Source organism: Dendrobates tinctorius, unplaced genomic scaffold, assembly GCF_039654945.1.
Source record: "Dendrobates tinctorius isolate UK_male_01 unplaced genomic scaffold, ASM3965494v1 ptg000139l, whole genome shotgun sequence".
Lineage (NCBI taxonomy): Eukaryota > Metazoa > Chordata > Amphibia > Anura > Dendrobatidae > Dendrobates > Dendrobates tinctorius.
Genome location: NW_027361807.1, coordinates 1,073,580 through 1,145,668, shown reverse-complemented (window position 1 = coordinate 1,145,668; position 72,089 = coordinate 1,073,580). Strand labels below are relative to the sequence as shown.

The window sequence follows — 72,089 nt, the reverse complement described above, 5'->3', positions numbered from 1 at the left end:
TCAGTTATATTTCTGGATTCAAATGAGGTTTATTGTACTAACAGAAAATGTGCAATCTGCATTTAAACAAAATTTGACCGGTGCAAAAGTATGGGCACCCTTATCATTTTCTTGATTTGAACACTCCTAACTACTTTTTACTGACTTCCTGAAGCACTAAATTGGTTTTGTAACCTCATTGAGCTTTGAACTTCATAGCCAGGTGTATCAAATCATGAGAAAAGGTATTTAAAGTGGCCACTTGCAAGTAGTTCTCCTATTTGATTCTCCTATTAAGAGTGGCATCATGGGCTCCTCAAAACAACTCTCAAATGATCTGAAAACAAAGATTATTCAACATAGCTTTTCAGGGGAAGGATACAAAAAGTTGTCTCAGAGATTTAACCTGTCAGTTTCCACTGTGAGGAACATAGTAAGGAAATGGAAGAACACAGGTACAGTTCTTGTTAAGCCCAGAAGTGGCAGGCCAAGAAAAATATCAGAAAGGCAGAGAAGAAGAATGGTGAGAACAGTCAAGGACAATCCACAGACCACCTCCAAAGACCTGCATCATCATTTTGCTGCAGATGGTGTCACTGTGCATCGGTCAACAATACAGCGCACTTTGCACAAGGAGAAGCTGTATGGGAGAGTGATGCGAAAGAAGCCGTTTCTGCAAGCACGCCACAAACAGAGTCGCTTGAGGTCTGCAAAAGCACATTAAGACAAGCCAGTTACATTTTGGAAGAAGGTCCTGTGGACTGATGAAACAAAGATTGAGTTGTTTGGTCATACAAAAAGGCGTTATGCATGCGCTGTATTGTTGACCGATGCACAGTGACACCATCTGCAGCAAGATGATGCTGCAGGTCTTTGGAGGTGGTCTGTGGATTGTCCTTGACTGTTCTCACCATTCTTCTTCTCTGCCTTTCTGATATTTTTCTTGGCCTGCCACTTCTGGGCTTAACAAGAACTGTAACTGTGTTCTTCCATTTCCTTACTATGTTCCTCACAGTGGAAACTGACAAGTTAAATCTCTGAGACAACTTTTTGTATCCTTCCCCTGAAAAGCTTTGTTGAATAATCTTTGTTTTCAGATCATTTGAGAGTTGTTTTGAGGAGCCCATGATGCCACTCTTCATAGGAGAATCAAATAGGAGAACTACTTGCAAGTGGCCACTTTAAATACCTTTTCTCATGATTTGATACACCTGGCTATGAAGTTCAAAGCTCAATGAGGTTACAAAACCAATTTAGTGCTTCAGGAAGTCAGTAAAAAGTAGTTAGGAGTGTTCAAATCAAGAAAATGATAAGGGTGCCCATACTTTTGCACCGGTCAAATTTTGTTTAAATGCAGATTGCACATTTTCTGTTAGTACAATAAACCTCATTTGAATCCAGAAATATAACTGAGTCCATCAGTTATTAGATATATGAAACTGAAATAGCTGTTGCAAAAACCAAAATTGTTATAAAGAAAAAAGGTTAACATTAATAGGGGTGCCCAAACTTTTACATATGACTGTAAAAGAAAAGACAAAGATGCTATAGGAATTTTACAGGATGAAAATGATGAAATGGTAAGACAGGATGTTGAGAAGGCCGAACTTTTAAATTCCTATTTTGCATCTGTTTTCTCTCCGAAAGGAAATGTAACATTAACTATTCTTCACTGTCCTATTAAGGGAATAGAAGAATCCAGGATAACTATAAACAGAAATATAGTGAGGAAACACTTAGCTAACCTAATTGAATTCAAGTCTCCAGGTCCAGATGAATTACACCCCAGAGTATTGAAGGAGATAGCAGAAGAAATTTTTGAACCACTCTCCTTAATCTTTGAAAATTAGTGAAGAACAGGAGAAGTCCCAGAAGACTGGAGAAGAGCAAATGTTGTTCCTATCTTCAAAAAGGGGAAGAAGGTGGCCCCAGGCAACTATAGGCCGGTGAGCCTGACTTCTATACCAGGAAAGATCTTTGAACAAATAAGTAAACAACATGTATGTCAGTACCTGGATAAGAATGAAGTGATTAAACAGAGTCAGCATGGGTTTGTAACTAATAAGTCATGCCAGACTAACTTAATTTCCTTCTATGACAGAATCACTGATTGTATGGATCAGGGAAATGATGTAGCTATAGTATATCTTGACTTCAGCAAAGCATTTGACAAAGTATCCCACACAATCCTTATGGAAAAATGACTAAGTATGGAATGGACAAGGCAACTGTTAGGTGGATTCATAACTGGCTTAGTGATCGGACCCAAAGAGTGGTCGTAAATGGCTGCACATCCAGTTGGAAGAATGTCTCAAGTGGGGTACCACAGGGCTCTGTCCTGGGCCCTGTATTGTTCAACATCTTTATCAACGATTTAAATGAAGGAATTGAGGGTAAACTGATTAAATTTGCTGATGACACAAAGCTAGGAGGGATAGCTAATACTAGAGAAGAGAGAGAGAAGATTCAAAAAGATATAAATAAACTGGAGCAGTGGGCAGCAACTAACAGAATGGTTTTTAACAGGGAAAAATGCAAAGTACTACATCTGGGCAATAAAAATGAAAAAAGCATATACAGAATGGGAGGAATAGAGCTAAGCAACAGCACATGTGAAAAAGACTTGGGTATACTAATAGATCACAGACTGAATATGAGTCAACAGTGTGATGCAGCAGCAAAAAAGGCAAATGCAATTCTAGGATGTATTAACAGAAGCATACAGTCTAGATCACGTGAAGTCATTATTCCCCTCTACTGCTCTTTGGTCAGACCTCATCTGTAATACTGTGTCCAGTTTTGGGCACCACATTTTAAAAAAAGACATCAACAAACTGGAGCAAGTTCAGAAAAGAGCGACCAGAATGGTGATTGGTCTGCAAACCCTGTCTTATAAGGAAAGGTTGCAGGATTTGGGAATGTTTAGCCTGCAAAAGAGAAGACTGAAAGGAGACTTAATAGCTGTCTACAAATATCTCAAGGGCTGTCACATTGCAGAAGGATCTTTACTCTCATTTGCACAAGGAAAGACTAGAAGCAATGGGATGAAGCTGAATGGGAGGAGACAGATTAGATATTAGAAAAAACGTTTTGACAGTTAGAGTGATCAATGAGTGGAACAGGCTGCCACGAGAGGAGGTGAGTTCTCCTTCAATAGAAGTCTTCAAACAGAGGCTGGACAGATATCTGTCTGGGATGATTTAGCGAATCCTGCTTTGAGCAGGGGGTTGGACCAGATGGCCCAGGAGGTCCCTTCCAACTCTACGATTCTATGATTCTATGTGCTATCCCCCTTGTCTGCTGTCTCTCTTCTTCCTGTGCGCGACCAATCAGCGACGCGGGATTACCGTTACAAATAGCTGCGCCTGACGCTGATTGGTCGCGGCCGGCCGGGCGCAACCAATCAGCGACGCGGGATTCGCGGCCGGACTGCGCCTGACAGAATTAGACGATTATATAGTAGATTGTGCGGGGTGATCGTGTGTGGTAAGGGCTCAGGAGCCAAGTTTTCTCCACACACAGCAGATACCGGCTATGTGAAATGTTTTTTTTTTTCACAATTTTATCACACTTGGAAATTTTTTCCAGTATCATTCAAACTACAACTCATCCCGCAAACGCAAGCCATTATACAGCACAGTGGCTCACTGGATAGCACTGTAGCCTTGCAGCCCTGGAGTCCTGGCTTCGAATCCCACCAAGGACAACATCTGCAAGGAGTTTGTATGTTCTCCCCGTGATTGCGTGGGTTTCCTCCGGGCACTCCGGTTTCCTCCCACATTCCAAAGACATACTGATAGGGAATTTAGATTGTGAGCCCCATCGGGGACAGTGATGATAATGTGTGCAAACTGTAAAGCGCTGCAGAATATGTTAGCACTATGTAAAGATAAAGATTATTAAAAAAATAAAGATTTATGTAGACTGAAAAATAAGATATGTACTTTTCTTGAAAGAAGGGGAGGGGTAAATGCAAAAATGAAAGGCTTCGGGGATAATGGTTAAGGTCAGTTACATAAAGCTGTTTGCCGTTGTTTCTGATAAGTCATCAGTTGAGGGGAGCTTCACACCACCCTATGGATCCTCCCAATATCAGTGATATTTATTTTATGTAAAAAAGAGTCCAAGTTACCTCAGTGTTTTTGGTCAGTGTCACTTTTTACTATCAGAGTTTCATCAGTTTTTCTCGGATAAAAACAAATGATGTAGGTTTCTCATATCAAAGTCTGTGAAAAACAGACTGCACATGGATGGCATCTGAGTGCTGACAGATTTTCTTTTCACAGACCCGTACACTTGCATTGGTGTGGTTGTTCCAACACTCTGATCACTATCAAGAGAAGTCTCCATGCTTTGATGCAGACCTCTCGGTCTGAGGAAAAACACTGGACATGTGAACAGCTCCATAGACAATTGTAGGTACAAGTGCTATCTGTGACAAACGTGGAGGGCTTCTACATATATACCAAATATGTTATGTATCAGACAGGCCAGATATATATTGTATACACACTGCGTGAACAATTATTAGGCAATATGAATTTTTGATCATTTTATTATTGAACAACTACGATGATGTCGGTCAGTCCAAAAGGTTATAAAACCAGAATACTTAAAAGACCCAGTGTGGTAAAAATAACCTATGCTCCTCTCTTGGACCGCTCCTTTGTACTGAGCTGGTCTCCGGCGATCAGCATCTGGACGGTTGGCGGTTGCATCGATGGCCACTGATTGGCTGCAGTGTTCTCATTTGGTCTGAGCCACAAGAAAGTGTTTATTCCAGCCAGATATTGACGACAGGAGACCTGTGTGGGATGTAGGACTGAGAAAAGAGGAGCAACGCCGGTCCTAGAGGTGAGCATTGGGGTTTTTTTCACCTCCATGGTCCCATTAATAAGGGTTTGTACACTAGATGACAACCCCTTAAATGAAAATAAAATTCATATTTCCAGGATCTGTTATAGATGAGTTTTACATGATTCAATACCTAAACCTTGTGGCATGAACTTGGTTCTTCTGGATAATAAACCCAGCTTTCCCTGAAACAGATCTAACTACCGTAATTAACTGTTTGAAAGCATTTTTTTATAGAGAAAAATAACTTGGCTGACAAATTTGCCAGGAGTACCCTTCTTTTTTAAGGGCAGTCCTGACAAATATTTCTCCTGCGCAATATTTCACAAACATAGCAGCAGCAATGATCAATTCTCTATTGGACTAATCCAATAGCTCTACCCTCAGGCCCGGCTCTTGGTGTCACACATGATGTCCTGATGTGAGCAGCCTCTGCTTCTCCTCAGCACCACTGAGAGCCTATCCTGAGGAAGATGTGACGTGTGTATAATGACAGTAAATAAGCTTTGTTCCATGTGTTTTTTTTTACTGTTATGGATATGCAATTAATCATTTATTTATATTGTGATGGACAGACCATATTTCTAATATTTTTGGATTTAATAATGTTAGGGTCTGTTCCATAGGAAGGGAACCTAGCAAATATAGAGCTGATATTCAAAAAGGGGTCAAAAGGTGAGCCTGGAAACTATAGATGAGTAGGTTAACCTCTATTTTGGACAAAATCTTTCAAAGTATTTTATACGATATTATCCTGGAGTATTTCATAATCCAGTAACATCATGGGTTTGAGGGATCGGTCCTATCAAAATTATTTGATCAGCTTCTCCATACTGAGCCCTCCACGCTTCTCCCTTCTCCATACTGAGCCGCCCAGCTGCCCCTTTTCCATTCTGAACCCTCCACCCTACCACCTTCTCCATATTGAGCCCCTCATGCAACCCCTTAACCACACTAATCTGTGTTGCACCTTACGTACATGCTCAATAGTGAGGCAGTGCTGTGGAGACAGAGAAATTGAGGAGTCAGAGGTTTGGCTTACTGATTCCATAGCCCTGATGGGGACCAATTTCTACAATATAGTGTTGAAACCGCAGTACTTTTTTTCAAATTCCAATAGTGGTCCCACTACATATCACCATTTACTCTGGCCATCTTTCCATTGTATGTAATGGGCAGCTGACACCCTGACATGAGTTTCATGATGGCCAAGTCACAAACAGCATTAGGCCGGGGTCACACTTGTGAGTGTGATGCAAGTCTCTCTCTCTCTCGCATCAATACCTGGCACTGCCGCTGGCACTCGGACCGGAGTGTGCGGCTGCATAGAAATACATGCAGCCGCACACTCCTGTCCGAGTGCCGGCATCATTGTCGGGTACCGATGTGAGAAACCTGCGCGAGTTTCTCGCATCACACTTGCAAGTGTGACCCCAGCCTTATTTAGAGTCTAGCTCAATTATTGCAGTCGTGTATGTTTTACTTTAAAATGCTGCAGTGTTCCTGAGAAAGCATGCTTTGAAAAGCTGGGGACTGTCGGATAATTACTCTGATGTTGTTTTCCTGCGACTTCTTTCTGCCCTGCTCACCTACACTGCTAGGTCTCTCTCTATGTGTGTGCATAGAGTAATATCTATTCGTCTAAGTGAGGAGGGTAGAAGCCAGGAGATGCATAGCCGCAGGACGACTTTTTAGGGTATGTGCACACGGTCAGGAATTGGCATCGCTTTGGATGCAGCACATGTTCACTGCGTCCATAGCGCTACCGTGTATTGAACCCAGGAGAATCCTCCGTGTTCATTGAACTGTGTGGAATCACCGCGTCCTATACATTGTATGGGTGAAATTTATCTTACAGAGACTCGCGGCTTCGCAAGACAAATAGACATTGTGCGGTCTGGAAAGATGCGCCCCATGAAATCCCATCCACTATGCTCTAACATCTGGACAGTGCGGGTTGGACACTGCAGAATTATGCAGCATCCAACCAGAAGGGTTTACTGACCGTGTGCACCTATCCTTAAAGTATTTACTCTCTGAAATGCCACAGAGTAAAACAGATGAAAGCAATTATGCAGCAAGTGTCTGAGTAATGCCACCTGTAGTTTGGGCAGCATGAATCTCATGACAGATTCCCGAGTGAAAAATGGGTGTTCAACCATTTACACGTGGTGCTCTGAAGTAAATAAATATAGCATATAGAGTATAAACTTCGGCACTCAAAAATATGTAGCAAAACAGTTTATTAAACAAAATGAACAAAAAAAGCAAAAAGACCCATTGAATTTCAGATACGGTAATCAAATCAACAATTCGGCCCCTTGTGCGACCTTTTTCAAGATATACCTGTGTTTGGACATAAAATAGAAAAACACGTACGGTAAGTAATCAATTTTATGAAACAAATATATGTACAACAGAAGATATTTAAACACATGTAACTATAAAGGATATAGCGGGTAGCCCCTTGGACAGGGAGCCATCTCTGCGAGAAAAATTTATAAATTTGACCATAACATATGGTAGCAGTGACCCCAGGGGGGAGAGAGAGAAGAGATGGTAATTAATGTAACTAACATGCAGATAAATAGCCGATATGAGCAGCGTCGGACTGGAGCACCTTGGGCCCCCCAGAGAAAATCATTCTTGGGGCCCACTATGTAGATACATAGAAATAAATACAAGACCACCAATTGTGTGGTAAAACGCGCTAATATCAGGGTATAATATAAGGTAGTACACGTCTTAATTATGTAGCAGGGGTTGAGGTAGCCCCCTCATAGAATATCAAGTAGCCCCCCTCATAAAATATACTGTAGCCTCCCTCTTAGAATATAATGCACCCCCCCTCATAGGGTATAATACAGCACCCCACAAAATATAATGCAACCCTCTCATAAGGTATAATGCAGCTGCCCCATAGAATATAATGTACCACCCTCATATAGCATTATGCAGCCCCCCTCATATAGTATAATGCAGCCCCACCACAGAATATAATTTAGGCCCCTTAGAGTATAATGCAACCCCCTCATAAGGCAGCCCCCATAGAACATACTGTAGCACCCTCATAGGGCATAATGCAGCTCCCCTCATATAGTATGATGTAGCCTCCTGAGAGAATTATGCAGCCCCCACACAGAATATAATGCAGCCCCTCCACAGAATATAATGTAGCCCCCTCAGAGTATAATGGAACCCCCTCATAAGGCAGCCCCCCATAGAATATACTGTAGCCCCCTCATAGGGCATAATGCAGCTCCCCTCATATAGTATGATGTAGCCCCCTGAGACTAAGGGGGCTACAGTACACAGCCGCAGTACATCCAGGCAGCTTCCTCTCTGAAACAGCCACGCTGAATGATGACGTCATCCAGCCACGCTGTGTCAGACAGGAAGTGCCGGGCAGGTAGGCATCTGTAGTGCGAATATAAAAATGGCTATTTTGAGTCCACATTGAAATATATAGAATGAATTCTGTATATTACATAGCTGCATTTCTGATCAAACATTAACAGTAAAGGTACTGTCACACTTAGCGATGCACCAGCGATCCCGACCAGCGATATGACGCTGTCAGGATCGCTGGTGCAGCGCTAAGTGGTCGCTAGTGAGCTGCCACACAGGCAGATCTCACTAGTGACATAGCTGGGGTCAGGGGTCGCTACATACCTGTCACACCAGGCGATCCTGCGTCCTCCCGCCCGGCTCCACGCGTCGCTCGTCACAGCAGGAAGCGCCGCAGGAAGCTGACGACGAGAAACGGTCATGGACGTTCTCGCGCGATCAGCGATAACCAGCGGGGGAGCGGGTCGGAGGTAAGTATCACACACAGCGATATCGCTAGCAATATCGCTATAACGTCACAAGTTATAGCGATATTGCTAGCGATATCTCTTAGTGTGACATGCCCTTTACAGACAGATAATGGTTACAGTGACAATCTATGTTTGCTGTTTGTCATTGTAAAACATTAAGGTATATTTAACCTCTGTCTGTGGTGAGTTTATCAGACCATTAGCTGCATTTCTGATGTGACAGACAATACTGACAGTTACACAATCTTGAGATTACCTAAAACCATTTAACTCCACAAATAGTTCTAAGTTTCTATGTTTGTTATTGTAAGAACATTAAGGTTTGTCTGTGGTAGCTTTACCTAAATCCATTGTGGCTTTTATATTCTAAGGGTCTATGACCCATTGTCTGATGATTCCATGATATCTCAGTTTCATCCAATCTTGAAAGCTGGCCACTTGAAAGGTGGGATGAAACTAGTGGTAAACATTAGTGTAATTTATTATATAAGGCCAGAGAAACATGACTAAGACAGAAGCAAAAACTGGATACCTGTATGTGTACAGTGTTGATACCTGCATAAGTGGGGACGCCCGTGCAGTGTAGTGAATCTTCCAGGGGTTCTCTGTCTGGGTGTTGCTTCTCTGATATTCCAGACGGATGATGTTTAAAAGCCTCTTGGTGATTGATGATGTGAGTATACTGTATATAGTTAATCTTTATATATACCTAATCATATGTATCCAATCTTTATCTGTACTTAACCTTTGGATCTTAAAATATACAAAAGTGTACGCAATCATACTATCTAATCATACCATTCCTTTAATTTTGTACCGTGAAATAAAATTGCGCTATATCGCAAGCAGTAGCCTTCTTTAAAGCCGTATCCGAACCTTAGTGTTAAAAACTTGGCAATACATAATTGGCGTAGTCGGCAGGATTCGCAGAAGGCTCGGAAGTTTTTTTTTAATTAAAATTAACAGGACTCTGTGTGATAGTGTGATATTGCGTAAAACATGCCTGTCTTTAAGAAAAAGGTGGCTGTGTGTAAATCTATTGAGATTCCAGGCTGGGAACAGGCTCCCTATCATAATTTGGCAACCAAGTGGTTGCACAGTGCTGGTTTGGGTGAAGCTTGGGATAAATGTCTGAAGGATGCTGAACCGGCTGATGTGGCTGCATGCTTAGAAAAAGTGAAAGTTGAGAAAGGTAAAGAGTTGAGCGCTGTTGGTAGGCGCGGATGGATATTGTTGTGTGCATATAGAAAACAGCATAAGGAAAGAATATGTATGTTAACAAAAGTACAGGAATTGGAAAAACAGTTGTGTGAAGCCCAGAATGTATTGGTTATAGCACAATGTCAGAATAAGTTATTAATGGATAAATGTGATGGATATCAGCATGTTGCAGAAAAGGCAGCTGTACGTGTAGCAGAGTATAAGAACAGAAGGAGGAAAGGCAAGGTGAATAAAAAGAAAGTAGCTTTGGCCATAGGCAAAGCAGGGATAGAGTGGAACCCGGATCAGTGGGATGGTGATGTGTGGAATTCAACTGACTCCGAAAACATCACCGATCCCGAGTCTGAGGATGAACATTTCCATGGAAAGAGGGAAATTGGTCCTCCTCTTAACCCAGTGAAAGTTCATCCTATATATCGTAGACGGATTGTAGAGACAGCTACAGGTAAAAGGAATGAGAATGCGATAGAGGATTACAGTCAGCAGGAGCTTAATGATCTTCATGATCGTTTTTCTCAAAAGTCAAATGAATCCCTGGTAGCTTGGGCAGTCAGATTATGGGAGATGGGGGCTCATGAAGTACAGGTAGACGCTGTGGATGGCCCAAAATTTGTCCAGCTCAGTCATGAGCCTGTAGTGAAGGAGGCATTCCGTACCTTGATAATCCAGCAACCACATGAGGTGTGTAGTATGCTTGATGTTGTGGCTATGGCATTGCGGCATAAATACCCATCTGAGGCGGACTGGCTGCCCAATGAAAAACCATGGTTTACGTTAACAGATTGTGCTCAGAGGTTGAAGGAGGAGGTAATGAAAAATGCTATTTCAGCAAACACCTATAATGATTAAATGCAAATTTGTGTTAGTGTATCTGTTAGAAATCATATCATTAGAAATGCCCCTCCAGCTTATAAACATGTCATGATGACGTTTATGGTAAATCAGACTGGGAAAACAATTGCTAATACATTGGAGGCAATTCGAGAGTTAAGGGATCTGGGAGATTGGGGTCCCATACAAAAAGGTAATTTTCCCTCTGAAGAGCAGCATTACAATGACAAAAGTCATTACAATCCTAGACCCCGTATTACCTGGAAATATATGTTTAGGGCCTTAATAAAGGGTGGCGTCCACAGGGATAGAATAGATGGGATTGGTACTGGAGAGATGTGGAAACTGTATCAAAAGAGAGGAATTAATAAAAAGCCAGATATTTCACATAATAGAGAGGTTATAGTAAAAGATTCTGAATCTCCACATCAGGGGCGAGACAGGACACGGGGATAGAGAGGGCCCACTCCCTCTCCGTCTTCATCAAAGCCCACAGCACAGGGGATTGAGGATCTTTATGCTGAAATGAAATCCTTGATACAGGAATTCAAAGCCCATATGAAGAGGTTATCATTTGAGCCTTCCAAGATGTTATCATCTAAAATGGAGGATCAATGGGCGGAAGAATATAAGAGTTATTGACTTGCTGGCCACACGCCACAAATGGATTCACACCCCCATCTAGATTTCGTGATTAACTGAACAATAAAAGCAGCCAACATGATAAAGCTTTTGAAGATACAAGAGTGGAGGGTGGAGGCCAGTTGGTTTATGTAAATCGAGAACAATTCAGTGGGTGCAAGGTTACAGTATTAGGAGGAGACTGGTGTGCATGTGCCTACTATTACTGAATGGGACAATCCTGTGTGTGGAGAAAGAGTTGTGGCAAGATATCTGGACAATTGTATAAAGAATTAAAGTGACTGTGTTTAATGTTGATGCTTATTGTGCTTCAGGTACACTGGAAAGACTCTTCAACTTATTAGCAGAGGAACCTTCCAAAATATCAGTCGCTGAATCCAGTTCAAAGACTGACGCCACTGAGGGACTGCTCAGATTGACTCAGTGGGCATACCAGAAATATGGAGAAATAGCTGCTTACCAATGGGCACAGACCACAGGGTTGCCCATCAGGTTAGATTTGATAAAGGATTTAGATCCTCACATCCTATCAATGATGGTGTAAAAATCTGGGGGACAAAGGTCCTCCGGAACCTGCTAAAGTACAGTAATTGTTGGTGAAGCAGATAATGTGCTGATAGTTTTGAAACCCGAGCAAAAGAAATGAGAACACGTCCCAACTGACAGGTGTTATCTCAGTGAATAATATACAGTTGTGGCCAAAAGTATTGACACCCCTGCAATTCTGTCAGATAATACTCAGTTTCTTCCTGAAAATAATAATAAATTTAATTTCTATAGCGCCCACATATTCCACAGCACTTTACATTTCAGAGGGGATTTGTACAGACAATAGACATTACAGCATAACAATTATCACATAGATCATAACAGATACCAAGAGGAATGAGGGCCCTGCTCGCAAGCTTACAATCTATGAGGAAAAAGGGGAGACACGAAAGGTGGGTGGTAACAGTTGCCCTGATTGTATGGAGCAGCCATAATGTTAAGTGTGTAACAGTACAGATGCAGAGGGCTAATGGATGCATAAATCATGTGGGAACATAATGCGGGGAACCTGGTTATGGTTAAAAACTTTTGGTTGTGCCACATAGGGATAGATTAGGTTAATGCGTTGAGGCGGTAGGCCAGTCTGAATAAATGCGTTTTCAGGGCACGCTTAAAATTGTGGAGATTGGGGACTAATCGTAATGGAACTGGGAAGTGCATTCCAAAGAATTGGCGCAGCACGTGCACAGTCTTGGAGACGGGAGTGGGAGGTTCTGATTATTGAGGATGCTAACCTCAGGTCATCAGCAGAACAGAGGGTGTGGGTAGGAAGGTATACTGAAACAAGGGAGGAGATGTAGGGTGGTGCTGAGCCATGAAGAGCTTTGTGGTTGAGGGTAATAAGTTTGTACTGAATTCTGGAGTGGATGGGTAGCCAGTGTAATGACTGGCACAAGGTAGAGGCATCGGTGTAACGATTGGCAAGGAATATGATCCTGGCAGCAGCAATCAAGACAGATTGGAGGGGGTGATTGCAATCACAAATTCTTTGGTATTATTATCTTCATTTAATTTGTCTTAAATGAAAAAACACAAAAGAGAATGAAGCAAAACATTGATCATTTCACACAAAACTCCAAAAATGGGCCAGACAAAAGTATTGGCACCCTGAGCCTAATACTTGGTTGCACAACCTTTAGCCAAAATAACTGCGACCAACCGCTTCCAGTAACCATCAATGAGTTTCTTACAATGCTCTGCTGGAATTTTAGACCATTCTTCTTTGGCAAACTGCTCCAGGTCCCTGATATTTGAAGGGTGCCTTCTCCAAACTGCCATTTTTCGATCTCTCCACAGATGTTCTGTGGGATTCATTGCTGGACTCATTGCTGGCCACCTTAGAAGTCTCCTGTGCTTTCTCTCAAACCATTTTCTAGTGCTTTTTGATATGTGTTTTGGGTCATTGTCCTGCTGGAAGACCCATGACCTCTGAGGGAGACCCAGCTTTCTCACACTGGGCCCTACATTATGCTGCAAAATTTGTTGGTACAGTAGTCTTCTGACTTCATAATGCCATGCACACGGTCAAGCAGTCCAGTGCCAGAGGCAGCAAAGCAGCCCCAAAACATCAGGGAACCTCCGCCATGTTTGACTGTAGGGACCGTGTTTTTTTCTTTGAATGCCTCTTTTTTCCCCTTTAAACTCTATGTTGATGCCTTTGCCCAAAAAGCTCTACTTTTGTCTCATCTGACCAGAGAACATTCTTCCAAAACGTTTTAGGCTTTTTCAGGTAAATTTTGGCAAACTCGAGCCTGGCTTTTTTATGTCTCGGGGTAAGAAGTGGGGTCTTCCTTGGTCTCCTACCATACAGTCCCTTTTCATTCAGACGCCGACGGATAGTACGGGTTGACACTGTTGTACCCTCAGACTGCAGGGCAGCTTGAACTTGTTTGGATGTTAGTCGAGGTTCTTTATCCAACATCCGCACAATCTTGCGTTGAAATCTCATCAATTTTTCTTTTCCGTCCACATCTAGGGAGGTTAGCCACAGTGCCATGGGCTTTAAACTTCTTGATGACACTGCGCACGGTAGACACAGGAACATTCAGGTCTTTGGAGATGGACTTGTAGCCTTGAGATTGCTCATGCTTCCTCACAATTTGGTTTCTCAAGTCCTCAGACAGTTCTTTGGTCTTCTTTCTTTTCTCCATGCTCAATGTGGTACACACAAGGACACAGGACAGAGGTTGAGTCAACTTTAATCCATGTCAACTGGCTGCAAGTGTGATTTAGTTATTGCCAACACCTGTTAGGTGCCACAGGTAAGTTACAGGTGCTGTTAATTACACAAATTAGAGAAGCATCACATGATTTTTCGAACAGTGCCAATACTTTTGTCCACCCTCTTTTTTATGTTTGGTGTGGAATTATATCCAATTTGGTTTTAGGACAATTCGTTTGTGTTTTTTCATTTAAGACAAATTAAATGAAGATAATAATAACAAAGAATGTGTTTGCAATCATTTTCAGGAAGAAACTGAGTATTATCTGACAGAAATGCAGAGGTGTCAATACTTTTTGCCACAACTGTATATATATATATATATATATATATTTTTCCCTTTAGATCAGAATCTGGAAATGGTGCATCGTTGCAGCCAGTGTCATGGTCCTTTCAACTTCTGCCACTACCCAAGAGATCTTCAGATGAAAATCTGAGAGACCAACCATGGAAAATAGAGTTTTATGGAAAACCAAAGAAAATCTATGGATTTACTTGGCTTAGCTGATGAACAGCTCCTAAACAAAAACTAATTCTAAAATTTACAAATATTTTATTGAAATATATTAAAACCATAAACATACAAGAACACCACGCAAATTATTTGCTGATCCGAATTGTGACCCTAGTCACACACATGAATAGGATAGGGAGATAAACGGCCGTTTAGGGGCCCACCTCCAGGGCCCCGATTCAGCAACACCAGCTTTACATGCGGGCAGTGTTAGCCTCAGCCTGCGGCTAACACTGCCCGCTATTAAAGTGAAATGGTATTCACTCCTCTCCACACCCATGGGGGCGTGTGGAAGCGTGAATATTCATTTCTCTTTAGCAGCGGGGACAGGCTCCTGTCTCTAGCTGCTGCTCCGCTGGCATCGAGAGGGCCGCCCTTGACTCAGGGGCCCCAAAGTAGCTGGGTGCGCCGCTATTAGCGACACGCCACTGGCTGGGGGCCCCTGGAGCAGTGGGCGCCCTAGGCAGCTGCTGGCCAATATGCCAGCAGGTGTCAGTGCCTGGGCCCACCCGTCCATATCCAGGGCCCGTCCGACCCTGGATATGAGTACATGTAGTAGAATGCTTCATTCGAGTGATATCAATATGGGTAGGCATGCGGAAAGGTAGAAGAAAAGAAAAAATGAAGAAAATTAAAAAATTAAATTTTTTTTTAAATGTTTTTGTTTCTTTTCTTCTACTTGTCCACATGCTACCCCTATCGATATCACTCTACTGAAGCATTCAATTACCTGTAATCATATCGGATATTTATCCACGTTAGTTATGTTAATTACCATCTCTTCTCTCTCTCCCCCCTGGGCTCAGTGCTACCATAGCCAAGGGGCTACCCTCTATATCCTTTATACTTACTAATGTTTAAATATCTTCTGTTGTACTTGTATTTGTTTCATAAAATTGATTACTTACTTGTTTTTCTATTTTATGTCCGAACACAGGTATGTCTTGAAAACGGTCACACAAGGGGCCGAATCGTTGATTTGATTATCTGAAATTCACTGGGTCTTTTTGCTTTTTTGTTCATTTTGTTTAATAAACTGTTTTGCAACATATTTTTGAGTGCCAAAGTTTATACTCTATAGGTTCCCTTTAGGGTATGTGCACACGTTGCGGATTCTGCTGCAGATTTTTCCTCTCGGATTTGGCTAAATCTGCAGGTAAAATTACCTGCATTTTACCTGTGGATTTAGTGTGGATTAGCCTGCGGATTTCCCCTGCGGTTTCCTATAATGGAGCAGGTGTCAAAATGCTGCGGATCCGCACAAAAGAATTGACATGCTGCATATTTAAATCTGCAGAAAATCCGCAGCATGTGCACAGCGTTTTAAAATTTTCATAGACTTTAATGGTACTATACAACGCAGCAGAATCTGCCGCGGATCCGCAGGGCCAAATCCACTGCGGATCTGCAGCAGAATCCGCAACGTGTGCACAGAAGGCAAAAACATGGTGGGAGCAAGGAGAGAATACAGACCAGCAGCCGTTGTTATGTGTAATGAAGTGTCGGTCTTAGGATGTGTGCACACGCTAAGGATTCTGCTACGGATCCGTAGCGGTTTTGGTCCTACAGTACCATTATAAACAATGGAAAACAAAAACCGCAGTGCACATGGTGTGGAATTTTCCGCCCGGATTTGCTGCGGTTTCAAACCCGCAGCATGTCACTTCTTTGTGCGGAATCCGCAGCAGTTTTACACCTGCTCCATTGTGCAGGTGTCAAACCGCAGGCTAATTGACAGATAAACCGCAGGTCTTTTGACCTGCGGATTTACCTGCGGATTTTGCAAAATCCGCAGCAGAATCCGCAGTGTGTGCACACACCCTTAGGCTATGTGCACACGCTGCGGATTCACCAGCGGATTTTTCCGTGCGGATCCGCAGGTAAAACTGCAGGTAAACTGACCAATGGTCAATTTACCTGCGGATTGGCCAGCGGTTTTCCCCTGCGGTTTGACACCTGGACAATGGATTAGCTGGCAAACCGCAGTGGAATCCGCAGAAAGAATTGACATGTCAATTCTTTCTGCGGACTTAAAACCGCAGCTTTTCCGCAGTGAATAAACCGCAGCATGTGCACTGCGGATTGTAAATCCCATAGACTTACATGGTACTGTCCACAAATTGAGAAAATAGATATCCGGCACCGTTGTGTGGAAAAATACCCTGGATGTCTGCACATATATTTTTCACATTAATAAAAAAACACCTTAATCCCACTTGGCATGGGTGCTCAATCCCATGTTGAAAATAACAGAACATTTCATTGTGAAGAGAAAGAAAAAATAGGATGGCACTCACCATTCATGTGAATCAAATCACTTTATTTCACATACACAAGGACCTGTTGAAGCGTATTGAGCGCGAAACGGCTGTTGTCCGTCTTCCAGCACATTGGTCCCGTGCCTATGCCGATGCCTTGTGTATGTGAAATAAAGTGATTTGATTCACATGAACGGTGAGTGCCTTCCTATTTTTTCTTTCTCTTCACTTACATGGTACTGTACACTGTCTGCGGAACTGCTGCGGATTCGCAGAAGCCAAATCCGCTGCAGATCCGCAGCAGAATCTGCAGCGTGTGCACATACCCTTAAGTATTATCCAATTGACCAGCACATTCAAAAAGTATAGATTTTAATGTAGTTGCCTGCATGATAGCACAAGTCCCACTAATAATAGAAACCATAAAAGAAAGTAAGAAAATAACGATGATGCATGATGATCAAAAACAAATTTGGATAAACATCGGTCTCAATGTTTTATTAAGGTTAATCATAATACAAAAGGAAAGCCTGAAGAAAGTTAAACACAGTAAGTTCAAATTTTTCACCTTCAAAAAACATTTGATCAAAAGCTGCATCGCTGTGTTACACCATGTAGCTTTTCTGTAGGGTGAATTCAACCATAACAGATTTGTTGCAGAAATGTTTGTCATTGTCCCATTCATCTACATAGTACTTGAAGAAATTCATGTTTGCCATCCAAAAAATGACATTCAAAAATTGTCAAAAAAAGTCTGTCACATGTGAATTTATCTTTGCTGAGAATATTGATTCTGAATTAAAACTTAATTAATGTAATCTGTAGTAATGGCAGCCTTCTAGAGACAGCTTTGTCCAATGTCAGGACTTGGCAGTGTTAGGCTCTCTCTACGGTTTACTTTTGGGACAATTGCCAAAGAAAAGTGAGTCCTAACACAAGCTACTGAATAATATACAGTGGCATAGATCAACCATGGGTCTCAATTTAAGAGGAACAGGAAAACATGCACCACACAGTATACATTTATGCACATGTAATCTAAGTACATGTATCAAAGTACTTCTGGCAGTTATAACATGGATGAATGTGACACGCATCTCTATTCTCTTCATACAGGTAACCAGCTTTTCCAATCTCTGCTCTGAATCCACTCCTGTGTCTCCATTCAATGTCAGCAAGCAGTTAATCCTGAATGCTATCTATGTGTTTTCAACTCTGCAAGCTTATATCTGGTAACCAGCTTTTCCAATCTCTGCTCTGAATCCACTCCTGTGTCTCCATTCAATGTCAGCAAGCAGTTAATCCTGAATGCTATCTATGTGTTTTCAACTCTGCAAGCTTATATCTGGTAACCAGCTTTTCCAATCTCTGCTCTGAATCCACTCCTGTGTCTCCATTCAATGTCAGCAAGCAGTTAATCCTGAATGCTATCTATGTGTTTTCAACTCTGCAAGCTTATATCTGGTAACCAGCTTTTCCAATCTCTGCTCTGAATCCACTCCTGTGTCTCCATTCAATGTCAGCAAGCAGTTAATCCTGAATGCTATCTATGTGTTTTCAACTCTGCAAGCTTATATCTGGTAACCAGCTTTTCCAATCTCTGCTCTGAATCCACTCCTGTGTCTCCATTCAATGTCAGCAAGCAGTTAATCCTGAATGCTATCTATGTGTTTTCAACTCTGCAAGCTTATATCTGGTAACCAGCTTTTCCAATCTCTGCTCTGAATCCACTCCTGTGTCTCCATTCAATGTCAGCAAGCAGTTAATCCTGAATGCTATCTATGTGTTTTCAACTCTGCAAGCTTATATCTGGTAACCAGCTTTTCCAATCTCTGCTCTGAATCCACTCCTGTGTCTCCATTCAATGTCAGCAAGCAGTTAATCCTGAATGCTATCTATGTGTTTTCAACTCTGCAAGCTTATATCTGGTATATAGTTATTTCAACTTACTCTGCTTGTCCCCTTATGTTGTGAGGTCAAGAAACTTTTCAAAGTGCTTTATGATCCATGTAGTGCTGGACATGTGTTTATTTGACCACAACATTTTATTGGGTCCTGGTGTCTCAATTTAGTGTGATTGATTAACGAGAAGAGAGAGCCCAAAAAAAAAAAAAAAAAAAAAACTTAGCCGTAACCTCCTATATATTCAGACCTAGCTAGGGGGAGCATTTATGCACATGTAATCTAAGTACATGTATCAAAGTACTTCTGGCAGTTATAACATGGCAGTTAGACAGGGCAAGAGACAGGTAAGACATTTATATACATCTACTCTCTGTACATTTGGAGTACAACAAATATATACCATATGCATTTGTGTAATTTTTATCCTGGCCGCTGCATTCACACACATCCACCGCCCTGGCATTAACTCTCCACACTCCATCCATATTGGCCCCTCGCTCCTTTCCTCTCCTATGTATAGCACTCATGTTCTTTTCACATTGTTAAATTGCACAGATCCAGCCAGTCCCACCATTCAACACCAGAGACGCTCTCACAAATCACTTAACCATCTGCTCACTCTTTCTATCCTCCTTCTCCTAGTTGCAGGAGACATTGCTCCCAACCCTGGTCCCCCATGTTATAGAAAGTCAAACCCCCCCACTGCTACACTCAGAAACCCCTCTAATCTTATTAATATTCCCTGCATGCCATCTGTCTCTCTTAATTGTGCACTTTGGAATTCTCGCTCAGTGTGTAACAAACTCTCCTTCATTCATGACTTCTTCCTTTCTAATTCTCTTAACCTTCTGGCTCTTACTGAAACCTGGATCCAGCAGTCAGATACTACCGCTGCTGCTGCTCTTTCATACGGGGGGCTACACTTCTCTCATACCCCAAGATCAGACAATAGAGCTGGTGGAGGCGTTGGTCTGCTCCTATCACCAAAATGTACCTTTCAGGTTATCCCTCAAGTACCCTCACTTGTCTTCCCTTCTTTTGAGGTCCATGCCGTCAGACTCTACACCCCCTTCTCCATGCGAGTGGCGGTGGTATATCGTCCTCCCGGCCCCTCCCATCAGTTCCTGGATCATTTTGCCACTTGGCTCCCACATTTTCTCTCCTGTGACATCCCTACCCTCCTCATGGGAGATTTCAACATCCCCATTGCTCTTCCCCTCTCCCCATCTGCTACTCACCTTTTATCTCTAACCTCCTCATTTGGCCTTTCGCAGCTTACTAATTCTCCAACGCATGAAGACGGAAACTCCCTCGACTTGGTCTTCTCTCGGCTTTGTGCAGTGGATGATTTTGCAAACTCCCCTCTCCCGCTCTCTGACCACAATCTTCTTTCATTCTCTATAAAGAACTGCCAGGCTGCTCAGGTCACCCCCACTGTCCAGACTTATAGAAACACACAGGCCATTAACACCCAGAAACTTCTGAAGAACTTGCAGTCTTCATTGGCCCCTATCTCCTCCCTCTCATATCCTGATTCTGCATTGAAGCATTACAATGAAACACTTCAAACTGCCCTGGATGAATTTGCACCCCCTATAAATAGAACACCACAACGCAGACGGCGACAACCCTGGCACACGGTGCAAACACGTTTCCTGCAGCGGTGCTCCAGGTGCGCCGAACGTCTGTGGAGAAAATCCAATCTACACGAAGATTTCATCCATTTTAAGTTTATGCTTAGAACATACAACACTGCCCTTCACCTCTCCAAACAAACCTATTTCAACACCCTCATCATCTCACTGTCCAATAACCCGAAACGTCTCTTTGACACTTTTCATTCTCTACTCAATCCAAGAGTACAGGCCCCAACCACTGAGCTCCGAGCTGACGATCTGGCCAATTACTTCAAAGAAAAAATTGACCAGATCCGACAGGAAATTATCTCCAAATCCCCTCATACCATGCACTGTCCTCCCTCCCCCACTGCATCTAACTCACTCTCTGATTTTGAACCAGTCACAGAAGAAGAAGTAAGCAGGCTCCTTGCATCTTCTCGCCCAACTACTTGCACCAGTGACCCATTTCCGTCACATCTCCTCCAGTCCCTTTCCCCTGCTGTCACCCCTCACCTAACTAAAATATTTAACCTCTCTCTCTCTTCTGGTATTTTTCCCTCCTCATTTAAGCATGCCATCATACATCCACTACTTAAAAAACCATCCCTCGACCAAAATTGTGCCGCTAACTATAGACCTGTCTCTAATCTTCCCTTCATCTCTAAACTCCTGGAACGCCTGGTCCACTCCCGTCTTATCCGCTATCTCTTTGATAACTCTCTTCTCGACCCTCTCCAATCCGGTTTCCGCTCTTTACACTCCACTGAAACTGCCCTCACTAAAGTCTCTAATGATCTGCTAACAGCTAAATCAAATGGTCATTACTCCATGCTAATTCTCTTGGATCTCTCTGCAGCATTCGACACTGTGGATCATCAGCTCCTCCTCACTATGCTCCATTCCATTGGCCTCAAGGACACCGTTCTCTCCTGGTTCTCCTCCTATCTCTCCGACCGCTCCTTTACTGTTTCTTTTGCCGGTTCCTCCTCCTCTCACCTTCCCCTTACTGTTGGGGTTCCTCAAGGATCGGTTCTAGGCCCCCTCCTCTTCTCCTTGTACACTGCCCCTATTGGTCAAACAATCAGTAGATTTGGTTTCCAGTACCATCTCTATGCTGATGACACCCAATTATACGCTTCTTCTCCTGACATCACGCCAGCCTTTCTAGAAAACACTGGCGATTGTCTAAACGCTGTGTCTAATATCATGTCCTCACTATATCTGAAACTGAACCTGTCAAAGACTGAACTCCTTGTGTTTCCTCCTGCTACTAATGTACCTACACCCGACATTGCCATTTCCGTCTGTGGTTCCACTATTACTCCCCAGCAACATGCCCGCTGTCTTGGGGTCATACTTGATTCCGAGCTTTCCTTTGCCCCCCACATTCGATCACTGGCTCGCTCTTGTCATCTGCACCTCAAAAACATTTCTAGAATTCGACCTTTTCTTACTTTTGACTCTGCAAAAACTCTTACTGTTTCTCTTATTCATTCTCGTCTCGACTATTGTAACTCTCTTCTAATCGGTCTCCCTCTTACAAAACTCTCCCCTCTCCAATCTGTCTTGAATGCTGCAGCCAGGATCATATTCCTCACCAATCGTTACACCGATGCCTCTACCTTGTGCCAGTCATTACACTGGCTACCCATCCACTCCAGAATTCAGTATAAACTTATTACCCTCACCCACAAAGCCCTCCATGGCTCAGCACCACCCTACATCTCCTCCCTTGTTTCAGTATACCACCCTACCCGCGCCCTCCGTTCTGCTGATGACCTGAGGTTAGTATCCTCAATAGTCAGAACCTCCCACTCCCGTCTCCAAGACTTTACACGTGCGGCGCCAATTCTTTGGAATGCACTTCCCAGGTCAATACGATTAGTCCCCAATCCCCACAATTTTAAGCGTGTCCTGAAAACGCATTTATTCAGACTGGCCTATCGCCTCAACACATTAACCTAACCTATCCCTGTGTGCCAGAGCCAAAAATTTTACCATAACCAGGTTCCCAGCATCATGTTCCCACATGCTTTATGCATCCATTAGCCCTCTGTGTCTGTACTGTTACACACTTAACATTATGGCTGGTCCATACAATCAGGGCAACTGTTACCACCCACCTTTCGTGTCTACCTCTTTCCTCATAGACTGTAAGCTTGCGAGCAGGGCCCTCACTCCTCTTGGTATTTGTTATAATCTACTGTATGTGATTATTGTTATGCTGTAATGTCTATTGTCTGTACAAATCCCCTCTGAAATGTAAAGTGCTGCGGAATATGTCGGCGCTATAAAAATAAAATTTATTATTATTATTACATTTTTTTTCACACAACATAGGAGAACAAAAAGCATTGCCTAAAAAAAAAAAAAAATCCTGACATATTATTTTTAGAGCACAACTGATTCCATTTTGATGTACATGAGAAGGGGTTACATATAAAACACAAATATAAATTAGAGAGAACAAACTAACAATGACAGACTGGTACAGACAGGAGAGAGCCCTGCCCTTGCGGGCTTACAGTCTACAGGATAATGGGGAAGGAGACAGTAGGGTAGGTTTTGCGGCAGCTTTGGTGGTGGTGAGGTGGCAGCGTGGTCAGCGCAGGATGTAAGCTTTCTTGAGATGGGTTTTCAAGTTCCATCTGAAAGTTCTGAACTAGGCGGATAGTCGGACAAGTTGGGGCACAGAATTCCACAGGATTGGGGATACCCGAGAGAAGTCTTAGAGGAGATTGGGAGAGGAGTGTATAAGTGTGGAAGATAGGAGGTCTTTAGAGGAACGGATGTTACGTGTTGTAAGATATGGGGAGATTAGTTTGGAGATATAATGAGGAAACAGATTATGGATGGCTTTGTAGGTCAATATTAACAGTTTGAACTAGTGGAATTGGAAGCCAGTGGAGGGATTTGCAAAGGGGAGAAGCAGGAGTAGCAAGGAGAAAAGTGGATTAGTTGGGCGACAGAGTAAAGGACGGACTGGAGAGGTGCAAGAGTGTTAGCTGGGAGACAACAGAGGAGGATATTACAGTAGTCGAGTCGGGACATGATGAGGCCATGCACTAGCATTTTAAAATATTCAGGGTAGAGGAAAAGATGGATTCAGGAAATATTTTTGAGTTGGAGGTGGCGAGAGCTTGGATGTGCAGTTTGAAGGACAGGGCAGAGTCATGGGTTACTCCGAGGAAGCAAACTTCCGGTACAGGGAAAAGTGTGATGTGATTTATTGTGATAGATAGCTCAGGTAGTACAGGGTTAGGCAAGATGGAGCAAAAGATGAGTTTTGTTCACATTGAGTTTTTAGGAAGCAAGGAGGATATGGCTGATAGACACTCTGAGATTCTGGACAGCAGAGAGATGACATTTGGGCCAGAGGGGTAGACTGGGACTTTTTGAGTTGTTCCAGGCCATTGTATAAATTGAAAAGAGTAGGGGTCCCAGGACAGAGCCTTGCGGGACCCTGACAGAAAGAGGGTGGTGTAACGAATGGAAGCGGAGGCAGAGATGGTGAAGTTCACATTCGTTTTTATTTTTTAAGTGGAACCTCGGGACCACGGTCCGGGGGGCTCTGAAGTGGGCATGACTAGTGAGCCCCGGGCACCCGTAGTAAAGCCCCTCAGGTAGGGCCAGAATGGAATACCCGGAGGACACAGGTGCTACCTCCAGTTAGACCCCGAACACGTGGCAGCTGTCCCAGTGGGACCAAAAGGGATAACAACAGTTACAGCAGAGTCCGTAATGAACTGGGTCCTGGATCCGGTTAGTTGGAAAGGAGTCGGTTCCAGTGACCTTCACACAGTCCTCGGACTCGGATGGCTGTAGGCGGAACGGGATGGCTTAGGCCCAGATGGTTGCTGATATAACCAGGTAACACAGGATATTGATATGCTGTGGAAACAGAGAGCATTAGATAATGCACAGAGACTGCAGATGCAGCGCAGACAGGTTAGCATGAGAACCGGATGTAGCAATGATAGCTTCTCAGTGCTATGGAGGAGAGGCCAGAAATAGCAGCCAGTGCGCTGCCATTGGTTAATTGCATTTTTGAATAATGCACGCCGCCCCTTTAAGAAGGCAAGAGAGCGGGCGGGCGTGCCCTAATATCCTTAGCTACAGATCTCCTCACAGGACTCCAGGAGGAGGAGGGAGGACAGAACGCTGAGCAGCAGCATGAGAGGCTCGAGGTGGGTGCCCAGAATGGAGAGCAGCAGCAGGCCTGGACGCAGCGCTAGGACAGGGGCCAGGTGTAACAGCTGCAGGCCTGGGCGCAGTGCCAGGACGGGGACCGGGTGTAATAGGTGGCATGAGAAAGTAGTGTGGAAGTGGGAGATGCTATAAATGTGATTAGAGAGGTATTAGGAGATCCAGTCCAGGAGAGAGCAAGGTGTTTAATGCCAAGGGAAGAGAGGATTTGTAATAGGAGGGAGTGGTCAACTGTGTCGAAGGCAGGTCTAGAAGTAGGAGTGTAGAGAGTTGTTTGCTAGCTTTATCAGTAAGTTGTTAGTAATTTTGGTCAGGGCAGTTTCAGTGGAGTGGTGGGGAAGGAAGCCGGGTTGTAGGTCAGAGTGAGTTACATGAGAGATGGGAGGAAAATTCACCATGGACATGCTGTTCAAGGAGTTTGCAGGTGAACAAGGGCCAGGATAATCTTGTTTGGAGGCATTGGTGGACACAGACAGAAGAGAGGACCAGTGTAAAAACAATACATGGGCCCTTTGCAGTCCAAAAGCTCTTCATAATGCACAATTTCACCTGTTTTGTAGGTAGAAGCACCAATGGAGTACTTGTGAATGTAACCTTTCTTTACCGCTACAGTAAACCTTGCTCTCCAAGCATATCTAGCCATGTCTTTAGGATAGCTATTAGTAAAAAGGATGTGCTCCCTTGCACACTGTGCAGTCCCAAACTTTCCTACCTACTATTATCCAGCAGGCACTTTTCTATGTAAATACTATTATTTCCATAGCAGTAGCTACTTTGCAGACACTTCTATGTGATGGCCATAATTACAGGTATTTCCAACAAGTTATTCACATGTCCAATTGTATCGGGTAGCAATAAAGCCTTTAGAAAAATGCAAAAAAATAGACATTTTAAGAGCTTTCTTCCCTTAAATGCAAGTACTTGGGGCTAAAAAAATTTTAGCACTTGGGATTCCTTACAAATGCCAAACCATTTTGATTTTACAGGCCGTTTCCTGACACATTCAACTTTTATGTGGTCTGTGGTCATAAATCAGCTGAGAGGAGCTCAAGAAAAGACAGATAGGGAAGTTACAAACGTTTCCACCGTAGAGGCTGACTGACAGCTTCTCCGTAAACTAATTCTGAAGCCAGAAACAGTGACTTTACACAGGTGCAACTTTTTTTTTTTACAAACTCCAATTACAAAAATGATTTTTTTCCCCCATATATACTGCCATTTACAGCACCACTCCAGTATTTTTTTTATTTTACCACTGGAGTGGTGTTAATACTGCATGTTGCCTGCCCTTGGTAATATACTTATCAGCTGCCGTCTTCTGCAGTCTGTGGCCTGCCGCATCGCTCCGGCGTCTGCAGGGTGAGCCGGAAGTCACTACTCAATGTAAGTCTATGAGAGCCCTAACAAGGCCAGAACCGGACTCCTAGACTTATATTGAGAGCTTGTGACCGTCACCACTGACTTACGGTCAGTCACACACTGTGGGTGGTGTAGAACCGGAGCGGCGCTGGGAGGAGCAGAAGACTGCGGATGGTAAGTGTATTGCTGGGGGCAGGGAACATGGATGAGTACCAGTCGGGAGATGAAATAAAAAAAAAAAATAATGGGAGTGATGCTTTTAAGTAAGAAAAAAAATGTCCCTAAAAGTAGAAAACCTCCTTAGGCTGTGTGCCCACGGTGCGTATTTTTTAAGCGTTTCCACAGCATTTGTGCCGGATCAGACGCTGCAGAAACGCTTAAAAGATGCTTCAAATTAATTTGCATGCTTTTTTGGCTTTTTGTGCCAATGCATGCGCTTTTAACCACTCAGGAATCGCTTAGAGGCTAAAAACGCAGCATGCTCATTATTTCCCACATTGCTGAGCGTTTTTAGCCATCCTCAATGTTGTCAAAAAACGTGTCAAAAACGCTCGGCTTTTTTTGACACAAAACGCGCAAGAATCGCGCGGAAAAAAGACGCGCATTTTCTGGGAAGGGGATCAGTTTCCTGAGTGTTTAAAAACGCTAACGCAGGCACATAGCCTTAAAGAGGCAAAGAAAATCAGGTGTGGAGTCATTGCAAAAGTCTGTCACGAATTTACAGCAGCGAACCACTGTCATAAACCGACAAGACGTGAACTCTAAGGGGGCGCTAACACGTACATGGCAGCCCACCCTCGTAGCCCCAGCTTCCCCTTTCCCTTCCTAGCCAGTGCCAATAGCCAATTATTATTCATTTCCCACTTCTGGTGGCAGGACAGATTCTTATCCAATTCTGTGGCATCCTTAGGTTTATTCTCAGTGTTATTAGCAGCCCTGCCCGCAGGCCACACCCCATGTTGCCAATGTCGATGGTGCCCACGTTTCCTTCCTCAGCCATGCGCTGCACTCCTGCGTCCTCAGTGTTTTCCCACTATACTAGCGCTGCCGGCATGACGTCAGCAGTGTGGGCGAACTTACAGACTACAACTCCCAGAAGCGTTTGCGGGCCAGCCTCTGATTGGTGCATGGGATGGACGTGGCAGCCGGTTTGATGCTACCTCAGCTTCCGGCGAGGTGCTGGTCTGGTCTCACAGGAAGATGGCTGCTGGCTGGCTGCTGTTGCTCGCCGCCTGTATGGGCCCGGCCACCTCCCTCTACTTCCATATAGGCGAGACCGAGAAGAAATGTTTCATAGAGGAGATTCCGGACGAAACCATGGTGATAGGTAAATTTCGGGGGAGTGCGGACGGCTCCTCACGTCTCGCGGTGTCAGTAGCCGCTCAGCCTCACACATGTGCTGTCCAGTGATGTAGAGCGCTGCCATAACTTCCCGGCCATTGTCACCCATAGTGGGAGGGCTGCTGCTGACATGTCACTGCCAGGGGAAGCCATTGTGGGGAGGGGGCTGCACATCTGATGTCCTCCAAGCCTCTGACAGTTCACTGCTATTTGGGGGCTCTGGTGGCATTTCCATGCTAGTAAGGAGGGGGAGGCACTGATGCCATCTTCTACCAAGTCTTCATGGCAAAGTAAAAGGATAAAGTATATATTCGCCATACTGACAGCCGCATTTACCTCACAATATGAGGACGTAGAGACGTTCCATCCACCCGTAACACTATAGTCCTCTGGTGTTTCAGTACTCGGCATGCAGACCCCTAACCTTGTACTGTTCTGTCCTACCAAATGGTAGTATGGCACTCGAGAGTCATATGGGCGGCGCAAGTCTGCTGAGGAGTCACAGTGAGCCCTGCCTAAGCCCATCCACACTGGCTTCATTGACAGGAGGTCAGGATCCGTCACCATAAGCCAGAGCTGGCGGTGTTTGGCTGCAGTAGCCAACTTATCGGACAGTCTGTACTCTGCTGTACCCCTTGCCAGCCCCTCTTGAGATAAATGGCACCAACCATACCGTACACATCTTCACCATGTCGGAGATTTCAATAAAGGGGTCTAGCTTTTGGCAGTGGCGCAGATTGCACAGCCTGAGATCGCTGGATGCCGCTGCTACATCGTAGCTATGTGCAGGTGTACGGGGGTCTCATTGTGACCCCCAAGGTACCAAGAGAAACAGTTGGAACCCTTTGAATGTATTTCTGATGTGCCTGTTGCAGTACTTTGCAGGTTGCTGTGTAACTCCATTCATTTGCACTTTGCTGCTATGTGGCGGTGGCATTTAAGCCTGTGTTGTGGCCACTGCCTCCTGCAATCCCTGCCTTACTCAGGATGGCTGAAGAGCTTACAGGGAAGCCATCATCAGAAAATTACCTACTGTTTAAATTGGGTTTTTCTGACATTTATTTTTTTTTTAGTAATTTTTTTCATATGATCATTGTTAAAATCCTCGACAATCAGAACCTCCCACTCCCGTCTCCAAGACTATACACATGCTGCGCCAATTCTTTGGAATGCACGTCCCAGGTCAATACGAGTAGTCCCCAATCCCTACAATTTTAAGCGTGCCCTGAAAACTCATTTATTCAGACTGGCCTATCGCCTCAGCACATTAGCCTATTCTATCCCTGGGTGGCCCAGTCAAAAGTTTTACCATAACCAGGTTCCCCGCATCATGTTCCCACATGCTTTATACATCAATTAAGCGGGAGTCACACATAGCAATCTCGCTAGCGAGATCGCTGCTGAGTCACAACTTTTGTGACACAACAGCGATCTCACCTGCGAGATTGCTGTGTGTGACAGCGATCAGCGAGCGGCCCCCCTGCCGGTATCGCTGCAAGAAACCTCTGGACTTTTTTTGGTCGCTGGGCTCCCGCTGGCCAGCACGCATCGCTGTGTGACAGGCGGGAGACCAGCGATCAGCTGTAAAAAATAGAATTAAAATAAAAAATATAGTTATTCTCACCTTCCGACGTCCTGCGCAGCCATCCGGCCTCTCTCCACGCTCCGTTCCCAGTGATCCTTTGCACGAATGACCGCGAGACTTCGCACTCCCGCGAGACCGTGACATTCTCGCTGTCATTCTCGCAAAGGAGCACTGGGACCGGAGCGTGGAGAGAGGCCGGATGGCTGCGCAGGACGTCGGAAGGTGAGAATAACTATATTTTTTATTTTAATTCTATCTTTTACAGCGATGCCGGGCGCTCGGCATCGCTGTGCTGATCGCTGGTGAAGCTGTCTGTGTGACAGCTCACCAGCGATCACATAGCGACTTACCAGCGATCCTGACACCTTTATCGGTGTCGGTATCGCTGGTAAGTCGCTATGTGTGACTCCAGCTTTAGCCCTCTGTGTCCGTACTGTTACACACTTAACATTATGGCTGGTCCATACAATCAGGGTAACTGTTACCACCCACCTTTTGTGTCTCCCCTTTTTCCTCATAGATTGTAAGCTTGCGTGCAGGGCCCTCATTCCTCTTGGTATCTGTTATGATCTATGCGATTATTGTTATGCTGTAATGTCTATTGTCTGTACACGTCCCCTCTGAAATGTAAAGTGCTGCAGAATATGTCGGCGCTATAGAAATAAAATTTATTATTATTAAATTAAAATGAAAAAAAATAAATAAAAATGAGCAATTTTGCAATCTGTCCACTGAGAGTATTCAGGACCCTTTTGGAGAAGGATTACAATGATGTGTATACACAGCTGATAACACAGGATACACCGTTCACAATAGGTGGTGTCATTACTGGCCCTGCTTCCCCTTTCCTCACAATGACTTTTGCACAGGCTCATTACACAATTTAATAGAAAAAGATGAGACAAGGGTCCAATCATTGTGGCTAATGCGCATGGGTTATTTCCTGAAACAATTGGAAGTTTGAGTCTGAAGGTATGTTTATTTTTTTGCTGAGTTTTTGTAGCAGAAACTACTAGTCTTTGAGGCGGATTTAGAAAGTTTCCTTTCGGTTTCTGCTTCAAAATCTCAGCAAAAAAGTTTCATGCCACTATTCATCGAGGGGGCGTTCATGAGTCTCTCATGCCCCTGGTTCATCATGAGGTGCCACCTCTTAATGATCCAGGAGCTTCTGGCAAGTGACATACCCCTCACCACAATCTTACTCCAGTCACTGACTGCAGTGAGATTTCTGATGTCAGGGGCACCACAGCTAGTCACACCCCAGTTCTGCTCCCCTATTTTGCCAGAGGTAGGTGAAACTGCCTTTAGTCGCAAAAATGTCACAACTTCTCAGGGATTTATGTCAGAATTCTGGTATAATTGCTTTGCTGAGTAAGGTCCACAGTGTGCACAGATCCTAAAAAGGTAACTAGGGATGAGTGAACATGCTCGGATAACGTATTCTCAGAGCACGCTCAGGTCTGAGGGTGTTGATGTGCTTGAATAATCTGCTCATGTCCCCACGGCTGTATGTCTCGTGGCTGTTTGACAGCCATAACACATGCAGGATTGCCTAATCCATGCATTTCAGCTGCAGAGGCTCAAACATAGTATTCGAGCATGCCGAAGACACTCGGTTAGCACCGTAGCATGCACCTATAGCACCTTATCTGAGCACTAAAAGTAACCGAAAAAAATGAACAGGAGTACAAGTTGGTGTGCATGCAAAATATAAGAGCATGTTCATACTGGCCATCAAACAGAAACAAAACTATATACCTTACTATAAGTAAAAGTGGTGCATTTAGATAACATGGGGTACTTGGTGAACACCTTTTTTTTTTTTTTTTTCTTTTTAGTTTGAAAAAAAAAAAAGTATAAAATCCATCCCACCAACGTCAAGGTGTAACCAAATCGGGATGGTCCTAACCCCCTAGTATTAAAAGCTTACTATGTGTCACAATGACATCAATAGAGGCCGAGCAGGACCAGGTCCTGAGTACAGACACCCAGCAGCTGTATAATGTAATGTGCAACTCAAAGGAAGGGAGGCCTCACCTTTACCTGCACGAAGTGCAAAAAACGATTGGGGTACTCCTTGGCGCTGGTGGGATGGCCCTACAGTGTTTACTAAGTACCCTGTGTTATTTATATGCACTATTGCTTTTACTTAATTACTTACAGCAGGTTATATGTTCACTTTGTTTCTATCTCCGCTTTCATGTCTTAAGCCCCAGGGCGAGTATGAAAGTTGCTCGGATAGACAGGCGGCTCAGCAGTGCATCAGTGTACCGCCGGCGTGCTTCCAGCCGTCACTCTCAGTCCTGTGAGCGGTGATTGCGCTGGGTATGCCACCATGACTGAAAGCCAGGAGTTATCCAGAGAAAGAAAGCTCATTTTTCTCCCAGGTGCCACACTTAGTGTGGTGGATGGGCACCTTCATAATGCTATCAACCTGCAGATTAACCCTATATCTGCAGGGTTAGAGAGCGTCTTCCATGACAGGATTTCTTTAATCTAAACCCAATATAAACAGTAGGTCATTTTTTGACAGTGTTGCTTTAACTATGGATTATTAATGTAATCCATTACAAAATCCATATATCCCATTCTACAAAAATCTTGTAAAAAAATGAAATCCACGATGCCGATACGAACAGCTTCACATAGCCCGTAAGCCATAACCTACTTTATGAATGTGCTGAGAAAGTCGTACGGTGTGCGACAATACCCATTTACCTTTCTGTGATCTTCGTGAAGCGCGTGGTATGGACTGACAACCTAATTTGCGTTTTTAGTCTGGTTTTTACTTTTTTTGGTGACCACAAAGCACCACTAAAATGCATTTTAAAACTGTTTACATTCCATAACAATTTTATGTATTGGACACTATTTTTTTTATTTTTCCAGGTGCTGTTAGTTATATTTGGACTGGCAGCAACTTTATTTTTTCCTGCTTTTATCCATTTATTTTTCATTTATTTCACATATTGAGCCCCCCTTAAGGTAAAAGTTAACTTTTGGGGACATTTCCACATTGTAAATACTTGTATTTATTTTTTTTTCATTCTGATTTGCACTGTAACTGGTCTGGTTTATTAGCCCCAGTTACAGGGAAAATGAAGCCTCTTGCCTACATAGCGGAGCTGACTGGGTCTCTAAGAATCCAGGAGCACCTGCTCCATCCCTATGTCCAGTGGTTACATGTTCGCAGGTGCTTTACTGTGCAGTGATTTTTTTTTTTTATTTTTTTATTTTTTTTTTATAATGTCACTGCAAAGTACTTTGCGGACCACTCAGATGTTGGTAGTCTATGGGTTGCATGGAAATAGTTAAGCTGGCTGTACAACACCTATGAAGTGGTTACAGGATCTCTTAGTGAAACTAAATGACTGGGCTTGTTAGGATTTAGCAGGCTTGTTCTCACTTTTTTTTGTTATCAGGGAAAATTCGGAAGACTTCATGTTTTGGGTTGTCAGCTGACTTTATTACCTATGTGTATGTGGGTAATATTCTGAAACAAAGCGCGTACAGTACTGCTTGATAATACTTGCTGGTCTCTACAATGATTATTTACTTTGCGTGTAATTACATGTGGAAGTGATGTTTATTTGTAGGTTTTTACCCTTCCTTCTTTTACAGGTAATTACCGCACCCAGCTATATGACAAGCAGAGGGAGGAGTATTTACCCGCTACACCTGGCCTTGGCATGTTTGTAGAAGTGAAGGATCCCGATGATAAAGTAAGGGCATAATTCATATACTGCAGATATTTATCTTATTTCTGTTACTAAAATATACATGCTTTCTTTGTTATAGGTCATCCTTTCTCGTCAGTATGGATCAGAGGGTCGCTTCACCTTCACTTCCCACACCCCAGGAGAGCACCAGATTTGTCTCCATTCAAACTCCACTAAGTTTTCTCTCTTTGCTGGAGGGATGTTGGTAAGTTAATAGTTGGGTGAATCTAAATGTTTGGACCACCAGCTATTTTATGTGGTTAAGGCTGGTTTCACACTAGCGTTTTTTAGCGCAGCGCATCGTGCGCGTCCATGCGCATGCACCATGCTCCCCTATGTTTAATATAGGGGCGCATGTTCTAGTGTTTTCACACTTTTGTATGCGTTTTCGTGTGCATACGTTTTTTGTAGTATGCGCCTAGGCACGCCGGACGCAACCTGTTGCGTTTTTGGTCCTTCCAACCTGTGTAAAAAAAAAAAAAAAACGCATGCTCACGGAATGCGCCGAAAAATCATATTACAGTCTTTGGGAACATAGGCGTGCGCATGCGTTTTAAGAGTTAACATGGCTAGAAACTGGTTAAAATGCATGCGCCTAAAAAAAGCAAATGCATGCAAAACGCATGATGCGTTTTTTGCATGCGTTTCTATTGCGCACGAAGCGCTGCGCTAATGTGAAACTAGCCTTAGAGGGGGTGATATATGGTGCCCGAAATAGAGCTAGCTCATATGCTTCTTTAAAAACAAAAAACAATATTATTAGCTGTTCATGAAATTGATAAGGTGGCCATGAGGTTTTAGGAGGATATACAGTGGCTTGAAAAAGTTCTCACTCCCTTGGCTCTTTACTTTATTACGTTACACCTGTGTTTAAATATTCTTGTAATTGAATTGGTGTGTGATGCATCAGCACTTAATAGTCTAAGTTGGTGAAGTGTGAATAATATAGGCATAAATTAAATTTATGGGATCAAATAACTAAAAATTGGCTTGTGCATAGGTAATCAGCCCTTTTGCGATGAATCCCCTAAAAATTTCTGGTGCAAGCAATTGCCTTCATAAGTCACATGCTTAGTGATTACACACAGATGAACTTTCTAAGTGTCACATGGTCTGCCAGTATATACACACTTTTTCTGAAAGGCCACAGAGGATCCAACACAATTAAGAAAGTCACCACTAACCAAACAGCACCATAAAGACCAAGGAGATCTCCAAAGAAGGCAGGGACAAATTGTTCAGAAGAACAAGTCAGGGGTGGTTATAAAAAAAAAAAAAAAAATCCTAATATCTGATTCTTCTCAACACCATCAAATCCATTATCATCAAATGGAAAGAGCATGGTACCACAACAAACCTGCCAAGAGGTTACTGCCCACCAAAATTCTCAGCCCGGGCAATGAGGGTATTAATCAGAGTCGGCACAGAGGCCAAATGTAACTCTGAAGGAGCTGCAGGGTTCCCAAGCAGAGACTGGAGTATCTGTCTATATGACCACAAGCCATACATTCAATAGAGTTGGCCTTTATAAAAGAGTGTGCAGAAAAAAAGCCTTTACTTGCAAACACACAAATTGTAAGGCTTGTTTTGAGTTTGCAAAAGGACATGGGAGGCTCCCCAAATGTATGGAGGAAGGTGCTATGGTCGGATGAGACCAAAATTTAACTTTGTCCACCAAGGTAAACGCTATGCCTGGCACCAAAATAAACACAGCTCATCACCCCAAGAACACCATCCCCACAGTGAAATATGGTGGTGGCAGCATCAATGCTGTAGGGATATTTTTCGGCAGCAGGGACAGGAAAAATGGTCCGAGTTGAGGTAAAGAGGGAAGGTGCGAAATAGAGAGATTCTTGAGCAATACTTGTTTCAGTCTGTCAGTGATTTGAGACTGGGACAGAGGTTCAGCTCCAACAACAGTGACCCAAATCATACTGCTAAAGCAACAGTCAAGTGGTTTAATGTGTAAATGTTGAGTGGCCTAGTCAAAGCCCCAGACCTTAATGCAATTGAGACTCTAATCAGACTTGAATATTGCTGTTCATCATCTAACTTGAAGGAGCTGGAGCAGTTTTTCCTTGAGCCATGGGCAGAAATCCCAGTTGCAAGATGTGGAAAGGTCAGAGACTTATCCAAAGCGACTTGAAGCTGTAATTTCTGCTAAAGGAGGCTCTACAAAGTACTGACTTTATGGGGGTGAATAGCTATGCATACTGAAGTTTTCAGTTATTTTGTCCTATTGTTTGCTTCACAATAAAAAGAAAAACAAATATTCACAGTTGTAGGCATGTTCTTTACATGAACTGATGAAAACCCTAAAAAAAGTGACATTCCAGGTTATGATGTAGAACAATATAAAAAAAATGCCATGGGGACGTAGACTTTCGCAAGCCACTGTAATTACCAAAAGTTCACTTTGATTTGTTTCGCATTCTGTATGCGATACTGATCTCTGTATTCTTATTGTCATATTTGATTAAATGCTGCCTTGTATATCATGTTTGCATGAATTTTCTTGGCTTATCCCCATCTGTTTTTTGCATAGTCTACCAAAAGACTTAGCTTCCCAAAATGTGTTTGCTTAACAGAGAGTTCACCTTGACATCCAAGTTGGAGAGCATGCCAATAATTATGAAGAGATTGCTGCCAAGGACAAATTGAACACGCTACAGCTGCGCGTACGGCAACTGATCGAACAGGTGGAACAGATTCAAAAGGAACAAAACTACCAAAGGGTAAGAATACTAGTATTACTGCATTTGATATTGCATCCTGAAATATGATCAAATAGGCTATGAAATTCTGTCGTGCAGCTGCCCAAAAAGAGTACCTTCTGTTTAACTCCTCTTGGCATCACATCGTAACAGTACAGTGGGCTCATGATCAGTGAATGGGTAGGGATGTACAGACCGACCCTTGGTCTTACATCTTGTACTCCACAGCCTCAGAGGTATGTGACTGAGTTTGGGTCAGTACATATATCACTGTCCACACGCAGACAATGTTTCATGGATATCTGAATTTGGTCTCACATGGAATGTGCAATCTGTATGATAAAACTGCCTTATGCCTGTATCAGCAGCAATGTGATCTTGCTCCAGTTGCAGCTGTTTAACACCTTAAGGGGAATGTCACCACGTGACCTATCTAAGCTATTAATATGGGCATATATATATATAGGCTGTAAACTGCTGAAAACAGTCATCTGTGTGTCTCATATCAGATGCCTTGTTGTTGAGAAATCATCTTGTATCACTTTATGTAAATTACCTCTTCCAGGCTCCTGGGCAGATGGTGCCTAGAGCTAACTCTGCCTCCTGAGATTATTTTACATGAAAGGGGAGTTACCAGTGAGACATGTAACTAACACAGAACAGGAGAAATTAAATTTGTCTTCTTAAAAACACATTTCTTTGGCTTCTGTGAGCTCTGCTGTACTGCAATAATATTAGAACCCTGTCTGTGAAATGGAAGCTGAAACTGAGAGGATCCTGCAGATGTGTCAGTTATAGTCACACAGCTCTGCAGTGAGAGCAGGGAGCGGCCATTACATGTCTCACACTGGTAACTGCCCCTTCATCTATATAAATAATTGCCTTAAATTGGCTGTCATCCACTTCCGTCTGGATGTCCCCGAATCCCACAATCCACCGCACCGGAAGTACTCCTACTGCCATTTTGGAACACCCAAGTGATGCCGCTCACATCCAGGCCGCCGCTGCCATCCCGACGGACACTCGGATCCAGGCCGCCTGGCTACACGTGCTGGATCCCGCCGCTGCCTGTCCACCCACCTTTGTGCAGTCACAGCCGGCAGGAAAGACCGTGGCTTGAGGTCTGTGCTACAGATTGGGTGCGACCACCCTCTGGTGGCGCCGCACACCATCTCCAGCACAGGCCGCAAAACACTGTCTTTCCTGCCGGCTGTGAGAGGGGTGTAATGAGGGGGGAGTATTGAGAGGGATGCCGCCGCTGTACTACACGTGCCGGATCTCGCCGCTGCCTGCCCACCCACTTCTGTGCAGTCACAGCCGGCAGGAAAGACCGTGGCTTGGGGCCTGTGCTGGAGATTGGGTGCGGCCACCCTATGGTGGCGCTGCACACCATCTCCAGCACAGGCCGCAAAACACCGTCTTTCCTGCCGGTTGTGACTGCACGGAAGTGGGTGGGCTGCCACCCCCAGCGCCACAAAGCTGCCCCCACCGTGATGTTACTGCCCATAAGATGCAATAGCATCGGGCACATATCTAGTGTAAAATAATCTCAGGAGGCAGTTATCTCCAGGCACCATGCTCCGCAGAGCCTGGAAGAGGTCATTTATATAAAGTGATATCCCATACTAATGTGGATAAATCATCTGATGTGAGACACACAGATAAGACTGTTTTCAACAGTCTATAACTTGTATGCCCATATTACTAGTTTAGATAGGTTAAATGTGGTGACAGATTCTCTTTGTAAATGTGGCAAAAGATCTAAAAGAAAAAATAAACAAATATTCAATAAATTACTTTTTTTTTTTTTTTTTAATTGTATCAAACTCTTGAGCTGAATATTTGTACCTGTTTATTTTCTGATACATTACGTGACGTATTGATCAGTTATCCTGGTTCTTGCAGTGGCGGGAGGAGAGATTCCGACAGACGAGTGAAAGTACCAACCAGCGTGTCTTATGGTGGTCCATTGCTCAGACACTGATACTTGTGGCAATTGGGATCTGGCAGATGAGACATCTGAAGAGTTTCTTTGAAGCAAAGAAATTGGTGTAAACTGTTAAAAAGAGTAGCAGTGTCTGCTTTACCAGAAGTGTTGGATCCATCTCCTGCTAGGCGTCTTCCACCATTAAAATCAATTACCGGAGATGGAACTGTTACACGGTGACTCCAGCATGTGGGACCAGAACACTCTACTTGGATCACCTTTGTCAGATATGTCCTTGTCAAGCCAGCGGGACTTGTTCTAAAACACTGAATGATTTGTTCTTAATATTCAGTTTCTGTGTTTTTTTAAAAAAACACAAATTGTTTTCCATTGAACTAGACCGTGTCCCAAAATGCACCAAAATAAGCTTTGTTTTCTCCATTTTTTTTTCCTTGCTGAAATCAGGGAAATCCTACTTGCAGTAAAAATTCAGGATTTTTTTTTCTTTTTTGCAGAATTGTTTTTACGGTGAAGCGGTTTTTGGGTTAATTTTATGTGCTTTTATCATTACTGATGGGTATAGATTTTCCTTTCTATAGAGGAGGATACAAAGTATGGATACTGCTCCTGGCCTAGGCTGGCACTGCACTGGAGGAAACTGGCACGGTTGCCAGCAGATTTTTGTTCTGTGACTGACACAAGGTTTGTGGAACAGAACTTGACTTTGCTGCTGTTGTACCATCATGAGATTTTATTATACCACGTTTTGAGATTGAATAGCGCTTGCCAAAAACATGCACACCACCTGCAGTACTGATCTCTAAGAGACTCATTCGATTGGCTCCCTTCCTTATTCAGGGATTTAAGCCACTAGGATCCAAGATTCTAAGGGTCCTGAAGTTACAGATTTTGATTGTCTGGGTATTTTCATGTTTTGCTTTAAATAAAAACAAAATTTCCTTCAGTATCCATCTTAATTTTGTCTCTTTACTCACTATATTTGTAGCTCGGTGCTTTTTGCCTGTATTACTACTTTCACACTTGCGCCTTTTTGTGCAGCGTATCGAGCGCACATGAAACGCATGTCAAAAGCGCGTGCAAACGCTTGTAAACGCGTTTTCTGTAGCATTTTGTGCGCATTACGACAAAAAAATCGCAGCGTTTTTTCATGCGTTTGCATTTTTTATGCGCAATGGTGTCACTTCACAGGAGAAAAAATCCTTGAAAAATTCTTGCAACACTCTTCTCCAATGGGACAGCAGTGGGCGTGTCTTATGGAAATTCTTTATATAGACCCTGTTTACAGCAGAATTCTTCACATTTGCTTGCATTTGCCTTGTGAAACATGGATCTGGACATCAGGATGGCTCAGGCTTATGCAGTTGCTTGCCATGAACAGAGGGATAGAGAGACAGCGAAGACGGCAGCGGCGGCGTTTGTTGATACATCCCATTATTGAACTCCGGGAGAGCCGTGGAGCGTACCACACCCTCTACAGAGAGCTACAGGTAAACCCGGAGAAATTTACAGATTATACCCAGATGTCCCAACAAAGCTTTAACGATTTGCTTGGTCGGGTCCAAGAAGCCATCCGGAGACAGGACACGCAGCTCTGTCGTGCGATTCCTCCTGAGGAATGGCTCCTGGTCACATTACGGTACGTAGTATTGCAAAACCAATGCCTGCAGAATTTTCTTTGTTGTGACATGTACTATTACAATGAACATAAGGATGAGTGACCTCATGGAGATCAACATCCAACACTGCGGAGACACCATCACATGTTTCTCAACGCAGTGATCTAGAGCAATGCCCCCATCCCTTATGGGAAATATGCAAAAGCATGTAAATCAACAGCCGCGGAGACACCATCACATGTTTCTCAACGCAAGCAATGACTAGCCAGGTCTTTCCCCGGGAAGGAACAACCACGGGAAGGGCAGTCTCCAATTAAGGAAACCACCTATGCCAAAACATGGTATCCATCCACAGACAGCTGTTTCGGGGTATTGCCCCTCATCAGTGTGGAGTAGGAAACTGGCTAGTAGGAGCAATGCCTAGTGAAAGGCTATGAACATAAGGATGAGTGACCTCATGGAGATCAACATCCAACACTGCGGAGACACCATCACATGTTTCTCAACGCAGTGATCTAGAGCAATGCCCCCATCCCTTATGGGAAATATGCAAAAGCATGTAAATCAACAGCCGCGGAGACACCATCACATGTTTCTCAACGCAAGCAATGACTAGCCAGGTCTTTCCCCGGGAAGGAACAACCACGGGAAGGGCAGTCTCCAATGAAGGAAACCACCTATGCCAAAACATGGTATCCATCCACAGACAGCTGTTTCGGGGTATTGCCCCTCATCAGTGTGGAGTAGGAAACTGGCTAGTAGGAGCAATGTGACCTCATGGAGATCAACATCCAACACTGCGGAGACACCATCACATGTTTCTCAACGCAGTGATCTAGAGCAATGCCCCCATCCCTTATGGGAAATATGCAAAAGCATGTAAATCATGCGTTGAGAAACATGTGATGGTGTCTCCGCAGTGTTGGATGTTGATCTCCATGAGGTCACTCATCCTTATGTTCATAGCCTTTCACTAGGCATTGCTCCTACTAGCCAGTTTCCTACTCCACACTGATGAGGGGCAATACCCCGAAACAGCTGTCTGTGGATGGATACCATGTTTTGGCATAGGTGGTTTCCTTCATTGGAGACTGCCCTTCCCGTGGTTGTTCCTTCCCGGGGAAAGACCTGGCTAGTCATTGCTTGCGTTGAGAAACATGTGATGGTGTCTCCGCGGCTGTTGATTTACATGCTTTTGCATATTTCCCATAAGGGATGGGGGCATTGCTCTAGATCACTGCGTTGAGAAACATGTGATGGTGTCTCCGCAGTGTTGGATGTTGATCTCCATGAGGTCACTCATCCTTATGTTCATAGCCTTTCACTAGGCATTGCTCCTACTAGCCAGTTTCCTACTCCACACTGATGAGGGGCAATACCCCGAAACAGCTGTCTGTGGATGGATACCATGTTTTGGCATAGGTGGTTTCCTTAATTGGAGACTGCCCTTCCCGTGGTTGTTCCTTCCCGGGGAAAGACCTGGCTAGTCATTGCTTGCGTTGAGAAACATGTGATGGTGTCTCCGCGGTTGATGTACTATTACAAATCTGGCAGAATTATAGTTCTGCCATGTATTTAACAAAAAGCTGCGTTTTTTTTTTTATGGCATGTAATGAACAAAAGGCTGCAGATGTATTTTTATTAACTTTTTTTTTTTAAATTTATTGTTGGTGTTTTTAAAATCCATATACAGAAGTAATAATTGTTTTTTTTTTTTTTTTTATTTCCCAGATTCCTGGCAACTGGACAGACACTCTCTTCACTCCACTTCCAGTACCGTATTGGAATCTCCACGTTGTCTGGAATTGTAGCGGAAACCTGCCAGGCTTTGTGGAATGTTCTCTGTCCAGAATTCATGCCCCTGCCCACTGCAGAAAAGTGGTTGGAAAATGCCGAAAAATTCTGGACAGTATGCAGTTTCCCCAACTGTTTGGGAGCGGTGGATGGGAAACGCATCCGGATTATCAAGCCAAAAAGAACTGGATCGGAGTACTACAACTATAAAAAGTACTTTTCTACAGTACTCATGGCCATTTCGGATGCAGACTGTATGTTTGTAGCAGTGGACATTGGGGCATTTGGCCGTGGAAATGACTCCCAGGCCTTTAAGAACTCGGACATGGGCCGGAGATTGTATGGCAATCAAATTAATTTTCCCATGCCACGGCGTCTTCCCAACACCGAAGCTCCGCCACAGCCCTTTGTAATGGTTGGGGATGAGGCATTCCAGATGTGCAAAAACATGCTCAAGCCCTACTCCAGCCGGGACTTGGACCACACGAAAATAATTTTTAATTACAGGCTGACCAGGGCCAGAAGAACTGTTGAGTGTGCCTTTGGTATTCTTGTATCCAGATGGCACATTCTCGCCACAGCCATTAATCTAAAACTGGAAACAGTGGATGAGGTGGTGAAGGCCTGTGTGGTTTTACATAATTTTGTCATGGCTAGAGAGCATCCAAACTTAGATCTTGATGATGTTGCTCCGAACCCATTGCCTGAATTTACTCAGTACCCTCTCAGGTCATCGGTTGAAGTTGGCCAAATGAGGGACCAATTTGCGGCCTACTTCATCTCGGATGTAGGCCTGGTGGAATGGCAAGAGCAAATGGTGTAAAAAAATTTTCTTGTTGGGTTAATAAAACAATGTTTTGATATTTGTACTGAGTGCATTGTGTCTTTTTACACTCCCAATACTATCAACTTGCCAGGTGTACCAGTGAAATTATGATGCTGTGTTTTGTGCATCATGAATTTACTAGTACTCCTGACCACATGACTATATACACACATGCACACACACACACATTGTATGAGCTTTATCATCTCGACAGTGTGTTCAATTAGCAGCGAAGGTGGAGAAAATACAACTAATATTTTTGTGACATGGACAAATTTAAAAATTAAAAAAAAAAATTGTTGCTGCACTGGCATCCTTTACTTTTTATTACACCAAAACATGTAACTATAAATATTATTTGTACGATCACCACTGTGGCTTGAGTTTGAACAGAACACACACTGGAGACATAATAGAGTTTATACAACTTCTACCATACCTAGGCCTGGTGTCATGCTGAAGGGAGGATGCACAAAATAACATATATTGAGTTCACAAAGTTATCACACATGGGCATGACAATACACATATTACTTAAACTGCAGCATCGCTACAGTCTGCTTCAAATATATGGAGACTTAAGCAACGCTGCAGGTTAAAACTAGTGTGTATTCACCTGCCCAGGTGTGATAGTGATGAAGATGCAAGGCCAGGGTATTGGTGAAGTTAATATAACATTTATATTCAGCATCAGGTCATCAGTTTATTCCACACACTTAGAGTATGTTGTTAATTACTAGGTATATCTACAATCCCCTTGCTTTTTCTCAAAAATAGTTAAATGATGGCAAAAAAAGACAAGGTAACAATAGATATGCCTTGCATTCAACACCATCCTCTATGCCAGGGTTTCCAAAATCTAGTCCTAAATGTCCACCAACAGATCATGTTTTAAGGATTTCCTTTTTTTGGGGTCAGGTGAAGCAGTTATCACCTGAGTAATGGAATTACTTAAAACATGATTTGTTTGTTGGCCTTGAGGACTGGAGTTGGGGAACCCTGCTCGATTCAGTCTGTGCAATATTATATGACTGAAGAGACTGGTGCTGAAAATACAAGTCGCATAGATTTGTTTTTTTGACACCAGATATCTCCATTGCTGATGTTTGTTGTGTCAGTCTTGGACATGTGTTGTCAAAAAAACAAATCTATATGACTTGTATTTTCCACACCAGTCTCTACATTATTCTAATATTGCACAGACTGAATCGAGCAGGGTTCCCCAAATCCAGTCCTCAAGGACCACCAACAGATAATGTTGTAAGGAATTACAGACTGAGGGCGGATTCAGGAGCTATGGCAAGGTACGTGGCCCCCCATCTTCACCATCAGAAGTAATCGGGTACCGGGCGAGCTAGGGCTCTCCTAGCGTTAGGGGAAGGAGCCCATGATCCGTAGACATCCGACAACAGAGCCGTGACACACAGTGCTTTTCCAGAGCCTTTGTACTACCAGTAGCTTGTATGCCCCTATATTTCCATTGACAAATGATGGACCGGAGTGGACACTTTCTTTTTTTGTGGCTTCAGTTGAAGTTTTTATTGAGATCGTTTTTTTTTTTTAAACCAACTTTTTATTGATTTTCTTACGTGAAATATACAAATTATAGAATAGGATAAGTGTTAGCATACAAAAATATATCAAACGTCGTTATAGTTATCAAGAAATCTCAATGCATTCACATCCTTCCAATTTGCCTCTTTTACCTCCTCCTCCTTATATAGTCTTCCTTCCTGTCTTCCTCCTCCCATCATTCAACAGTTTCTTATGTCTTAAATCCAAACTTACTCAACCCCTTCACTACCAAGGGTGGTTTGCACGTTAACTCCCGGGCCAATTTTTACAATTCTGACCACTGTACCTTTATGAGGTCATAACTCTGGAACGCTTCCATGGATCCCGGTGATTCTGACATTGTTTTCTCGTGACATATTGTACTTCATGTTAGTGGTAAAATTGCATTCAAATAACTTGCGTTTATTTGTGAAAAAAACGGAAATTTGGCGAAAATTTTGAAAATTTCGCAATTTTCCAACTTTGAATTTTTATGCCCTTAAATCACAGCGATACGGCACACAAAAAACTTGATAACTAACATTTCCCACATGTTTACTTTACATCAGCACAATTTTGGAACCAAAATTTTTTTTTGTTAGGAAGTTATAAGGGTTAAAAATTGACCAGCGATTTCTCATTTTTGCAACACCATTTTATTTTTAGGGACCACATCACATTTCAAGCCACTTTGAGGGGTCTATATGATAGAAAATACCCAAAAGTGACACCATTCTAAAAACTGCACCCCTTAAGGTGCTTAAAACCACATTCAAGAAGTTTATTAACCCTTTAGGTGCGTCACAGGAAGTTTTTGAATATTAAAAAAAAAAATGAACATTTAACTTTTTTTTCACAAAAAAAATAATTCAGGTTCAATTTTCTTTATTTTACCAAGGGTAACAGGAGAAATTGGACTGCAAAAGTTATTGTGCAATTTGTCCTGAGTACGCTGATACCTGATATGTGGGGGGAAACACTGTTTCGGCGCATGGCAGACCTCAGTAGGGAAGGAGCGCCGTTTGACTTTTTCAATGCAAAATTGGCTGGAATTCAGATCGGACGCCATGTCGCGTTTGGAGAGCCCCTGATGTACCTAAACAGTGGAAACCCCCCCAAGTGACCCCATTTTGGAAACTAGACCCCCCAAGGAACTTATCTAGATATGTGGTGAGAACTTTGAATCCACAAGGGCTTCACAGAAGTTTATAACGTACAGCAGTACAATTAAAAAATCATTTTTTTCCACAAAAATGATCTTTTCACCCCCAATTTTTATTTTTCCAAGGGTAACAGGACCCTAAAAGTTATTGTGCAATTTGTCCTGAGTACGCTGATACCCCATATGTGGGTGTAAATGACTATTTGGGCGCATAGCAGAGCTCGGAAGGGAAGCAGCGCCATTTGACGTTTTTGGCTAGAATTGAGATCGGACACCATGTCGCGATTGGAAAACCCCTGATGTACTAAAACAGTGGAAACCCCCCACAAATGACACCATTTTGGAATCTAGACCCCCCAAGGAACTTATCTAGATGTGTGGTGAGAACTTTGAACCCCCAAGGGCTTCACAGAAGTTTATAACGTCCGGGCGTGAAAATAAAAAAATCGTATTTTTTCCACAAACATCATCTTTTAGTCCCCATTTTTTTTTTTATTTTCCCAAGGGTAACAGGAGAAATTGGACCCCAAAAGTTGTTGTCCAATTTGTCCTGAGTATGCTGACACCCCATATGTGGGAGAAAACTACTGTATGGGGACACGTCGGGGCTCGGAAGGGAAGTAGTGACGTTTTGGAATGCAGACTTTGATGGCATGGTCTGCGGGTGTCATGTTGCTTTTGGAGAGCCCCTGATGTACCTAAACTATTGCAACTCCCCACAAGTGACCCCATTTTGGAAACTAGACCCCCCACGGAACTTATCTAGATGTGTGGAGAGCACTTTGAACCCCCAAGTGCTTCACAGAAGTTTATAACGCCTGGGCGTGAAAATAAAAAAAAACATTTTTTTCCGCAAAATTATATTTTTGCCCCCAATTTTTTATTTTCCTAAGGGTAACAGGAGAAATTGGACCCCAAAAGTTGTTTTGTAATTTGTCCTGAGTAGGCTGATACCCTACATGTGGGGGTAAAACACTGTTTGGGTGCATGGCAGAGCTTGGAAGGGAAGGAGCACCATTTGCCTTTGGAGACCACCTGATGTGCCCAAACAGTGGAAACCCCCCAATTATAACTCCAACCCTAACCCCAACACACCCCTAACCCTAGCGGGAAAATGGAAATAAATACATTTTCTTTTAGTTTTATTATTTTTCCCTAACTAAGGGGGTGATAACGGGGGGTTTGATTTACTATTTATGGCGGTTTTTATGTTTGGCAGCTGTCAGACGCTAAAAGACGCTTTTTATTGTAAAAATAGTTTTTGCATCACCACATATTGTGAGCTATAATTTTTCCGTATTTTGACCCACTGAGTCATGTGAGGTCTTATTTTTTGCGGGACGAGTTGACGTTTTCATTGGCACCATTTTCGGGCACGTGACATGTTTTGATCGCTTTTTATTCAGATTTTTGGGACGCAGAATGAACAAAAACCAGCGTTTCATGAATTTCTTTTGGGGGGTGCGTTTACACCGTTCCGCGTGCGGTAAAATTGATAAAGCGTTTTTATTCTTCGGGTCAGTACGGTTACAGCGATACCTCATTTAGGTCGTTTTTTAATGTTTTGTCATTTTTTTGCAATGAAAACAATTTTATATAAAAAATAATTATTTTTGTATCGCTTTATTCTGCGAGCTATAACTTTTATATTTTTTTGCGGATGACGCTGTAAGGCGGCTCGTTTTTTTGCGGGACAAGATGACGTTTTCAGCGGTACCATGGATATTTATATGCGTCTTTTTGATCGCGCGTTATTGCACTTTTTGTTCGGTGGTATAATAAATCATTTTTTGCTTCGTTTTTTATTTTTATTTTTTAAGGGGTTCGCTAAAGGGGTTAACTAATGGGACAGTTTTATAGGGCGGGTCGCTACGGACGCGGCGATACCAAATATGTGTACTTTTATTGTTTTTGGTTTTTTTTATTTTGAAAAAATGGATTTATTGGGGAATATTTTTTTTTTTTTACTAATTTATTTAGCGATTTTTTTTTAAATTATTTTTAATACTTTTTTTTTTTTTTTTTACTTTACCTTGTCCCAGGGTGGGACATCACTGTCCTGTGACAGATCGCTGATCTGACAGATCAGCGATCTGTCACAGGCACTGCTGCAGACTTCCTCATGCCTGCGCTTTGCAGGCAGTGAGGAAGTCAGCTCCCTGCAGGCCCCCGAAGGCCCCCGTCGCCATCTTGGATCCGGGGGCCTGTAGGGAAAGAGCCCCCCGCAGCAGCGCTGCACATTGCGCTGCCGTGGGGGGCTCAGGGAAGCAAGGAGGGAGCCCCCTCCCTGCCGATGCTTCCCTTTAACCCCCGGTACACCGCGATCGCGTTTGATCGCGGTGTACAAGGGGTTAACGTGTCGGGGGCGGTCTGTGACCGCCCCTGACACATTGTGCCGGGTGTCAGCTGTGATAATCAGCCCAGCACGTGGGCGCCGCTGATCGCTGGGACGTAATATTCCGTCCATGGTAGTTAGGTCCAGGGTCACATGGACGGAATATTACGTCCATTGTAGGTAAGGGGTTAACAACCCTGTCCCTTCCACTCCCCATGCGACTTGGCCTCAGAACCTCCCCCTATAATTTCTGCTTACCTAGGGATCCTAACAGATCTTCCTTCATATACCATTCAGTAAATACAAATGTTAACATTATTGCCTTATTTCTTCTCCTGAGCATATACCACTTATGAACTTTCTCCATTTACTGAAAAAAACTGCTGTCGATCTTTCCTTGCTCCTCTCCACCACCACTTTCTCCAGCATGAGTGTTTTTTTCAGCTGGCTTATCACCTCCTCTCTCGAGGGAATTTCTCTCACCAACCATTTCTGGAGAATTGCCCTTTTTCTCTATCATGACTATATCGTGGAAGAGAGATGGTATTGTTCCCCCTCCTTTATCCCCTCCCTCCTGATGATAATGGAATAGCCAAGCCATTGGTTCCAGCTCCATGTTTCAATTCCAAATTGTTCGAACAAACCCCTGAACTTGCTTCCAAAATCCCTCAATTTTTCCGCACTGCCAATTCCCATGGTATAAGTCCGTTCTTTCCGTATCACATTTCGGACATTTCACCAGTTTGCCTTGTCTAATATTCAAAAAATTGAAACCATATATGGCCCTATGTATAAGTCTGTGTTGAGTGTCTCTCCAGATTTCGTTTACTATCTTCATCATCTCCATCCACCCTTTCAAGATTTTTTCTTCCCCTTCTTGGTCTCCCAACTGCTTTGCCCATCCCTCTAAAATTTTCCCTGGTCTGCTGGGAACTAATGCTTCTCTCAAGTCCCTATAGAGACCCGAAATGGTAATCTCATGAATGTCCTTTAATAAAATCGTGTCCAAGTGGTTTACCTCATATTCATTGTTTATGTTGAGTAATTTCCTTATTATCCCTTGCTTTATCTGTTCATACTGGAGAGTCTGGAATGGGCGCAAGTCATATTTCTCTCTTATTTCCCCACATGTCATCCATCTCCGCTCTGTATCATGCGTCAAGTCCCTTAAAGTCCTTATTCCCTTCTCCCTCCACTCGCTAAACGGGTCATTTTCCCTCCCCTGTGGGAAATCTGGGCTTGCCCAGATGTTAATGAATTTTGAAATATTCCATGATAGCCCAAACTTTTTTCTAACCGCCTTCCAGGTCATTACTGTGTCCCTACATATCAATGAGTGTTTAACATTGGGTGGTAGATTTGGTATGGATGTATGTAATATTGATCTCAGGTCCCATGGCCTACAGAATTCGGCTTCTAAAGTCCAATCAGAGTGTCTACTTGTTTGTCTAATCCAGTCAACTGCATGTCTCAAAATGCAAGCCAGGTTATAGCCTCTAATACTTGGTATTTTGAGCCCCCCCCTCCGTTGGTAGCATTAACTTATTAGCGCTAATCCTCTGTCTCTTTCCCTTCCACAAAAAGTGAGAGAATGCCTTTGTCAATCTTTTTATGTCTGTATGTTTGAGAAGTAATGGGATTGTCTGCATGGGGTAAAGGAGCCTAGAGAAACTCATCATTTTTATCAGATGATTTCTTCCCAGAAGGGTCAGCGGAAGATTAGCCCATCCCTGCAGTTCTTTCTCTATACGTTCGATTAGTGGGGAATAATTTAAGGAATATAAAGCTTTTGGATCCCTCCCCACCAGTACTCCCAAGTATTTAATTGTGTTTCTGGCAATAGGAATGTCACATATTGAGCCTCTCTCTCTCTGTTCTTTTTTTCTCCCAAAAAGAGTATTTGACATTTTATTTTTGTTAAGTCTGAATCCTGCCAGTTTCCCGAACCCCTCAATTTGTGCTATGACTTCACTCAGTTGTGTTTTGGGCCTACTCATAAACAGAACAATATCAGCAAACAATGCCGAACACAGTGCTCTGCCCCCCACCTTGATCCCTTCAAACCATCGTCAACCGTTCAAATGTCTAGCCAATGGTTGGATAGCTAAATTGAATAACACAGGTGACATCAGGCAACCCTGCCTGGTTCCCTTTAACAAAGGAAACATTTTTGATAAGAATCCCGGGGTGTTCACCATAGCTTGAGGATTTGCGTACAGCACCTGCACAGAATTTCTAAAGGCTACATGCAAACCCAGATCTAACACCTGTTCCAGCCATGACCACCTCACATTGTCAAATGCTTTTTCCGCATCCAAGGTGATCAAGGCTGGAGTTTCTCCCCCTCTCTGCTTGGCTATGTCAACTGCCAACATTACTTTCCTGATGTTCGTCACTGCTGAGTGTGCCCCTTCAGATCCTGGTTGATTAGCGAGATAGGCCTATAACTAGTTGGGTCCTCTAGGTCCTTTCCTGCTTTAGGGATGAGCTTTATGTATGCTGTGTTAAGAGTAGCCGATACTCGCTCTCCCCCTAATATCTTATTAAATAACTCCTTCAATACAGGTGAAATTTGTTGCCTTAAAAATCTTGAAGAAACTGCTATTGAACCCATCTGGTCCCGGGGCTTTCATTGAACTCATCTTTCCTATGACTTCCCCTATTTCTTCCTATGTCACCTCCCTTATTCAATATCTGTAGATGCTCCTCCGTAAACCTAGTCATTTGCGTTCCCCTTAACCATTCCTCTCCTTCCCCCCCCTCCTCACTAACCCCTCCTCTTTGTATAGATCTGCATAAGTCTCCCAGGATATCATTTATTTCCTTTGGATCTGTTTTGTTTCCCAAAGCATTCCTCAGTGTCATTATGAGTCATTGGTCGCCTTCCCCTTGCCAAGTTTGCCATTAATTTCCCTCCCTTATTCCCGTAGCGCGTCAACTCAGCCTCCTGTTGCGTACTGTACATATTCTCTTTCCTTTCCGCCCAGTTTTCAAAGTCTCCCTTCGCCTCCACCCACTTTGCTTTTGTCACCTTTGATTGTTTTTCCAGAAAGACCATATATGCTTCCCTAACTGACCGACTGGCTTCTTGAAATTTTACTTGCGCCTGTCGTTTATCCCATCACCTTCCCCCTCAGTACTGCCTTGGCCGTCTCCCAAAATAACGCTATCTCTCATCTATGTTCCTGATTCGTCAGTGTGTACTCCACCCACCACTCTCTCAATATCCTGTGAAAGTTTTCGTCTGTCGCCAAGAAAGTGGGGAATCGCCAAATGTAGTCCTGTCCTCTCTGAGCTTTGTCAGCTACATTTGCTACCACTGGACTATGGTCTGAAATCACCATGTATTCTATGTCAATCCCCTCCACATCAAAGTCTCACTTGTCATAAGAAGATCAATCCGTGACCACGAATCATGCGGGTGGGAGTAGTGCGTAAACTCTCTCTCTTGTGGGTGATACATTCTCCAGCAGTCGTGTTGGGTCATGGTTTCCAAAAATGTCCATCACTTCTGATAGCAAAAAAAACCCTGAAGTCACTAGACTTCTCCCACTATATCAGCACTCTGGCCTCTTTTTGCTCTGTTTTCAGAATATGCCAATCTAATAAGGGACAAAAAGCAAACTGGCACAAACCGTAACATAAGGATGGAAATTCAGCACAGCCCCAGCCGGGGCTGGCTGACCACACAAAACTGAATAGACAAAACCAAATCAAATGTGAACAATAGCAAAGAACACTTAGCTTGAGAATGCAGGGACTGAACTGGAAACTAAGACCTCAGGAGGCAGGAAAAATCACCAGCAGGGATAGAGGGAAGTCGGCTGTCTTAAATCCAGACAGACTCCAGATGTCCAATCGTCATCCTCATTATCAGGTGGCAGGTCTCTGTTAATTAGATCAGCTTCATTACCTCCTGCAACCACCAGAGGGAGCCTGGAAAGAGAACTCACGACTCCTCTGTCAATACAACCAGCTCCACCACCCTCACTAGCAACCAGAGGTAGACCAGAAAGTGAATTCACAACAGTAAACACTGTGGATGCTAAAAGTGGCCTGAGTGCCTATGATTTTGATATGTAGGTATCTTCCTTCCTCATCTGATTCTTGTGTCTCCACCGTGTGTGCCAAGCTCTTATTAATCAGAGTGAGCACTCCTGCCTTCCTACCTTGTGATGCCGACCCTTACACCTTTCCCACCCACATCTTGTTCATACGGAAGAAATCCTCTTTCCGCAAGTGTCTCCTGCAATAAAGCAATATAAGTTTTAAGCATCTTAAGATGACGTAAAATCATATTTCGTTTGTGTGGAGATCTAAGTCCCTTAACATTCCACGTTACTATCCTAACCATAATCCTTTAAAATGGTTGCTCTTTTTCCCGGCCGTGTCGCATGAACTAGAAAAACTACTTTCCAAATCCCCCCCTCCCCTCCCCCCTCAACTGATTGCTTGAAACCACCCTCATTTTCAAATGTACATAAACATTTTTACACTTCCATTTTTTCTGAGATGTTTAATTTACCTCAAGCCTCTGCCATAAGTCGAACCATCTTGATTGACACCCCTTTCCTGATGTCTCCCTCCCTCCCCTCTCATAATCTCCCACCAATTCCATCCCCTCCCATCATTTTTTGCAGATTTACCAAGATATGACACTTCTAGTTAGACAGAGAGAAGCACAAGACATAACGATACGCTTATCACCGTATTCCTCCTCCCAACGTTCCAAAAATTACAATCTCTGCTTCCTCATCTCAAATCACAAGCAACTGCTTCTTCCTCCTTTCTTCCCAGTTGACGTGGCCATGTGTCGTTTTCCTTTTGGACTTTCCGCCCTGGTGCCCACTTGACTCCACTCTGATTCTGGATCTGGTCTGTCTGAAGATGGTCTGTTAGAAACGGAGCCTCCTCCATCCGATTCCGTGACAGTCCCCTCTTTTGGGTTCTTGTCCTGACACCGTGAACTCCCCTCCTGGGTTAGCATCTGCTCCGCTTCCAAAGGGTCCCAAAAAGTCTTAGTCGCTCCATCTGGCCCTCTTACCCTCAATATTGCAGGGTAGAGGAGCAGGAATTTGATGTGTTTGTGGTAAAGAGTTGTGCACACCTGACTAAAAGCTTTTCTTTTCCGGGTGACTTCCGCAGAGTAGTCCCCAAATATTAAGATCTTATGTCCTTGGATACACAGAGGTTGCTTTCTGTTCCTGAAGGCCCTCAGGATTTCTTCCTTGTCTTTGTATTCTTGATATTTGACTATGACCTGACGTGCTCTGGACCTTTCATCTTGCCTGGATGTGTTGTCTGTAGTGGTCCTTCTCTGCTCCTGCCTCGTCATCGGTCCCACTCTGTGGGCTCTTTCCACACGACAGCTGTGTGTTAGGCCCAGGGCCTGTGGAAGTTTTTTTCTCACAGATTGCATCCAGCTGGCTTGGCATCACTGACTCCGGCAATCCCACCACTCTCAGATTGCTCCTCCTTGACCTGTTTTCCAGGTCATCCATTTTTTCTTTCATCAACTGGGTGCTCGTGTTTAATTCTTTAAATCTGCTCTCCAGCCGTGCCAGTGTATCTTCAGTGTCGGACACCCTCTGTTCTGCCTCAGTCAGCCGGACATTCTGATGTTCTATGTCCTCCTGCAATCCTGCTAAAGCCTCCTTCACGGTGTCCTTAATAGCTTCTCTGACCTCTGCAGCCAGGTCATCTGTTACTTCTCTGGCCAGTCTGGAATAGATGATCTCTCCCCCACTCAGCCTCTGTGATTCATTATCAGGTACAGCGTTACTGCTCCTCTGTCTGTCAGCGTTCTCTCCCTGGAGCTGCTGCTGCTTCTCCCCTTCAGCTCCCTCCTCTCCCCTCTCTACTGGTGCCATCTTGAGACCGCTCACTGCCCCCACTCTGGACGCTGTCTCAGCTCTGCTCGGCGTGCCCCCACTCCTGAGGAGATACCGCTCCATGCACTGACCCTCGGTGAGGTTATCAGCTGTTTTCACGTCGTCCTGGGGAGTCTCCTTGTCGTTTTTGTGAGATTTAGTGCAGTGGCTAGCCGGAGCTTCTCACCTCCCTCACCTCACATCACAGCGCTGGAACCGAGATCATTTTACATAACATTTAGGATCACATTTTTCCTGCACTTTACACTGAGCACTTACATTGTGGTTTCCATCTAAATCTCCAAATGAAATGATTAAGATGAAACCCCTGGTGGATCTGATCACTATAATGAGGCAGCAGAGTTACACTAGACTCCATCTGTGCCCTTTTTTTCAGAAGTGCACAAAACTGTGGATGACAGAGTTTTTATGCATGCTTAAAAAAATGTACACTACCAGATCATAGGCCAGACAGCATTCACAATGTCTCTATTGGCCTCATTATAGGGAATCTTCCGTTGTGGGTTTTGTCTGAATCACATATTTCAAAGATTTATATGGAAATCCCAATGTAAGTGTTAAGCGTAGAGCGCAGGATAAATGTGAGCTGAGCTTTACTGCAATCTTTGGGAGGCAGAATGAACAAATCAACACCAGGTGAAGAATTGTTTTTATTTATTTTTTGAACCATTCACAGTGTGGTAAAAGTGATAAGAGAACTTACTTTTTGGGTCAGTGTGATTACAGCAATACCTCTTTTGTATAATTTTTTTGTATGTTTTGCCGCTTTTGCACAATAAAGAGAATCAGTCACCACATTTGACCTATCTAAACTATTAATATGGGAATACAGTCTATAGAATGCTGAAACCAGTTCTACCTGTGTCTCATATCAGATGTGTTGTTGCTGAAAATCATCTTTCATCACTTTATATAAATGACCTCTTCCAGGTCATTTATATAAAAAACAAAACCAGATGTCACTAACACAGCAACAACAAAACTAAAAATTCAAGCATCAATAACACTGTGACATCCATTACTCTAACCAGCTAAAAAAAGAAAGTCTCTTGTTGCAGACTCTGATCAGCTGTGATGCTGATCAAAGCACTGCGGCCACGAAAAGAGCACGAATGCTCAGTGTAGGACATCGAGCACACTAAAAAAGTGCGCAAAAATACTGGATTTGTGATTTACCCCATATAGATCATCATTGGCATGAATGCTATAAACTGACATCTGAATGAGCCCTTACTTACTACTAGCCCAAACTACATAATCATAACCAATCTGAGAATGAGGGGTAGTGTCTTTTGATCTTAAATTGGGAAGAAGTCAATATTTATATTGGGATTACTAGGGTGCAAAATGTTACAGCACTACCAATAAAATGTTTTAAGTGAACCTGACAGCGAATATATGCTGCTGATCCAGAGTCAGCATGTATCAGGCACTGGCTGTATGAACTCAGGGTATGTTTGACTCTGAAACGTTGCGGTTTTTACATACTTTAAAAGCTGCCAGGTACTGAGTCGCGCTGTAGACTAGTCGGACAGGCAGGTCCCCGTTGGCTTCTCCCCGCACACTGCCCTGGATTGACAGGTCTGTGACTACGTACATGTATAGGAAGAGATCTGTCACTCCAGGGCAGGTGATGGGGAAAAGCCACTGGGCAATCACCGGCCTGACTACTCTCCTGTGCGACTCATTTCCTGGTAGCTTTTAAAGTATGCTTTTCTCGGAAACAACGCAGTGTTCTAAAATCAAGCGTACAGAACCTGGCTGAGATCATACAGCCAGTGTCTGATATATGCTGTCCGTGGATCGGGGAACATGTATCAGTTGTCAGGTTAGCTTTTGACGTACAATAAATGTGGTTTAAAGATAAAAGACCTGTACATTGTATGGGATGATTTAGCATTTTTTCTTCGGTATTTTCAGATGGTAACACTTGTACCAGTTTCATGGTAGCTGTACTTATTGTACCTGTATGCATTGATCTAATGGCTAACTAGAATGGTGCCTTTCAGCTTTGCTGTAGGACTGCATTCTCTTTGTGACCATTAGGATAGGTCCTTCCTGATTTCACATTATTTATTGCATAGCCCTTGGGCAAGGTCTGTTGGAATAAGATAAGGAGAGGTGTGCACATACTATTAAGTAAGAAATCATTTGACATAGTACTTGCCACAACTGTAACTGTAATGTTGTTGCTGCTGGCTGGACAGAAGAGACCCGAATGTGAGTACCAGCAATAGGTGAGCTTAGTTCTTTATCTACTATATAGACTTTGGTATTCCAGTGGTTATTATGCATGTGTATTCATAAGAACATGATGCACAGTTATGTCATACTAGCTGAAGAGCCCAGCGCTGCCCGGGCATAGTAACTAACTACGGTTAGTTATAGATATAATCATTATAATTTTTTATATGTATAAAGCTGAGTGTAGAGCCCCGCCCCCTCCGCATAGCTACATTCACTATAATATTCCACATCATCCCGTCACAGCCGCCAGGCTACTACCCCTAATATCCCACATCATCCCATCAGCCAGAGCCACTGGACTACTACCCCTAATATCCCACATCATCCCGTCAGCCAGAGCCTCCGGACTACTACCCCTAATATCCCACATCATCCCGTCAGCCAGAGCCACCGGACTGCTACCCCTAAAATCCCACATCATCCCGTCAGCCAGAGCCACCGGACTGCTACCCCTAAAATCCCACATCATCCCGTCAGCCAGAGCCACCGGACTACTACCCCTAATATCCCACATCATCCCGTCAGCCAGAGCCACCGGACTACTACCCCTAATATCCCACATCATCCCGTCAGCCAGAGCCACTGGACTACTACCCCTAAAATCCCACATCATCCCGTCAGCCAGAGCCACCGGACTACTCCCCCTAATATCCCACATCATCCCGTCAGCCAGAGCCACCGGACTACTACCCCTAATATCCCACATCATCCCATCAGCCTGGGGTCAGAACCAGAGTGCTGAGTGGAACGGTCCTAACTTCCATACCGGGGATCCCTTTAAGAGAGGCCTGGTGTCAGAACCAGAGGATATGCCCTGTCTTCCATACCAATGATCCCTTTAATAGAAGCCTGGGGTAAGAATCAGAGTGCTGAGTGATTTACCCTAACTTCCATACCGGAGATCCCTTTAAGAGAGGCCTGGGGTCAGTACCAAAGCGCAGAGGGGATTTGCCCTAACTTCCATACCGGAGATCCCTTTAAGAGGGGCTTTGGGTCAGAACCAGAGCGCTGAGTGGATTTGCCCTGACTTGCATACCAATGATCTCTTTAATAGAACCCTGGGGTCAAAATCAAAGCGCTGAGGGATTTGCCATAACTTCCATGCAGGAGATCCCTTTAAGAGAGCCTGCGGTCAGTACCAAAGCGCAGAGTGGATTTGCCCTAACTTCCATACCAATGATCCCTTTAAGAGACCCTGGGGTCAGAACCACAGAGCTGAGTGGAACGGTCCTAACTTCCATACCGGGGATCCCTTTAAGTGAGGCCTGGGGTCAAAACCAAAGGGCTGGATGGATTTGCTCTGACTTCCATACCAATGATCCCTTTAAGAGGGAAGATGTGCCTATAGGATGGAGGATGTGTGATGTGTATATGGGCGCGGGAGGGGGGATTCATTTCTGTCTTGTGCGCTCTGCTCCTTTCTGGGGGGCAGACAATGGCTGGGAGCTTATGTTCCCAGGGATGATAGATTTCTCCCACCATGTCAGTGTCTGCTGTCGTCAAGTGGGAAAACTTGCTCATAGCAACCAATCACAGCTCAGCTTCTTTTAACCAGCTCTGGTGAAATGAGAGAAGCTTAGTGATTGGTTGCAAGGAAAACTGTTGCTCATAGCAACCAATCACAGCTCAGTTTCTTTTGAACAGCTCTGGTGAAATGAAAGATGCTTCGTGATTGATTGGTGATACACACATACATACATTCAGTTTTATATATATAGATGCACAGTCTGTACAAGGACTAGTTACTATGATAATAGCTGTTCTTTAATCAGCATATGAGTGACTGCAATAAATCAATCATATTCACAATGAATCCATGACGCTGTACGGAATCTGTCCATACGGTGTCAGGTGAACCCTAATAAGCCTAACCTAATCTAACACTAATAAGCGTAACCTAATCTAACCCTTGTAGATGTAATGTAACAGTAGTAATTTTTTTAATTTTTATTTATAATTTTCTTTGTTTACTTTTGAACGAAGCCTAACCCTAAAACCTAACCCTAAAGCCTAACTTTAACCTTAAGGTCCAACCCCAACCCTTAGCCAAACCCTAACCCCAACCGTAAACCCTAACCCTAGCAGTCACGAGTTTCTGACATCACGTCGAAAGGAGAGAGGAATGATTTTTAAATCGGACTTTTTTTTTTTTTTAACGTGATCGCCATTGTTCTCATGCTGAGGAATAAGACCCCTTAACTGTAGCCGTTAAAAGGAGTATCAGTGGTCGTTAAGGGGTTGAAAAAAAAAAGAAAAAACAGCAACCACTCTGCTTTACTCTCCATCCCCAGGTCCATTACTACTCCCTGTGTCTAGTATTGGCTGCATCACTGACGTATTGTCGACAGGCAATCAACAAGCCTGCTGATTCGCTGGCAATATGACATCAGCACTGCAGCCTAGACTGGACACCAGGATCAGCATCAGAGGCTCAGCAATGAATCCGAGGACAGTGACCAAAGCACGATTTGTTTGCTTTTTAAAACAAACTGTAGCTGGGATGAACATTTTCTGAAAGAGGACAACCCCTTTAATAAATCCCCCAAAATGTTTCTGGGTACTAATAAGCTCTGTGTGTCCCAGGGTCAATTTTATAGTGCTGGATTAGGTTATGCTTACAAGTGTTACATTAGGTTAATTTTTTTGTTGTTAGGCATTAGTGTAAAATAAAACAATGGCCCACAGAACGTTTACTGTGAGTTCCCATTTTAAGGTACTGTCACACTTAGCGATGCACCAGCGATCCCGACCAGCGATATGACGCGGTCAGGATCGCTGGTGCATCGCTAAGTGGTCGCTAGTGAGCTGCCACACAGGCAGATCTCACCAGCGACATAGCAGGGGGTCAGCGGTCACTACTTACCTGTCAGACGAGGCGATCCTGACGTCCTCCCACCCACGTCCACGCGTCGTTCGTCTCCACAGCAGGAAGCTGACGACGAGAAACGGTCCAGGACATTCTCGCACGATCAGCGATAATCAGCGGGGGAGCGGTCGGAGGTAAGTATCAGACATAGCGATATCGCTAGCAATATCGCTGCTACGTCACAAAAACCAGTGACGTTATAGCGATATTGCTAGCGATATCGCTTAGTGTGACAGGCCCTTTAGTCCTAGGAGGGAAACTGAATCTTCTTCTGAAGCAAAAAAGTTTTCAGCCAGTGACAACTCCACGAGATACCACAGCCCGATGATAGTGGAGTCAGCCTCTAACTAATGAAACGTTAGAGGCAGGACCAAGTTCCACAGTCCCCCTTCCATTGTCTTATTCCGACAATGCATTTTCCCCTCAAATTCCCCCTTTTTTTTTTTTAGCAGCCCTTGGAAAAAAATTAAATATCACCAATTTTACCCTCTTGGAATTTTTCCAAATTTTCGTTACGTTAGAAGTCCTATAATTAATTGCCCACCAAACCATTTTATATGCTGAAAATATATAAAAAAACCCACATGCTTTCATTCCTGTTCAAATAATTCCACAAATGTCCCTGAAATAAAAAATGTTTTGGGCCTTGCCCTCAACATGGGTTTAGTAAAAAAAAAAATCAACTCTCTGCTCCTCCTGGGCAAGAGAATCTGTCCACAGCACCCCTGTATTTGCAGCTGTCATGGGCCGAGTCCATTATGAAGCCCTAATGAGATTCCTTAATTTTAGTGATAATTCCTATAAGCACCCCCAAAAAATGATTCCAACTACAATCGCCTTAACAAATTGAGACCCCTAATTTCCTTCCTGAAAGATTCATTTCTAAATTCCTACTCCCCAGAGCAAAATGTTGCAGTCGACGAGTCCCTTAAGCGTTTCAAGGGCCGCCTGTCAATCCACCAATTCATACCCTCCAAGTGTGCCAAATACCGTGTAAAATTGTAAAGAATCTGTAAGAGCACAACAGGGTACATGTGCACCTTTCTAATCTTTCTAATATACGAATGTAGGAACCATCAAATAAACCCACCAAACTACCCCCAGACAATTGGTATCCCAAGTAAAATTGTCTGTGAACTAATGACGCCATTTCTTCACCAAGAGTACCACGTGTACATGAGCAATTACTACAAAAACTAGTGCAATAAAATTTGAGGTGTGTTCCTCAGAACGTACAAAAAAAATTCATGAAAGTCACAGTGGAAAAAGTGCAAATTGTGATTTTTCAAACTTGTGTTGCAACAATGGCATTAAAATGGTGGTATCAAGCTATTTACTACCTCCCTAGATAAATACATTAGAGGGTAGAATTTATATAAAAAATACATTTATGGGAGTTTTCTGTTGCTCTTGAACCCAGGGCTGCCACCAGGAATTTCAGGGCCCCATACTTGCAAAAATTTTCAGGGCCCCCTTGAGACGCCACTCAGGCTCCACATTACACCACAGAGTACTGAAGGAGATAGCAGAAGAAATGTTTGAACTACTCTCCATAATCTTTGAAACGTCTTGGAGAACAGGAGAAGGCCCAGAGGACTGGAGAAGAGCAAATGTTGTTCCTAGCTTCAAAAAGGGGAAGAAGGTGGACCCAGGCAACTATAGGCCAGTGAGTCTGACTTCTATACCAGGAAAGATCTTTGAACAAATTACTAAACAACATGCATGTCAGTACCTGGATAAGAATGAAGTGATTAAACAGAGTCTGCATGGGTTTGTAACTAATAAGTCATGTCAGACCAACTTAATTTCCTTCTTTGACAGAATCACTGATTGGGTGGATCAGGGAAATGCTGTAGATATAGTATATCTTGACTTCAGCAAAGCATTTGACAAAGTATCTCACACAATCCTTATTGAAAAATGACTAAGTATGGAATGGACAAGGCAACTGTTAGGTGGATTTATAATTGTCTTAGTGATTGGACCCAAAGAGTGGTCATTAATGGCTGCACATCCAGTTGGAAGAATGCCTCAAGTGGGGTACCACAGGGCTCTGTCCTGGGCCCTGTATTGTTCAACATCTTTATCAACGATTTAGATGAAGGAATAGAGGGTAAACTGATTTGCTGATGACACAAAGCTAGGAGGGAAAGCTAATACTAGAGAAGAGAGAGAGAGAGGATTCAAAAATATATAAATAAACTGGAGCAGTGGGCAGCAACTATCAGAATGGTTTTTAACAGGTAAAAATGCAAAGTACTACATCTGGGCAATAAAAATGAAAAAACCATATACAGAATGGGAGGAATAGGGCTAAGCAACAGCACATGTGAAAAAGACTTGGGTATACTAATAGATCACAGACTGAATATGAGTCATCAGTGTGATGCAGCAGCAAAAAAGGCAAAGGCAATTCTAGGATGTATTAACAAAAGCATACAGTCTAGATCACAAGAAGTCATTATTGCCCTCTACTCCTCTTTGGTCAGACCTCATCTGGAATACTGTGTCCAGTTTTGGGTGCCACATTTTAAAAAAGACATTAACAAACTGGCGCAAGCTCAGAAAAGAGCGACCAGAATGGTGACCGGTCTGCAAACCCTGTCTTATGAGGAAAGGTTGCAAGATTTGGGAATGTTTAGCTTGCAAAAGAGAAGACTGAGAGGAGACTTAATAACTGTCTACAAATATCTCAAGGGCTGTCACATTGTAGAAGGATGATCTTTATTCTCATTTGCACAAGGAAAGACTAGAAGCAATGGGATGAAGCTGAATGGGAGGAGACACAGATCAGATATTAGAAAAAACTTTTTGACAGAGTGATCAATGAGTGGAACAGACTGCCACGAGAGGTGGTGAGTTCTCCTTCAATAGAAGTCTTCAAACAGAGGCTGGACAGACATCTGGGATGATTTAGCGAATCCTGCTTTGAGCAGGGGGTTGAACCAGATGGCCCAGGAGGTCCCTTCCAACTCTACGATTCTATGATCTGACTAAGATGGGTGCCAGTACTATCCAATGGTCCCCTGAGGCTGTCAAGGCCTTTGAGCATCTCAAGGAGAAGTTTAGCTCTGCTCCTGTGTTGATACAGAAAGGCGAGACTAAGCCCTTTCTCGTAGAGGTGGATGTCTAATCAGTAGGAGTGGGGGCTGTTGTGTCACAGGAGGGAGAGGATGGGGTACATCTGTTGCGCCCCTGAGGCTCAGTCGCCACAGAGGTACTGCACCTCCTCCTGAGGTGTAGTATACCACCATCCAGGTAAGGTGGAAACTCCTGACCACACTCCAACACCTTCACCCCACACCACAAAGTAGTGTAGCAAAGCACCTTCGGCGGCTCCCTGCTTGGAGTATAGCAAAGCACCCATTGGTGGCTCCCTGCTTGGAACACGAAACATGCTGGGAGGTGGGTGGAGTTAGTTGCATTACAAAGAGCGGGAAGAGTTTAGGATGGAGGTCAGTTGGTTAGAGAGCTGGAGAGGAGAAGATCCCCGGAGAGAGGGATGGATGGAGGTGCTGCAGCGGATCCCAGTGACCTGGGTCTGCTGGCACGGGAGAGCAAGAGAGAGAGAGCAACGTAGCCTGAAAGCCTGATTCTCCACAGAAGGAAAGATTAGTACGGAATGGGAGGAGTAAAAGGGAACAGAGGACGTGGGTTAGAAGAGAACCCTTCCTAGAAGTTCTAAGCGCAAGGCCGGGGCCCGGTCCCCGAGGTTGTATGGATACTAATTGTCCTGCAGCAGACACCGGAGGAATAGAAGTAGTGACCGCTTTATTCCCACACAAGACTTGGGGGCACAACAGCAACTGGATAGTGAGCCGGGACTTAGTAGCAAGGAGTCCCCGAAGCAGGCTACAGCTGTCTGCCGTACAAGTAGAGTTCATAAACATCGGACAGGAGGCACTCCAGTGTAACTCAGTACTAGGAGTACTTCACTTAAAGGCGCTATAAGAGGAGACGTTCAGAAAGGCACCTATCGGCGGAGTGTTGGAAAGGAGTATTCCATCTGGCCTGGAGGTTGACTGAGGCCCTGATTCGGAGGACACGGCATGGAGGCAGGCACCTGTTTGTACAACAGACTGTGAATAAAGCTTTGGAACTGCACGCCCTGGTGTCCTCCACTTATTCCTGCGCCAACCTGCCCAGCAGTGCTGCATCCTCTGCGCCTGACACTACACCATCTACGTGTCACTTCACCTACATTGCCCTGGGACTACAGCCCTGCCTGTGGGGGGCTATAACATCATTGCTGCACCACACCATCTGTCCCAGAGGATCTGTCTGCAGTGTCGGCTTACATCCACATTGCCGAACACCACAGGTGGCGTCACGAATTACTTATAAACTTTCCCTACCACAAGCACACTGAAACAACCCCCCCTCTTACAATGGGCGCCCAGGGCCATGGGCCGGGTCACAGCTGCCGTGACATCTCCCATTGAAGCTCATAGGGCCCGGTACCAAGTACCCTACAGCCCTGGGAGGGCGACCCACATCCCTGTGTGTTCTCTAAGAAATTTTCGGAGGCTGAGCTCAACTACGATGTTGGGAACCGAGAATTGCTGGCTATTAAGCTTGCGTTTGAGCATCGGCAACATTTTTTGGAGGGTGCTAGACATCCTATACAAGTCTTCACTGATCATAAGAATCTAATCTATCTGGATGCTACTAAACGTTTGAATGCCCGTCAAGCTAGGTGGGCATAGTTTTTTGCCCGGTTCCATTTCTCTGTGACATATATCCCTGGGACAAAGAATATTAAAGCTGATGCTTTGTCTCGAAGTTTCTCCCCAACGGTTAATACTGAAAAGGAGGAATCTATTCTGCAGAAAGGGGTGGTGGTGGCAGCTTTAGATTCTGAGTTGGAAAATAGCATTCTTAAAGCCCAGGATGCAGCACCAACCAACACTCCGTATGGGAAACTATTTGTGCCTAAAGCCCTGAGGAGAGCTTTGTTTGCGGAATGTCATGAGTCTGGTTTGGCGGGTCATCCAGGGATTGCCGAGACTAGGAAGTCAATCGGTTGGAATTTCTGGTGACCGGGGTGGCTAAGAGAAATCGTCAAGTGGGTGCGTCAGTGTATCATGTGCGCTAGGTCTAAGGCTTCTCATGCCCCAGCGGCAGCATTGCTGTGCCCATTAGAGGTTCCTAGTTCCCCATGGATGCATTTTGCAATGGATTTTATCACCGACCTGCCAGTCTCTGAGGGTTTTTCTGTCATCTGGGTCGTGGTAGACCAGTTTAGTAAGATGTGTCATTTGGTCCTGTTCAATAAATTACCCTGCGCTAAGACACTTGCCACAGCATTTGCGAAACGAAACAGATTGTCAGACTCCATGGTGTCCCCACGGACATTGTCTCCGATAGGGGACCACAGTTTGTGGCTCTATTTTGGCGTGCCTTTTGTGACAGACTTAAAGTTCATTTGTCATTTTCATCGGGTTATCATCTGGAGTCCAATGGACAGACCAAAAGGAAGTACCAGGACGTTGACCAGTTTTTGAGATGTTTTGTAGTTGACAATCAGGAGATGTGGTTGGAATATCTACCCTTAGCTGAGCTTGCTCTCAATAATCATACGCCTTCTTTGGCTGGGTGTTCTCCTTTTTTTTTTTTGTATTGGGAAGCATCCATCTTTCGGTCCTATTTCTAGGATTGGGGCAGCGGTGCCTGAGGAGGAGAGTTTTTCTGGAAATTTGGAAAGGGTTTGGATCAGTGTGCGCCATAATCTGAATCAGGCTAATTATTATTATTATTATTATTATTATTGTTATTATTATTTATATAGCACCATTGATTTCATGGTGCTGTACATAAGAAGGGGTTACATACAAATTACAGATATTACTTACAGTAAACAAACTTACAATGACAGACTGATACAGAGGGGAGGTGACCCTGCCCTTTTGGGCTTACATGCTACAGGATGGTGGGGAAGGAGACAGTAGGTTGATGGGTTGCAGCAGTTCCTGTGTTGGTTGAGGTGATATCTCCGGTAGTGGTGAGGAGGTAGTGGGGTCATTGCAGGCTGTAGGCTTTCTTGAAGACGTGGATTTTCAGGTTCCGTCTGAAGGATCCGAATGTGGTTGATAGTCAGACATGTTGGGGCAAAGAATTCCAGAGGATGGGGGCTATTTGGGAGAAGTCTTGGAGGCCGTTGGGTGAGGAGCGAATAAGTGTGGAGGAGAGAAGGAGGTCTTGGGATGACAGGAGATTACGTGAGGGAAGGTATCGGGAGATTAGTTCAGAGACATATGGGGGAGACAGGTTATAGATGGCCTAGTAGGTCAGTATTAGTAATTTGAACTGGATATGCTGAGGGAATGGAAGCCAGTGAAGAGATTTGCAGAGGGGAGAAGTGGAGGAGTAGCAAGGAGAGAAATGAATTGGTTGGGCAGCAGAATTAAGTGGACAGATTGGACATTCCTTCGTCCTGGAAAATCAATTCAGTTTTTCATGTATCTTTGCTGAAGAAAGTTGACACGCCTGATAAAGTGGCTACGCCGTCTGCTCCTCCAATTGATGAGGACTGTGAGTTTGAGATTTCACGCATTCTTGATTTCAGGTGGCATAGAGGAGGCTTACAGTATCTCGTGTCCTGGAAGGGTTTCGGTCCCGAGGACAATTCCTGGGTGAAAGCTGTGGACGTCTCAGTATCAAGATTAATTAAGGCTTTTCACAGGAGCTTTCCGAATAAGGCTCGGTCTAAGGGATCCTCGTTAAAGGGGAGGTACTGTTAGAATCTGCTCAGTTTGTGACTATCCACCATTTTCTTGTAGTGTTCTGGCTGCTGGTCTTTTTCCCCTGGTGCTGGGTTTGCCTTTGGTCACGTGATTGTATCACCCTTTATTAATCTGCACCTGTCTCCCATTCCTTGCTGGACAACAGTGTTAATCCATTTGAAGTCTTGCTTGGAGCCTTGTTTTGCTTTCTGTGTGTTTAATTAGTGCAGTTCTGGGACCTCTGGTTCTGCTAGTCTTAGTTTCTGTTTTCAGTTTGTTTCTGCAGCCTTCTTTGTGTTTTCTGTTAGAAGGTGACCAGTTTTTGTACCTAGTCCTTATATCTTTCAGGGACCCCCTTCCCCTATCTATAGGTCTTCGCTTGAGATTAGCCTAGGACCGTCGGTGGGTGTATTCACAAGGAATGGGTCGCCCACTCCATCGTAGGGCATCAGCCTAGTCACAGTGCAGGATCAGTTTTCCCCCTCCTATCCTAGTCCTGTGCTACAGAACCGTAACACCTCCTCCGTGTTCCTGGGGAGTTTCCAGCCTTGTTTCCTGGTGATGCCTCTGCCTTTATGTCCTGGATCTGACCAGCAGATGTCCTGAGTTGCTATATCGATGTTCCTGGACCTGTGCTGTCTGTGTTTTGCCTGTCTTCCGATGTCCAGCCTGTTCCCTGGGGTCCATCCTGTGATAACGTCTGTCCAAGGGTGGTGCCTGATGTTATCCTGCTGTGCCTGTGCTACACCTGAGGCCTGATATGCCCGTGCCAGATGACCCTGGACTGCATCAACCAGTGATGACCTCTTTCCTTCGTCTGACATCTGGAAAATACTTCCGGGGCTTAGTTAACCGGCGCATGCGCAGTCAGCCTTTTCGGCTTTGCCCGCAGTTGGACAAAGCATACTGCGCGTGTGCGAGCCAAGAATGCTTAGCGCATGCGCAAAAAATGGTGGACACCTATTAATGAAAAAACTGCGGCTGACTGACAAGGATGGGGAGGCGGCAAAGATCGCAAACACCGCCCATCGGACCGGACTGACCTCATTTAAATTGCCCGCCAAAAGTAGGTGACAGATTCCCTTTAAGGCAGTGCTTGAAAATAATGGTGGCCACACAAAATATGAACAGATTGGGCACAATTTGGCCATTTTGACTTACTGGTGTACTAGGGTTTGTTTCAAATGGTTTTGACATTAATGGCTCTGTGTTATTCAAGTTATACACTAACTTCTTTACAATATATCAAAGTGTCATATCTTCAGTGTTGTCCCATGAAAATATATAATAAAATATTTACAAAAATGTCAGGGGTGTACTCACTTTTGTAATATACTGTATACGCAAGTCATAGCGACCAAATTTTAACACTATCAATCATGAAGTACAATATGTCACAAGAAAACAATCTCAGAATCAGTGGGATACATTGAAGCTTTCCGGAGTTATTACCGCATAAAGTGACAGTGGATTTATAAACTTTGGCCTGGTCATTAAGGTGAAAATTAGCTCCGTCACCAAGGAGTTAAGCAAACTGTAGCTAGGGATAAAGATTTTTCTGAAAAAGGACAACCCCTTTAAACTCTTAAGGCCCGTCACACATAGCGATCTTGCTAGCGAGATCGCTGCTGAGTCACAAGTTTTGTGACACAACAGCGATCTCACCAGTGAGATCGCTGTGTGCAGGCTCGGACTGGCCCACCGAGGTACCGTTGGATCCCTCGGTGGGCCCCGGCCCCGCCCGACCATGAATGTCACTGAACAAGCCCGCTGGCGGCCTGGCTGCTCGTACCTGTGAATCAGATCATCCAAGTCAGTGGCGTAACTACCGGGGTAGTGCAATTACATAGTCACAGTCACCTCTCCTAGCATGTCTCTTGCAGCCCCCTGTGCTTATTCCATCTTCAATCTCAGCGATGTTCTATCTTCCTGTATTCAGCGGCCGTTCATTACCTATGTGCATAAGTAATGAGCGGCTCATTACATATGCGCATATGTAATGAGCGGCTCAGCGGAACCACGTGGACGCTGAAAGCAGGAAGAAGAACAGCGGTGAGATTGAAGATGGAATAAGCACCGGCCAGGGGCTGCAAGAGACATGCTAGGAGAGGTGGTGAGTGCCCCTGTCCTGTTCCTGTGCTCTGCCCTGTCCCCTCAGCTGCGCTCTGCCCTGTCCCTGCGCTCTGCCCTGTCCCCTCAGCTGCGCTCTGCCCTGTCACTGCGCTCTGCCCTGTCCCCTCAGCTGCGCTCTGCCGTCACTGCACTCTGCCCTGTCCCCTCAGCTGCGCTCTGCCCTTTCCCTGTCGCCGCTCTCTTCTCTTTGGGTATGTACACACGTTGTGGATTGTGCTGCGGATTTGTCTGAATCCGCAGGTAAAATGACCTGTGCTTTACCTGCAGATTTAGTGCAGATTTTGTGCGGATTTCGCCTGCGTTTTTACACCTGCGTATTCCTATAATGGAATGGGTGCAAAAACGCTGCGGATTCCGTACAAAGAAGTGACATGCTGCAGAAAATAAACCGCAGCAAATCTGCGTAGAATTTTCCACAGCATGTGCACAGCGGATTTGGTTTTCCATGGGATAACATGGTACTGTACACCGCATGGAAAACTGCTGCGGATTCGCAGCCAAATCTGCAACATGTGCACATACCCTTCCTCTGCCTGTGCCGCCGCTCTCTTCTCTTTCTCTGCCTGTGCCAACGCTCTCTTCTCTGTGCCGCTACGCTCTGCATGCACCTGAGTTTTGTACAGGCCACAATATGTTTTGCGCTGTACACAAGAAATGGCCGTCAGTGACAGTAAAACTTCAAGGAAATCTATCAGCAGAATTCACATTCCAATCTGCCTGCATTAGCGGACCTGATGAGGCTGGTGAACTGACTGCAAATCCATGTCTGGTTGGCTGGATAATCCTGCATGAAGGTTTCGCTGCCTGAATCTCCGCTGGGCATTTTCTGAGCGCTAGTCGGGTTGTGAAATTCTCATCTTATAAGGTCCCAGGATTATACAATCATTCCTACAAGCCGTGCACCAACCAGAGGAGCACAGGAGGGAGCGCTGAGTAATTACAGGGGGTGGGAGGGTGAATGCACAGGTTACACAGCCTGGAGCTGTATATGTCACGGGGAGCGCTGCTCCTGCAGCTGTACATTCTATCATCCCACAAGGGAGAGATGGATGTGAACTACAGCTCTGGAAAGTAATACAGCAGGTAGCTCAGGATCAGTAATGAAATGTTATAATTCTGTATGGAGGCCTATGTGGTGCCTATAATACTGTATGGAAGACTATGCGGTGCCCAAAATACTGTATGGAGGACTATGCGGTGCCCATAATACTGTATGGAAGACTATGCGGTGCCCATAATACTGTATGGAGGACTATGCGGTGCCCATAATACTGTATGGAGGACAATGTGGTGCCCATAATACTGTATGGAGGACAATGTGGTGCCCATAATACTGTATGGAGGACTATGCGGTGCCCATAATAGTGTATGGAGGACTATGCGGTGCCCATAATACTGTATGGAGGACTATGTGGTGCCCATAATTCTGTATGGAGGACTATGTGGTGCCCATAATACTGTATGGAGGACTATGCGGTGCCCATAATACTGTATGGAGGACTATGCGGTGCCCATAATACTGTATGGAGGACTATGCGGTGCCCATAATTCTGTATGGAGGACTATGCGGTGCCCATAATACTGTATGGAGGACTATGCGGTGCCCATAATACTGTATGGAGGACTATGTGGTGCCCATAATTCTGTATGGAGGACTATGTGGTGCCCATAATTCTGTATGGAGGACTATGTGGTGCCCGTAATACTGCATGGAGGACTATGTAGTGCCCATAATACTGTATGGAGGACTATGTGGTGTCCATATTTCTGTATGGAGGCCTATGTGGTGCCCATAATTCTGTATGGGGGAATACATGGTGTCTCATAAATCTGTATGGAGGACTATGTGGTGCCCATAATTTTGTATGGAGAGATACGTGGTGTCCCATAATTCTGTATGGAGGCCTATGTGGTGCCCATAATTCTGTATGGAGGACTACATGGTGTCCCATAATTCTGTATGGAGGACTATGTGGTGCCCATAATTTTGTTTGGAGAGATACGTGGTGCCCCATAATTCTGTATGGAGGACTATGCGGTGCCCATAATTCTGTATGGAGGACTATGCGGTGCCCATAATACTGTATGTAGGGATATGTGGTGTACTGTATGCTATGCCAGGCCTGCCATTGCCATTATTGATCCCTCTTCTGGATTCTTCTGTTTGGTTCTTGTATGTGCGGTGATGGCGCTGACATCCTTGTGTTCAGACATCTTTTCTCCAAGTCTCTAAATTAAAATGTCCACTATTGTACTAATGTACGACGAGGGGTTCCGTCGGTCCCCACAGCTAATCGCACGGGTACCGGGAGGCTTTCGCCGCTAAGACCGGCAGGCAGCAACGCTGCCTGGCTGGTCCAGGCGAATTTTAGCCCCCCCTGCAGATTCGAGCGCTACAATTAGCTGGGCTGTGTAGCATCTACCATGGAACGCTTGTTGGGACAAAGTGATCACTATACCCCCTACGTCAATCCTTGGGGGTGTAGATTCCAAAATAGGGTCACTTTTTAACTTCAAAGTAACACAGGTCAGATTTGCAAAAAAATGGCCTGGGCATTAAGGTGAAAACAGGCCTGCGGCCCTAAAGGATTAAATGAATCGTAGTGCGGAAAGATCTGCAGCATATGAACAACGGTGCAGCTTTTAGTAGAATTAGGATGCTGAAATGATGCAGATTTGGCGTGGGATATACGGCAAAAGAACCCATGGTGTAATTCTGCGGTCTCAAAGCCTAAATGTTGAGTTGTACATTACTGTAGGTGGGCCCCTAAAATTCATTCCCTTGGTGGCCCTAGACACCCCAGTCCGACCCTGGCTGTGTGTGACAGCGATCAGCGACCGGCCCCCTGCCGGTTATCGCTGATCGCTGCAAGAAACCTCTGGACATTTCTTTTGTCGCTGATCTCCCGCTGGCCAGCACGCATCGCTGCGTGTGACAGGCGGGAGACCAGCAATCAGCTGGTAACTAACGTACACATCGGGTATCTAAGGGACGCACGTCCCTTGGATACCCGATGTGTATGTTAGTTACCAGCTCCCTGCATCAGCGCGCTGGTAACTAACGAACACAGCGACGCTGTGCGCTCGGCGTCGCTGTGCTGATCGCTGGTGAAGCTGTCTGTGTGACAGCTCACCAGCGATCACATAGCGACTTACAAGCGATCCTGACACTTTGATATAATTGTCGGGATCGCTGGTAAGTTGCTATGTGTGACTCCAGCATTAGTGCAGTGACACATGAGGCGTAGGTTTTTGCTATAACTGTCACAAGTTTCTTTCCATAGGTTATATTAATTTCTGACAGACTGATAGAGGCCTAATCTCCTCCATTTAATCACTGACTATGTCTCTTACGCTAAAAAAAAAATCTAAAATTTTAACACAAATATGGCATGCAGCAAAATATGGGTTTTTTTTTATTCCACAAAAGTGGCACAAAGCTGTTAATAAATTATAAACTACTTGCACACTTACACAATTCTTTCTGCTGTCACTAGGGGGCGCTTCCTGCATATTATTTTTTCCTGAGTTCAGTAGAAATTATATAAATCTCGATGCAATCAGTTCCCTCTAGTGGACAACTCGGGATTTAGAGCTCTGTATAACAAGAAACTAAGCTCTAGAAAGGGGGTCTGGTCTGGACTTATTTAGATGTTATAAATTATGGCTACACAATCAAGCACTGGATACCCGCTAGTAGGCCACATTCAGATGTCTGTGTTGCACATATGCGTTGTATGTTTTTTGAGAAAGGATACTACATCCGAAAACGTCGCCACGCCATTGGGCAATAAAGTCCATTTTTTCCAATTTTTCTGTGCCGTTTTTCATATATATATATAATTATACTCTACTTGCATAGTTTTTGCCTATTGTCAAATTTTTTACTTATTTAGATCAATTATTTGATGCAATCATATTTGATAGCATGATTATATTATTCATGTAGTGTCCTATTGAATTGTGTGGGAGTCCAGGTATTCCCTGTTATTTTAATACTCTTTTTTATATATTGTCTAAATAAAAATTTACAAATTTTAGGAATAATATCATGGGTTAAAGGAGATATTTTAATACTACCTCTTGGCCACATTGTGCCAAATATGTAACAGATATTTATTTTGTTTTGCATATGTAAAAAAGTTTTCTTCATCAATTACATTATTCATTTTTTTTATATGGCAGTATAAGGGTTATCTATAGCATTTGTGTTATGCCCTTGGTGCTTTACAATGGTTTAACAATAATTGCTAATATCATGTACACATGCGCATATATAGTTTAGTTTCTGAGAAGTTCCAAGATGTAGCGTGCAATAATATGAAGTCACAAGAAGTATTAACCAATACACATCAATTGTACCCACAATGGATGCTTACTAGTGATGAGCGAGCGTGGTTGCATAAGGTGTGGAGCATGCTCAGGTGCTAACTAAGTGACTTCGGCGTGGTTGAATAGTATGTTTGAGACTCCGCGGCTGCATGTCTCACGGCTGTTCGACAGCTTCAACACATTCAGGGATTGCCTATTTGTTAAGCAAGCCAAAGTCACTCAGTTAGCACCTGAGCATGCTCGGATAACACCGTATCCAAACACTTCACTCATCACTAATGCTTACCCATAGCTCGGTGTCAAAATGAAACCCCAGCAGCCCCGATGCGCGTTTTGCCTGGGCTTTGCTGGGGGGTTGTATTATGTGTTCTTCACAGATAAAATACGTACACATTATAAGAAAACAAATATCCACCCGGTACATTTTGATATAACAAAAAAAATGGCCAGATGGTGGCAAAAATTAATTTGCCTCAAATGACATGGAAAACAACTCCATGCACGAGGCAAAAAAATGACTTTTGATAGCTTAAAAATATATGAAACTGTATTAAAATACAAAGTTATAAATGGACAAACCAAAATGCTAAAATGATAAAGGCAGTACCTAGCTGGCCAAACATCCAGCACAACATATCATGCAGATGTCTATGTAGCACAGTCCACATAAAAATTATGAAATTGCAACCACGGTGATCGTGAACACAAAAAACGGACAGTGACCATAAGTGCACAATGACGAGTTACGTAGTAAAGCACAACATACCAGTGTTAGGATGCCGAATGAGTGGCCAGCACAGAAGACAGGAACTTTGACGCGCGATTCGTGTGTTTAAACGGTATGCTTCTTCAAATACCCAACATGTGCATGCGACCCTACCGTAGTCTGAATAAGCTCTAAGGCCTCGTGCACACGTTCAGTATTTGGTCAGTATTTTACCTCAGTATCTGTAAGCCAAATCCAGGAGTGGGGGAGAAAAAGAAAGTGGTGACGTGTTTCTATTATACTTTTCCTCAGATTGTTCCACTCCTGATTTTGTCTTACAAATACTGAGAAAAAAACCCCTCACCAATTACTCAACGTGTGCACGTGGCCTAAGTCCTTTTCAAAAGGAAGACACTTAGGATGCGTTCCTCTATTACTATATTCTCTAGTACTGTTTCCTCTACAATCACTATCATTCTCCTTGATGGGAGAGAGGAGGAAACATGGCAATTATTATTGGCGCTCATTTGACTGCACTGCCACAAGTTTACTTTGCTGTTCATTAACCTACAGTAATTTATTCATTGATTGATATCATAAAGGTTATATAAAGATTAGAACA

General features: G+C 44.0%; 2 protein-coding genes across 3 annotated transcripts; both read left to right on the top strand.

The window, feature by feature from the left end:
* The first annotated feature begins 19,094 nt into the window (after positions 1-19,094).
* On the top strand, positions 19,095-38,229 carry TMED9 (transmembrane p24 trafficking protein 9). 2 transcript variants are annotated; one of them, XM_073545061.1, is made up of 5 exons: positions 19,095-19,136; positions 32,499-32,624; positions 32,701-32,826; positions 35,210-35,356; positions 37,241-38,229. In XM_073545061.1, exons 1-5 carry the CDS (start codon positions 19,110-19,112, stop codon positions 37,388-37,390), a joined length of 576 nt encoding a protein of 191 aa, XP_073401162.1. In that variant the 5' UTR covers positions 19,095-19,109; the 3' UTR covers positions 37,391-38,229. The 2 variants fall into 2 exon arrangements, with proteins under 2 accessions (XP_073401162.1, XP_073401161.1); XM_073545060.1 differs by lacking the exon at positions 19,095-19,136 and adding an exon at positions 27,095-27,303 and having other exon boundaries at positions 32,524-32,624.
* A 97-nt stretch (positions 38,230-38,326) lies between these two features.
* LOC141048979 (uncharacterized) lies at positions 38,327-41,559 on the top strand. Its single transcript, XM_073545059.1, has 2 exons — positions 38,327-38,919; positions 40,631-41,559. Exons 1-2 carry the CDS (start codon positions 38,336-38,338, stop codon positions 41,514-41,516), a joined length of 1,470 nt encoding a protein of 489 aa, XP_073401160.1. The 5' UTR covers positions 38,327-38,335; the 3' UTR covers positions 41,517-41,559.
* The last annotated feature ends 30,530 nt before the right edge of the window (positions 41,560-72,089 follow it).

Coding starts and splice junctions, on each gene's coding strand:
- LOC141048979 (XM_073545059.1), top strand. CDS start 38,336: ATGAAACGCATGTCAAAAGCGCGTGCAAACGCTTGTAAACGCGTTTTC. Junction 38,920..40,630: donor TGGCTCCTGGTCACATTACG/GTACGTAGTATT, acceptor TTTATTTCCCAG/ATTCCTGGCAACTGGACAGA.
- TMED9 (XM_073545060.1), top strand. CDS start 27,177: ATGGCTGCTGGCTGGCTGCTGTTGCTCGCCGCCTGTATGGGCCCGGCC. Junction 32,827..35,209: donor TCTTTGCTGGAGGGATGTTG/GTAAGTTAATAG, acceptor TTTGCTTAACAG/AGAGTTCACCTTGACATCCA. Junction 35,357..37,240: donor AGGAACAAAACTACCAAAGG/GTAAGAATACTA, acceptor TGGTTCTTGCAG/TGGCGGGAGGAGAGATTCCG.